Below are 70,514 nucleotides of genomic sequence, written 5' to 3' on the forward strand. Positions count from 1 at the left end.
TTATTTAAATAATCTGCCCATTATAAGACTGTTCTTTTTAATACAGGTAAATTGCCCATGTCCCTCTGGGTGACTCATGCAGTGGCTTCTAGTTGCAAAATGATGTAAGCATGAGCCAGAACACTTTAATTTTCTTCCTAGATACAGTTACTTCATTTTTTTATTTCTCCAACCATTTTTTTTTTATTCTGCTATTGTTTTGACTGTGTGCCATTATCCTTCAAAAATAAAGACTAGAGAGACTGATTTATTTACATTCACAATGATTCAGTAATCCTTAAAAGAAGCGGTTTAGTCTTTGGCAAAGAAAATAATTTAAGTTCCTGGAATTATTCCAGTTTCCTTTAGTCCTGACAGTTCTTAATGAGCTGAGAAGTAAGAGGAAGAAAAAGAGACCACATCCACTGTCTTGTCAAGACAGGACACTAAAGAAATGGAAGAACTGGTATCTATAAGCAATGACCATACTACAGAAAAATGAGATGCCAATTCCAGTCTGCCAGCCTCTGAAGCAATGGGAATAGAGGCACTAGAGTAGAGATTCTAGAATGGGAATGTGTTGGTGTGAGTGACCTGTTTGATCTTTCCTTGTTGGAAACCCTGGAGACAAACACTGTGTGTTTTCTCCTTGGTAGAGCCAGACGGCATTCTCATATCATGTCTTGCCTTTGTTCTGCCTTTTAGTAGGCATTTCAAGTGCAGAATTAGCACACAACACTCAATCCATCTGTTTAAAGATAGCACTGTCTCTCATAGTTTTCTTTTTGCAGTTTAGCATTCCACTGTAAGTATAAATCTCATGATTTCTGTTCTTATCTTTTCAAGAACACGACACAAGGTTGTAGATGCCAACACTGAAATAATCTTTACAGAGCTTTACAAAGACAATTGCTTTTTATTGACAAGACTGGGGGCAATTATAAAATGGCCAGTAACATGAAATTTCCAGCTCTGACTCACAGTCTGTCTCGAGAGTTTGGTGAAGAGATACCTGATAGCTGCAGCCTGCCCTCATTTTACCTGGTGTCTATGGCAGTGCACTCCAAGACTCGGCAGTGCACGCAAGACTCCATCTGCATCCCTACTTGCCTGGTGACTTGACTTGGCTGCTGTGTGATTTGGTGCTGTTAAACCAATTCTCCCAGCTGGAGGACAACCTTTGCACGGAGTAGCCTTCTTGCAGTAGAGGATCATCAGGTTTAATGATTCATCGTTGTTAGACTGGGTCTTTACTCCCCTGAGTATCAGCACAACCTGGAAACAGAAAAAGGAAGGACAACTGGAAAGTTAGTGGTGTTTCTCAAGCAGAGCAGGCAGCAATGATGAGCATATATGCAACACATTCATGATCTCAGGCAGAATTAATAAGCAAACACACTCACACACACACACAGAGAAGTTGTTATATTCTAAAAGTCCTTACACTAAATGTGGTTAATTAGTTATTATCATGCAAGGAAATGCCAAGCTCAGAAGTCTGTTTGAAAATTTCTTTTATCTTCTGTTTACATTTGTGAGAAAGTCTTGTTAGTTGTAATTGTACCTCAGAGAGAAAATTATTTCACATGCTCCATCCTTTAGTTATATGGAAAAACCTGAAAAGAAGTAAAAATTGCCTATTAAACAAGTCTGGTTCCAAACTAACAAAGATTTATAGTGTCATGAATAAATAGATGGAATTGTTAATTTTTCATTTCTATTTATTTATTTTTCTCATCTCTTCCATTTATGTGCGCTTAGTAAATGTCTGTGTCTTTTAAAAGTTCAGATACAGTGGAACTTGAAAAGTAAAGCAGAGACCACTGCACGCTATAAAAATAGTGTATGCTTTTTGTGAGGTTTGGGATTTTAATGCTGATAAAGCACAAATTATGGAAAAGGGTGCTGAAGAATAAGAGGAAATAACTTAGAAGAAAGTGAGGGGTGCAGACAGTGTTGTACCAGTAACTTACCACCCTGAGTCTCTGGATGCAGAAAAAGGTTTTGTTGAGCAGATTCAAAGTTACTTCCACACAACTGTTCTTCTTCCTTCTCCTATGCTGATTCAGCGTGCAAAGTTTATTCTTCAAAATCAGTCATGTTCATACCAGGAAATGCACTGTCACTTCCACAAGAGCGTGGCAGTGACATTCAGCAACAAATCCCTCTGCAAGTGTTGCAGCCCTGTGAGCAAAGAAACCCCGGAGGAGAAAAGGAAGAGTACAGAGAAGGTGATGGCACTGCAGCTCTGCCAGAAAGCAATCTGGTCTTGGAGTGAAGGGGTAACGAGATCCAGTGGCTGTCAGATGACATCGGGAAAGTTCATGCAGGAATTCCAGTTTTAACAGGAAGTATAATTAAACACTGAGAAAATTAAATATATGAGAAATCACACATTACTTGGAGACATGAAAAACACAGCTCATTACAGGATTAGATGCAGGACTTGCTAGGTGAAGCCTGTGGCCTGCTTTATGCAGTGAGTCAGACTAACTGGTGATTAATTATTTCTGATCTGAGTGTATGAGCAAGTGTGGTGTAGCTATTCACGTGAAAACATAAAACACAAAGGAAAACACAGGCACAGTGGGGTCTGCATAAAAATGTTTGCTAAAAATATGCAAATCAAAGAACTGAGCTATTTCTACATGTGCTCTCCTGCTCTGACATGCATCTGGGAGCCTCAGAAAGAGAGATAGAGACTAAGTGTAGGCTACATAGGGGGCTGAAAGAGTCCAGAGGCCGTATGCAATTCCTACAATTCCTTTTGGTTCATAGGTGAGAGCACTGAAGCACTATGATATCTTCCACCCTGACCATCATGGAGATGGCTTTCTGTCACTGTGAGCCAGGGAAGAGGGTTTCATAGGCAGAACACTGGCCACTGTAGTTTGGGAACAGTTCCAGGACAAATGCATTTGGATTAGTGAGGAGGCCTGGAAAACTTGGCTTTCAAAAGAAAATTTGAATTAGACGGAGACTGGAAAACCAGCCTTTAAATGGAAACAGGACCATGGTGGAGTTATTACCATGAATCCATAAATTTTAATTTGAGCTTTTTAAACTACGTAGTTCCACTTCGTATCAAATCCTTGTCTCAAACTGACAACATCTGTTCAGAATGAACAATTACATAGGGAGATCTGGAGGATTTTTAATTTAAGATGGGGATGTCTGGGAACAGGGAGGTGAGAGCCTTGTGCGGAGGATGTTTTGTTTCATGATCATTTTCTACAGGGGGTGGGGAGAGATGAGAGCCTAACATAATCCCACTTAATTCCTAAGAATTCTTCTTTGATTTGTCATGCTTCCAGATAGGGCAAGGTCCGCTGTTCTTCCTGTTAAACAACTGGAGATCAGGACTGTTATCTGAAAGGAGGCAGCAGTGTATGTGCATGTGCCTATGCTCACACATTTTTTCTCTTCTATTTTCTGATTCATGGATTAAATGTGAATGTAAGAACTGGTGTGAGCAGAAGTAGAAAGAGAGCTAAATACAGCTTACTGCTGCTGATGCATCAGTGATATATCTGGAATTTAGCAGTTTGTCACACATTTCAAGGATTAAAGAGAATTTCAAAATTATAGGTAACAGATAATCACCTAATTTCAAAATTACAGGCGACAGCTCATACCAGGTTTGCTAATGTTAAATCAATCTGACATCCTCAGCTGTTACTGAGTCCTGCTACACCACAGTCAATGGGAGTTTGACCAGTGCCATTATTGTCAGAACTCTGGAATTTTAGACCTATGACAACAACAAATGTGCAGTAACTGTATGTTTATTGGCAGCTGATCTAAATATATGGTAATATAATAAGTATCAGAATTTGGAAACCGATATGTGTCTAAATTTTTAAGATAAGTGAACATTTACCTTAATGTTTTCAGACACAACATATAGAATCTAATCCCTGTAAATATATGTCAGTGTAAATTAATAGCATAGAAAATATTACTTTCTTAGGAACTGAAAATGCATGGTAATTGTAACCAGTGTACCAAATGGGCTGGTCAAATATTCAAGTCCTCACACATCTGGGGGAAAAATATAACACAGTGTGAAGACAAAGTAAGGTATCTTTGGTACAAAACTATTTATTTAGGAATATTGTCTGAAGTCTCTTTTCTCAAAGAGAATTAAATATTGGGGATTGTTTTTCCAAAGCTTCTTTAATTTACTGTATGGTCTGTTCACTTCTAGTGATTTTTCACAAGGTTCTGCTTCCTCTGGATCAGTGACCATTTAAAACTCAATATATTCATATTTCTAGCTCTGAACATATTTGTAGTGGATTTTGTTTTGCTCTGGAGACTTTTTCTGTTTGAGACCCCTTGTAATGTCAGCTTAAACCATACATTCGCACAGATGCAAAGATGCAAATGAAGACATCATTTAGTGTTTTTTACTACTAAATTGTGAGTACCTACTGTTCCAAGGAATCTCAAATTATGGAAACAGTAAATCAACTTCCAATATCCCTAATCTAGTTTTCTTCTTCCCCTTTTCTTTCTCTTATTTCTCTCACTTCCTAACTTTCTGTACAAGTGGTTTGTAGATTTAGACAGTTCACAAGGAGTCTGGGCAACCAAGCAACAAAAGACAAGATACAGTAAGGAGCATTTAGCAATGAATAGTGCCACAGCAAGGGGCAATGACATGGCCTAGGGGGCTGACAGATCAAAGGAGTAGAACCTATGACGAGACTTAGGCAAGAAAATGACTCTTACAATAAATAACCTCTTAAAAAATCACCTGTTAATGTGGTGTTTTGAGTGGCTGTCCAACATTTTGGAAGCTTTCCAGCTCATCAAAAGTGTTGTTTCGAGCAGTATTTGTAGCTAATAGCATATATTTCTTGGAGGACTCAGTCAACTTCGGGGACAAAAGCTTGGCAGAGTTAAGCACCTTCCAGTGAACAGGCACCACTGCCAAATTTTAAAAGATTTGGTAATACCTGTTCAAACCTTTGTTGAATCTCATTGGAGAAACAAATTATCTTTGTCATGTCCCTCTCCACCCGATTCCTTTCTCTGTCTCTACAATTTACTTTCTGTGTTTGTGTGTGCATGTGTTTTTTAATTTGTTGTTTTCTCTTTGTGCTTTTATTTTGACCAAAATGTTTGACCCATGCATATGGAACTGGCTGACTCAGTAGTTTGAAGCAGGAGGGCTGGAGTTTAGAGTGATGTGACACAAACAAAATTACTGTATAAAGTTATGACATAGAATTGGCATTACTTCAGTATACTGAATTTATATATATATATAATTCAAACTCTTTACTACTTGACAAGGAGGCTGTAGTTATCTGAACTTCCAATTTTTGACTCTTCAGTCCTTTTTTATTTTTCCCCTGATAAATAAATGTATTAATTACAGAGATAGATTGAAAATCCCCATTTAAATTATTAGTCTCATTTTAGTGATCTAAGTTAAACAAAACACAATTTGCTGCTTCTTCAAATCAGACTAATTAACTCGAGGAGAACTAAATTAGTCTTTATGTTGGCTGTATTAAAGATTCTTCTTAACTGGCAGAAGCATAAGCTCATTATATGCCTCAGAATTCATAAGAAATAAAGAATTAAGACCTTTAAATAGAGTTCTAAAACTAGAAATAAAACTAACTACTTGAAAGAAGGAAGGAAGGAAGGAAGGAAGGAAGGAAGGAAGGAAGGAAGGAAGGAAGGAAGGAAGGAAGGAAGGAAGGAAGGAAAGAGAAAGGAAGAAAAAGAAAGAAAGAGAAAGGAAGAAAGGAAGAAGAAGGAAGGAAGGAAGGAAGGAAGAAAAAGAAAAAAGAAAGAAAGAAAGAAAGAAAGAAAGAAAGAAAGAAAGAAAGAAAGAAAGAGAGAAAAAAAGAAAAAATTATTTCTGATAACATCAAAAACAAAAGCCTTAGAGATGTTATGGTTTTTATGCTCTTATACTTCAACATTTTTTCTTTTTGTTGGTAAAGAAAGGGGAAAATTAGATTTTTTTTCTACCAAAATGCAAATAATATTTAAATATTTTAAAATAACCTAATTTAAAAATAGGCATCTTTGTTACCACTTAATTTAAAAAATGGCATCTGATAAATGGCTGCATATCTTTTGTTTGTGTGTTCAGATAAGCAGGAGCTCTGAATTAAATCTCCCGTATTGCCAGGACAAGAGGAGGATCCATTCCACATTGACTCTTTGTTGTTTATTGAAGTGCAGACTTTTTGTCTGGGTCAAGATGAACTAGAAAAGTGTTTTCTGCTTTTCCTAACCATGTATTTAACACTTTTTTTAGGATTTTTCTTAAATTTAAATAAAAAAATAATTTGAATAAGCCAACAGGCCTAACACTTATTTGGCATAGCAAGACACACAGATGGACATGTAAACAAATTTACAGACAGACTAGCTGCAGAAGTGTAGTTTCCTGGAGGGAGGGGGAAGAGAGAGGGTGGGAAGTATTTTAGTTGAGAAAACAATTTTCATTGAGAAATATTTTCTTGAAAATATTGGCCACCTCTAACATGAACCCTAATTTCTTGCATCAAGACTAGAATTTGCAATGGAAATGAACTGATATATAATATTAGCTAGTCATGTAATAAAAGCAATTATTCCATTGTGCTCAAATATATATGTCTTAGCAATACAGATTGGAGAGTTCTCCTTGGGATAAAAATACAGCTTTGCCTGGGAAAGCATGAGATAACTCATAAAAGCTAGTGTCCTCACATATCAACTCAAAAGATTAGTTGTGCATTTTGGTAGCTCTTATCATCTGGAAGAACTTTCTCAGATTTTTGTAAAAAAATGTTTGTGTGTGGATAGAAACACGTTTAAATATGGCAGTGTGTTCTATAGTGTTTTCTCAAAGACTAATGACTGCAACAATGATAAACATGAGGCCAAATTTTGCATAGTATTTAAGGGGACTTTAATTGATAGGAAACCATCCTTTTCTTTCAAAATTAAAGTTGATACTGAAAAGAGGGAAGACAAGAAATGGACTTTTGTTATCTTGCTGACTACGCAAAAAAAAAAAAAGTGGGAGATGTCAAACTGGACATTTGAATATCAGACAATAAAGTGTCAGCAGATGACTAAGGCTGATGGCTTTTATTACAACTACATACCCTGATTACCAGTGTAGTTCAGGCTGGGCGGAATGTGAGCAGCGTAAGCATAAACAAAAGAAGGGAAATGCCACTTGCCATGAAGGCAAGGCATAACACTACTAACAATCTTGCCTGCTGACAAGCTACAGTTGGGAAAGTTGCGGACCTCTCATACACCCTGTCATGACATTGGATGTCTCCTTTGATGAGCAGCAGCCCTGGACCAGGCAGTGAGAGCTACTGTGCACTGGTTTTGGGGAGTAACTCTTACAGAGCTGCAGCTTTCCAGCTTTCAGTCAGACCCGCAGGCTGATGCAAGAGTGTCAGGTGTGTTTTGGGAGGGCTGCTGGTCTGTGAATCACAGGGTATTGTCTGGAGAATAGTCTGTCCACATCCTTGATGGAGGACGTAGTCTAGACAGTTCATGGAGTTAGTGAGTGGGTCAACACATCTGGGAATCACTTCTGAATAATCCATTCATATCTTTAAGGACTACCACCTGACAAATCACAGATTTCTTTGCATAGTTTGGCTATGCAAGCATGTTAGATAGGCGTTTTATTGTCTTATGGTCCCATGCCATACCTGAGGAAAGGTTATCTCACAGTTTATGCTACCATATGCTAACAGTGGTGTTTAATGCTTTATCAGTAGAGGCAGTCAGCTCTCAGTAAAAAAAAAAAAAAAGCAGCAATTTTGGAAAGCCATATATTATGTGCAGCTGATAAATAGACTTACAAAGTAAGATGTTATGCATATGACAAAATGTGATCATAATTCCACCTTCAGGATTAGCACATTAGGCTAAATTCAGTCCCAGTTATAGCTTCTCTGTACCAGAAGAGTTTCTTGCGTTAGTCAGCATTATTTCAGGCATAAGAAGGATTTTTTTTTTTTTTGGTGAAATAAAAAAGTCTTGCAAACCCAAGTACATCAGTGTTCAGGTCTTCCAACTGTTTGAGGTGACAACAAAAATGATGTGATTTGGACAATTTTGAAAATCTTTTTCATGATCACCTGAATAACCCATAAGCTGTTATTTACCTGTATTTTTCATCTGTGATCACTAGAGGCTGCCATATTACTTGCTGGGCAGCAAACAGCTGCTACTTGGAGCTGTTTCCCACTGAGAGCAGAAACACTGGTATAAGCATTGAAACCTGTGTTACAGGTGTTTTAGCAGAACACTGGAAAATTATTTCCTATCTGGACATTTTTCTTATGGCATCTCCATTCTCCTCTTGGAAGTAACACAAACAAGGATCCACAAGATTCACCATTTTTCACACTATGCAGTTTCCACAGAATTATCGCATTTGACTGAGTAGGGAGAGCCAGTCACCTGGATCTGACCACTAGCCTTCCTGCATTTGCTAGTGTCCTTTTGCAATTTAGAGTTGGACTTTGATGGGGGGGGGGGGGGGGGGGGGGGGCGCGGTGCTGAAATGTGTGTGGTAATCTTTCTACTCTTGAATCTGGTACTGATGGTTGCTTGAATTTCTAAGAAAGCTTCAGATATAGATTCTCAGAAGCTACTTGTGACTGTAGATGTCTCTGCAGGTATCTCTCAAGCTATAGCTGGAAAGCAATGGTGGCTATTTTTCAAATAGTACAGTAAGGAAATGGCCAAGAGATTTCAGTTTCAAGTTAGGGGGTTGGCTATGGGAATACAAAAATAAACAAACAAGTAATACTTCAACGTTTAGGAGTCAGGTCAATTGTAAAAGAAAAAACTCTAAAGCTAATCAGCCCTAATAATTATTTATAAATAAGTGCTTACTGTGCAGATGAAAACAGTGTGTGGTGTGGTTGCATTGGACCACACCATTCCCCTCTGAATAGTGAGAAATGACTGCATTCTGATAATTACAAAAAGTAGTCAAGGCACTGTTAACATAAGCGTACATAGTGGGAACTGCTTGTCTGCTGTGAACACAAGTAAATACAAATCATATCCAAAAATAACAAGAAATGAAAAAATAGTTACCAGAGAAAACACTGTAGAAAAAATTACTACTTTGTATTATACCACTTAGGTTTTCTGTTTATAATCCTTCACCAGCATTATAAGAACTGCCAGTAAATCAAATGCTACTGTTTTGGGCAGCCTAGACACAAGGGCTTTGACACAACAAAGTGCTTCTACTTCAATTAAAGATCCCTAGTTAACAATTACAGTGTAAATATCTGACAGTATTTCTCTGGGAAACTCTTGTGCTCAAATATTTGTAAAGTGCTGCCGAGAATTAAATTCATGTAAAAAGAAAAAAAAAAAAAAAAAAGCAGACATCTTTTGCTTTTGCTGATTTTTAATTAGAGGAAGCCAAATGTTTGATATGAAATAAATTGTAGCCAAAATAGAGGCCTATTGCACTTTTAAAGTAGATGTACACTAAACAGACTGTAATTAAAATTTGCATGCCTTGAACCCAGGCATAAGCGCACCAATATTGTGCAACTGTCTGCAGTATATACACATTTTGTAACACTGTAATGCTGCTCTTGGCATAACTGGTTATAACCTATAAGCATTTTGAAACACGGTGAAGCGTCAGTACATAAATAATACCACAAACAACCACAAAGGGACATATTCAGGCTTGAGGTACAGTTGCATAAGTCAGGTGCAGGAAAATGTGTGAGTGGCAATTCAGGTGGAAAACCTGGGAGACAATCATCAAGGATGTGGAACAAGCAGGGAAACTGTCCCGTAAAAACAGAATAAAATAAGCCTGTGGAATAAGCAGGAAAATTGTCCGGTGGGACCCAGCACTTGCAGTCAGATAAGCAATGTAATGAGATCCCCACTTTTTTGTTTGTTTGTTTCAGCAAAAGGACCAACAAGTGTAAGAACACCAAAAATGTTGAAATGGGAAAGTAGAATGTTGTCCCTTTTTGGTTTTAGCTTCTTTCCTCTACTTCAACAGACTCTCAAGCCTAATCACCTGAACCTTGGTACCTTAATACAGTCAAGAGCTATAGCCATCAGTGCTGTAGACATGGCATTGACTCCTTACTTAAAAATAATTTCAGATGAAATTACTAACAACTAGCTTTGAATATGCAGCAATAGTGACAGTGAAGAAAAGCTAACTATTGTCAATCTGTATTGTTAGTTAATGTTACTCTAGGTTGTTACCCTTTTGAAAATAGAAACTCGCCTGAAGTATCAATCTGCTACACATCCTAATTCTCTAATTTATATATATATTCAGTTGCAGAAGAATTTTAACACAGATTTTTTTTCCCCCACAATTAACTCTAATAGACCTAATAGACTTTGTATCTTGCTTTTTACTATGTCCCAGATGGCTGAAATTCTTAATGTGTTTGTAATAGATCAAAGTCTCAGTCTGGTCTGGGACCATGGCTTTCATTGCCACACCTTATTTTTTATCATTATTATTTAATATGAAGTCTAGAGCCATGTAATGGACTTCAGAAATACAATGCTTTTTGCTGTTGTGTGAGGTGTGTGAACAATTGCTGTGCCATAGCTCTGGAGGATTGCTGTACAAGCTTAATGCAGACAAGAGAATGTCAAAGTCAGAAGTAAGTGAGTGACTTTGTAGAAACTTTGGGTAATGTTGCCTTCCATAGATAGATAGATAAAAATTGACAGAGATTTATGTGGCCCACTTGTGCACTTTAACAGGCAACTTAACTTCTAAATAGTGACTTAATGTTTGGCTAAAACTATTGATCAACCAAGTCTATAGGAAAGCTATGAAACATCCTAGTACAAAACTGGTACCTGAGCATCCTCTCTGTAGGGCTGAAAATGTTGAGCCGTGGCTCTAATACAATTAACTGGTGTTAAGAAAAAAAAAAAAAAAGAAAACAAAAAACCACCAGTGTTGGGGAGATTAAAAAGTAATATAAAAGTTAGTGGGATGTCACGTAGTTAGCAGACAGTATAAAAACACTTCCAGTAAAAGTCTTTATTTTTAAATACCAAATGCCCTTGTTACAGAGCGATACTGATTTTAATGACATTTCCTTATGAAGTTTTTAACACCCTCCTGGTGTTTGATAATTTGATGATATACATAATTATCACAGCAATTAAGAAACATGCTACTTGTTTTAATGTCCTAAGTTAGGCAAGGCTGTAGGAGGGGAGGCTGCAGGGGTGGCCTCTGTGAGCAGAGCCCAGCAGCTGCCCTGTGTCAGAGCAGAGTCAGCTCCAGCCAGCTCCAAAAGGGACCCAGCACTGGGCAGAGCCGAGTCAGTGAGAAACGCTGGTTGGGCCTCTGGGAGAGCAGATTTAAGGAAGGAAAAAAAAGAAATACTGCACAACAGCAGCTGGGAGAGTGGATTGAGAAATGTGAGAACCAGGCCTGCAGACCCTGTGCAGAAGTAGGGCAGGAGGTGTACCAGGCACGAGAGCAGAAGTTCCCCTGGAAAGACCCATGGTGGAGCACGGGAGGAGTGTGAGGAATGGCAGAGAAGAAGCATTATGAAATGACAACTCACATTATCTTCTCCTGCTTGGCGTTGGGAGAGAAGGAAATCTTCCTGCCCTTATCTCTAACCATGATCTTTTCCACCCTATCATTTCTCTCCTATCCTGTTGAGAAGGGTGAAAGAGAGAGCAACTGGGTGGGCATATGACAGCTAGCCAAAGTCAGCCTAAAACACTGTCTCATTTAGACTTGTCTGTTCTTATTCTTGCTAGCATCAGTGGAGCTACAGTGCTGCCAGCATGATAAGAAATTACCTACAGTGATCAAACATTTGAAATACAAATTCTCTTAAAAAAACAGAAGGAGATAAGCTACAAGAATATTCATTTGCTGAAGACAGTTTGTAGCTAGAAGTTCATTTTTAAAATGTGTGTTACCATAAAGGTGGTTATTGCAACACACGATTTTAGTAAAGAGAAGCTATTGTGTCAACCTTATCATAGCTTACAGGTTAAACCAATCTTCTGAGGGATAGAAGTAGGAACAGCCTTAGTTAAGATTCAAAATAATGAGAGAAGTTACTCTTAATTCATTTTCCTGATGTAAAAATCACTTTTTTATTTGCCATGAACAGATGCCTAAAATAATTTTATAAGACGGTCCTGGAACTAGTAAGATTATGAATAGCCTTTCACAGTGAAAAAGAGGGTGCAACATGGTCGTGTGTTAATTTCCGAGTCATCAAGCTGACCAATCCTATGAAGCAAAGACTCACAGATGATAAATGTGACCATACAGACCTGAAGTAAAACTGATCTCTGTCACCAGGACAGAAAAAATGGAGCCTTACAGATCAGCTGACCACCAGTTGCCATCTACTGCTATTGTTATCCAGTAGGAGAAATAATAACTATTATAAAAAATCCTTAGAAGGAGAAGTCAAACTGTAAATATACTTTGACAGTGTAAACAAGTGCCTAAACTCATCTGAGTCTTCTCCTCAGTCGGAAGCTGTAACTTTAATATTGCTCTTCTCTGACTCGCATCCAGGAGGGCCACCTTCTGTGCTGCTCTTCCAAAACCAAGATATGTTACACACACACAGATCAGTATTTTATTCAAAATACATGTCCAGGAAGGAAGGAAGGAATGAAGGAAGGGAGGAAGGGAGGGAGGAAGGGAGGAAGGAAAGAAAGAAGGAAGACTACTACTACAGTTTGGTCTTATCACATACACTGTTTTTACACAAGGGCTGTTAACAAGGTAAGTAGTTTTCTATACAACTCTTTAGTTACTAAGCCATAACAATTATATTTTACTATTTCATAACCAGTTGCGGTAGGTTAGAATTTGTTTTACCTTCTTTCAGAAAGCTAAGTTCCTTTTCTTGAAAGAAAAAAAATAATTAACTCTGTAGCAAGATAACATCTACTATGTTACTCCTAAAATCTGTTATTTGGATTCTTTGGACTGTAATCCTTCCGTTCTTAGATTTTGTTTGGGTTTACTTGTACATATTGACTCAGCAGAGGTAAAACCTGGAATATAACTCAGCCAGAAACAGAAGACATGCTGTCCTTTTTTTTTGGAGATGTGATCTTCTGCTTCTGGTTTGTCCTCTTCTGTCATTGCCCAGGAGAGTTTCTCAATATCCCACTGCCATCAGTGATCTGAAAAGCCCAGGAACTCCTTTCCGTCAGGAGCCAAAGTGAGCAGTTATTTTTCCCCTGCGTTAGAGAAGGGTACCTGTTTGATTGTAACCAGTAAAGAACTTACTAAATATTTTCCAAGACCAATCTTGCTTCCTTGGGCTTGTTTTCTTTCTTTCTGCCCCCCACTCACCTCCCATAACACCATATATTTAATGTAATGATTCTGATTTATTTCTTTCTTTTGTGATGGTCCAACTCAGGAATTCATCTGTTTTGTTGGATACGAGAGCCATTCTTATCCAAGTCCTACAACACAGAAGTGAAATCCAACAGTCACAATTATTATAGGAATGCCAGTGTTTTTTTTTTCCTTTTTTCTTTTCTTTTTTTTTTTTTTTTCTTCCTGCTTTTTAAAACTCACAGAGGGCAAAGAGATGAGTTTTCAAAAACCTGACAGAAAACATCAAGTCATAATGGAAAATGCACTAAAGGTAGTGAGGTGGGAATTTAATTAAAATATCATCCCACAGCTGAAAAGTAAGTAGCCTGGTGAGCAACCTCCTGAAATTAAGCGCCTGTTCACTGTATCTGAACGTAGACTTCCACCATGCTCCTCTAGCTGGGTCTTTATACCAGTACATACGAGCTCAGTTGTTCGTTTAGTGCCACGTTGTTGCTGTGATCTTAGTCACATGATGAGGCTTTCAGCAGGCTGTGCACATTCCTTTAAACTGTTGCATAATAGAAAGCAGTTGCTGAGCATGCTGCTGAACGCTTTACTGTTCTTCTTTTAGCTTTTTCTCATTGCAGAAAGAGTCCTCCCGCAGAGAAACTGGAGATGTAGCCTTACAGGAAACATACAGATGTAGCAATTAGCACAGAGAATGAGTTATATTGTACCTTGCTACCCAGTCACTCTCCACCCAGTCTCCATAAGACCTAGAGAACTCTGACTCTGGACCGCAGGCTTTTTTAGCCAGCTTCAAAATTATCCAAAGGGAAGAAAAAAAAAAAAAAAAAAGACTCAGAATACCTAGAAACAGAACTCCACAAAATTAACCCTAATGGTGAAGTGAAAAAGATATAACTTCAGATGGAAAATTCTATTGCCTTATGGTGATTACCAGGACACATGGGGGGCTTACCAGGACCCACAGGGGATTTTCCAGACATATACAAGATTGCAGTCTCTTCCTTTCCTTGGTAGCAGTGCCCAGTGGTGCAGGTCACATGCTATAGGGAGGAAATTACTGTACAGCCAACTACCCTGCCCCCAGTCCCACTCAGCCTTACAGGGACTTACAGCTTTGCCAAGAGAGAGCCCTTCCAAATCCTGGCAAGTATAGTAGGAAACACCATGAGGCTTCCTTCAATGGAGTTCATTGTCTGAGGTTTATCCAGTTGAGAGAAAGAGAGAGGCTCCTTCCTATGGGATTACAGGATGAGGAAAACTCTGTGTCTTCAGAAGGGCACATGCACAAGTCAGGTCGTGCAACTTAGGTCCCTCCTCCTCCTCTGCGGTCTTTGAGCAGAAGGACATCACTTCCCCAGGTTCACAGACTGAGTGAGGGGGGCTGGGGAAGATCTGAGACAGTAAGCACAGGCTCACTAGTCCCATATACTATTTTTAAAATCCAGGACAGAGCAGTTATTCTAAAGGTTCTCAGTGGGTGTGCTGGAATATGAATCTGTAATCTGTGACTCTGTCATCTAAGATGCTTTACCAGTGTATTTTGACCTTGTTTTCTATCTAATGACAATTCCTGTAAGTCAGTCACCTCTGAAGAGACTCAGAAGAATCCCAGCTGGTGGCTCGGTATTGCGTAATGGTGGTGTAGATACGACTGTCTCCCGTCTGCTCTCTGTGTGGAAACCTGTCACCAAGGAGAAGATGCTTCTGCAGAAAGCACTTACATTCCAGAAGCTTTTCCCTGTTGCCTTATGCTTCTTATTCCAGAATAATGCCAAAGAGAAGTCTGCAGAAACTTTCAGGTGGTTAGAGTGGCATTTGTGCAAGCGCTAACACCAGTAGATGAGGTGAGGTGGGGGTTGGAACTGATGTCTCTTGTTGCATAGTCAGCCTCTGCTTTAGTCTGAGATCTCTCGTGTCCAAGGAAAGATCTCTAGTCATGTCTTGATCTGTTTATCTCCTGAGAAGGAAAAGCACCCAGGTTTCAGCTTGCAGTGCTTCCACTCGTTATAACTTCAGAGGACTGTGCCTGCCCTTGCAGTAATAAAGAGTTTTATTAACAATAATAAAACCTGATTCTGCATGGATAAATTGGGATGTTTAAATGTATGTGTTCAGTACAGCAGTACAAGAAAAAAAGTTTTGTTAGCTTCCTACAAAATATATTTTTGGTTCAGTTCTTAATGTGGGAGTTTCATAATAAATTAAAGTTGAAATAGAGCTGTGGTGAAAATAAAAAAATAAAGTTTAGTATTCATACGACAATTCCATCCCCAATGTCCACAAAACATAGCTAAGAAGTTGAAGAGAAAAAACAAGCGTGGTATTTGAGTATGATTTAAAAATGTTGCCCAGAACTAACAGTCAGTTAATTGCTCTAAGTTCCCTGGAGTATTTAGATAATAGTGGTTTTGTATCATCTTGGTATGCAGTGTTCAAGAAAGAGGAAAAACATTTTGCAGTAAGATCTGTGCCCAAAACACATACAAAAAGTATCCAAATGGAATCTTCAGTTATACATACAGCTGTACCACCTCATTTAGAAAAAAAATACCCTTAGTTTACAGAACTCTTTTATTTCCCTGACATTCTCCTGTGCCCTGGCATTGAGCCAGTCTTTGTTTTGAGCTTTGTACTTTCTGAAGGTCTTTTGCAGTTCATGATTTAGAAATGAAAGATCACAAAAATGAATATGCATCCCTAGTATCTATTAGTTTAATGTATCTTACATGATTTAATAGATGAAAGAAAATCCAGTCTCTAGAGATGTCACCTTTAAGATAAAATTTCTCAGAAAGACATTCCTATGTAATTTGAGGTCTTCTCAAGCTTTACTTTCTCTGTATTGTATTTCATTCACTTTTCTGTTTAATAAACAGTAAGAAATATTTTACAAAGTGCAAGCATTTACCTTTTCAGTGTCTTATCCTATCCTGTCTAACCTGATCTGAGAATAGATCCCTGTACTCATTTTCTTGAGTGAGCTTTGCTTCTATGGCGAGTGGTAATTTGTGAACCTTTATACCAGAACGGTTGAATTTGTGAATGAAATCTAAAAATTTCTTGGTAGCTTCATTGAAAGTCTTTGAATATCACAAAGAAGAGATATAAGCACATCTGGGACCAGTGCCAGGGGTTTCCCAGGACAGACGCTCTGCAAGTCTGAAGTTGCCCAAGTAAGGATTATTTCTGCATGTTGGGTCCACATATTGGACTTCATCTTTGAAGATTTTGTAGCTAATAGCCAATTGTTACTTGAAAAACAGTTGCTCTTAAGTTAATAGGAAAAATGTAAATGAGAATTAAAAAGGATTAAATTAGCAAGTTAGGTTATAGGAAAAGTTATGAAATATTGTATGGGCACAAAACAGCAACAATAAAAACAACCAACCAAACAAACAAAACCAAGAAGAATATGCATTCTTAGTACCTTTGTACTCCCCTATGGTTAGGCTAATGGAGCATGCAGAGAGAATCTATGAATGGTAGAAATGTAAGATTTTGTGAATGGTAGATCTGTATGATTATTGTTTTGATGTAGTATTAACATTAAATGAACTGTGTTTTAAATATATGATTATTTTTCATCTGCACAGGAATTGTCAACATTCTCTTCTGAAGCCTGTCTTTTTCCTAAAAGGTCCTGGACTTACTATTCTGGAATAGCTGTCATCAGGTAGAAATGAAATGAGTACTATAAGGATGTGTTTGTAGTTGTCGTTGTTGTTGTTATTATTATTTCTTACTACTGTGAGGCAGTTTGGAATCTTAAATGTGTACTTAATTAATCGTCAAGAAAATAGGGAAAATGGCATCTTCTTACAAAATGTACCTAACATGTTACATTTATTGTCTAAGACATACCTCCAAGATGAAAAAGGTCAGAAATAGTCAAAAGAAACAACTAAAAGCACGGAGTCCAAGAACATAAGTAAAAGTAGATTAAACTCCTAACTGGGTAACTTTTTTTAGCAGTAAAGTGATCTTTAATTTGTTCATTGCCAGGTCTTATACTATTTATTCTTATTAGTTTTACAGAGATTATACAGCCAAGAGGAGCTCAGTTAAATTTTACTATGGCCTATGTACATGTACTGTTAAGTCCAAGGATCTTTATGGTGACAGCTGGTGAGTGACCATGCTTTCTTTGTTCTGCTTACTAACTCTGTGTGCATTCTTGTTTGGTATTTATTACTGGAGCCATTCAGACAAAAATGTGGAGGCCAATACTTTACTTGGCTGTTGTTGGTCTGGCTTAAGGAGGAGTGGAAAAGAACCATATGAGAGCACTGGAAAAGAGGGTGAGCAGCTGAACTTATGCAAGCAAAGTTAGTAGGGGGAGCTCAAAAGAGATGAAGGAAAAAGACTGGCTTTTAAGTTTCCGTATTCAGTGGAAGATGTTCTGTAAAAAAGTGCATTCGATCCTGATGCCATTATTTGATTCCAATTCTTTAAACCTTCTTATGGTCATAAAGAGATTTACTGATGGAAAATACAGTATTCTGGGGATATTTCTGTGGAGTGGTAAAACAAATTGAATGTATTTGCAAAAATAATGTTAGAACCAAGATAATTAGAAGAGGAATAATTTAAAGTGAATTTTAAAGTTCTTCCACAAACAGCAGAAATCTCTCACTGGACATACAGAAGACCTATTCTCAAGAGCCATAACAACCCATTTGAATTTACTTATTAACCATCAGTATGTCTTTAAAAGGACATCTTTCCAACCCAAAATGAAGAACTGGATGCTTAAGGAATATGTGCTTGTAGTTTAACAACCCCTTTTTGCAACTGTATTTCTTCAATATTGATTCTCAATGCACAAAATAATCTAATATCAAATACTTAACTACAGTTAACTTTACTCAGAAGAATACATTTCCAAACAGTTTATTCACTTAGGCTGAAGTTCAGCTAGTACTTTAAGTTGATGTAAGCCAGTCCTGCTATCAAATGAATCCATCCCACTTTCAGCTACTGTGGAATAATTGCCAGAGATGACTTAGAAATTCAACTTATATTCACATTTTAAAGCAAAGGTACAGCATTGAAGAAGCTTCCAGGGTAGAGTGCAGCTGCATTCCATAGAAGTTCCCTAGGCCTCCAACCTTAGATGTTGATCATACCAGGGGAACTTGGTGTGCTGATGGGAAGAGGAACTGTATGGAGAGTGGAGTGGAGTGGAGACACTGTGGCCAGGCTCTGTGATTAGAGAGCCTGTACTTGAAAGTACATCGGAAGCAATAAGCTGCATATTTGCATCTGTAATCGAGATAGTTCAGTACACTGAACGTGACCTGACTTATAATGATGAATTGGGCATCACTCCCAATTACTTCAACCTTTAACGCAGAAGCTACCCATCACTTGCACCCACTCCCTGGTCCCAGTACAATAGTTTGTGTGGCTGGAAGGGTAACTAGATAACGGAACTTGTGTAGATGAAAAAAATAGGTATTTAGCTCATTTCTCACTCCCATCTAGCTCCACAATTAACTTCACTGCATGAGTACACAAATATTTGTGCAGGAGCAAGAATTAGCAAGCATCAGTAGGATGCCTATTTTTTGACATTGCAAGACAACTGAAGTAGCAGTTCAGCTTTGGCAGTTACCTCCCATCTCTCTACTGAAGGCTTCTTGGTGCACTGATACTCAAAGTAGAGTTTGCAAAAGTGGAAAAACAATGTGCTTCCACTGCTTCAACGTAAAGTACAGCAGCCTATATAAATTTACCATCATTGATAATATAATTCAATTCTTCAGACTTTCCACAGAAGCATATGTTCTTCCCTCTATGCTACATAGGGATTGACCTCTAGTAAAGAAAAGTAACAGATAGTTGAGGAGCGGGACATTTTTTAACTTCTGTATATTTTTATCAGTGCCTAAATAGCAGGAAAACCAAAATAATTATAAAAGGATCCTAGTGCAAACCTAATGAAGAAGACATATTTTGTAATATCTTAATAATGTCATAATAATGGCATAACACCATAATGTCAGAACAACTTCAATATCTCCATGCTAACATATTTATCACAGGGCATGAACAAGAGGAGTTAGAGATGTACACACACCTGCAGGGCTATGACCTCGTTAGCATTATGGAGATGTGGTGGGATGGCTCCCATGACTGGAGTGTTGGAATGGAAAGATACAGGCTCATCAAGATGAGCAGGCAGGGGAGTTGAGACAGAGGCATTGCCCTCTATGTCAGTGTGCAGCTGGAGTGAATGGAGCTCTGCTTGGGGATGGGTGAGGAGCTGACTGAGAACTTATAGGTCAGGATTACAGGGAGGGCAGGGACAGTGGGCATTATCATGAGGGTCTGCTACAGGCCACATGATCAGGAAGATCAAGAACATGAGGCCTTCTATAGACACATAGAAACAGGCTCATATTCATAAGCCCTGGTCCTCATGGAGGACTTGAACCACCCCGATATCTGTTGAAGGGACAGTACATCAGGGCATTGGCAACCTATGAAATTCATGGGATGCACTGATGATAACTTCCTTCTCCAACTGATAGAAAATCTAATGAAGAGAGGTGCTAAAATATAACTCATTCTCACCAACAAGGAGGTGCTGGTGGGGAATGTGAAGCTCAAGGGTAGCCTTGGCTGCAGTGACCATGAAATGGTGAGTTTAGGATTCTAAGGGTGGTAAGGAGGAAGCAGAGCAAGCTCACTACCCTGGACTTCAGAAGAACAGACTGCCCTTTTCAGGGATCTGCTTGGTAGAGCACAATGGGACGAAGCCCTGGAGGGAAGAGGGGCCCACAAAAGCTGACTAATATTCAAGGATCACCTCCTCCAAGCTCACGAAAGTGCATCCCAACAAAGAGGATGTTGGGCAAAAATGCCAGGAGGCCTGCATGGATGAACAAGGAGCTACTGGCCAAACTCAAACAGAAAAAGGAGGACTACAGAGGGTGAAAGCAAGGACAGATAGCCAGGAAGAAATATAGAGAAATTGTCTGAGCAGCCAGGGATCAGGTCAAGAAGGTCAGAGCCTTATTAGAATTAAATTTGGCCAGGGACATCAAGGGCAACAAGAAAGGCTTCTATAGGTATGGCAGTGGTAAAAGGAAGATTAGGGAAATTGTGAACCCTTTCTGGAAGGAAACAAGAGATGCGGTAAACTGGGATATGAAGGAGGCTGAGGTAATCAGTGACTTTTTTTTTGCCTCAGTCTTCACCAGCAAGTCCTCCAGCCATGTGGCCCAAGCCCCAGAAGGCAAAGGCAGGAATTGGGAGAGTGATGAACTGCCCTCTGTAGGAGAAGATCAGGTTGAGACCATCTAAGGAACCTAAAGGTGCACAGGTCCATTGGACCTGATAAGATGCATCTGAAGGTCCTGAGAGAACTGGTGGATGAAGTTTATAAGCCACTGTCCATCCTATTTATGAAGTTGTGGCAGTCCGGTGAAGTTCCCACTGACTGACGAGGGGAAACATGACTCCCAGTTTTAAAAAGGGAAAAAAAGGAGGACCCATGGAACTACAGGCCAGTCAGTCTCAGTTCTGTGCCTGGTAAGATCATGGAGCAGATGCTCCTGGAAACTATGCTAAGGCACATGGAAAATATGGAGGTGACTGGGGACAGCCAACATGGCTTTGCTAATGGCAGAGCATGCCTGACGAATTTATGGTGACCTTCCAAGATGGGATTATAGACTTGGTGGATAAGGGAAAATCAACTGACCTAATTTACATGGACTTGTGTCAAGCATTTGACATTGTCTCTCATGATATCCTTGTCTCTAAATTGGAGAGACGTGGATTTGATATAAGGACCACTTTGAGGTTAAGGAATTGGCTGTATGATTGCAGCTCAAAGGCTTTCAGTCAACAGCTTGACGTCCAAGTGGGATGAGTAACGAGTGACATTTGTGAGAGGCGACCAGCACTGGTTAACACCTCTGTCAGTGACATGGACAGTGGGATGGAGTGCATCCTCAGCAAGTTAGCTGATGACACTGAGCTGTGTGGTGTGGTCAACATGCTGAAGGGAAGGGATGCCATCCAGAGGGACCTGGACAGGTTTGAGAGGTGGGATTGTGCAAACCTCATGAAGTTCAACAAGGCCATGTGCAAGGTCCTGCATCTGGGTCAGGGCAATCCCAAGCACAAATACAGGCAGGGCAGAGAATGGATTGAAAGCAGCCCTGAGAACAAGACCTGGTACCAATATTCCTGCTGAAGAAAACCATTGCTTGCACAGCAAGCTTCTCTGAATTCCATTACAATGTTATGAAAACTACTCATAACAGGCACTGCTACAAATAAAATATAGTGTGGGAGAGATATGAAAAATGAAATAGAAAACAGCAGGGACAATAAAGTGGTCTGCACCTAAGTCTCGTTTAAAAGAGCGTGTCTGTACAATGAATTAGGTACCACCTTAATTTTGTTTAATTAGCATCTCAATTATTCAACAGGAAAGATATATTTGTCTTTAAGGTTTGAAAAATTTTTGAGAGAGAGGTTTCTTTTGTAGACCAGGCCATTAATTCAGTCTCAGAAGTAAGCAGAAACTCAGATCTGGGCTCTGAAAGAAAAGAGATAAATATACAGTTATAACCATCCTTTTCAAGATTAATTTGGCAAAACTTTCTCCTTCCCCTGCTTCTACCCCTAAATTTAAGCCAGCTAAATGCTGAATGAAATCACTCACTTTTGCTTCAGTGCTGCAGGAGGCAAAAGGTGTCAGGCATATTAATATACTTAAAGCCTAGATTTGCACTCAGGCTGCCAAAAAGCAAGCTACATTTAATTACCAACAGTACCGTTTTGGAAAACAAAATGTATAAAACATTGTCTGAACATTTCTAAGTTAACACATACAGAAGACAGGTGAGAAAATTGCTGTGATTCACTGACAATTTGAATAGTAAAATTGAAACTAGTGTAGCTGTGACTTTCAGTTGCAGAAAGCCTTTCTGTAGTGAAATACTTCTTTTAATGCCTCTGTAGTAGTAGTCTTCAGAGAAGTATACATAAGGCCCATGGTGCAGAAGCACTTAAAAGTAAGTGTCAAACTTTTAGCAGTGAAAAAGAAGCATTTTTAAAATGCTATAGAATTAATGATTCCTTTAGATCAAATATATAAGCAGATTTTTAGGTAAGAAATGTAAATGCAAAATCTACAAAGGAAACAAAAATAAAAAATCAAATCCCCTACCTCCAAGCTCCTTCTACAGAACCAAAAAAAAATGTGGAAACAAAGCTGAATGTTACAGAAAGAAACCCAGACCATTAATCTTTCAGAAGAACAGCAGGCTGCCTTGGAATTTGGTAGCCAAGGGACATAACAGCTGGCTAAGTTATGTAGTGACATATTGCATTGTCTGTGTAGAAATAACCCTCAAATAGCATACTGTGGGAAAGTGCTGCTACATTTTACATCTTGTCCTTTGCAGTGGTAAACTCATATTCACAACAGGCAATCATTTCATCCCCTTCAGCAAAGGGTGCAGTGCAGAACAGGTGTTCAAGTCCTGAGGACAAACCAAACAAAGTAAGCTCCAATGCAGCTGAGCAGAGAAAACGTTCTGGAAGGAGCTTTCTAATGCATTCTTTAAAAGAGTGATTAGGAACTTACTGAAGAAATGCTCAATCTATTCAATTTTTAGCTGTTTTGCTTCTATTCCTTCCTGGGTGTTGACTATTTCCTCCTGAAGCCTGATGAAAGATTCCTGTCGGCCACCTCAAGACTCTGGCCTGAGAGTTTTGTAAATTTGTTATTACATTCTAGTAAATATTCTTGAAATAATAACTGCATAACTCCATGTTTGATTTATTTTATATTTTTATTTTTTTATAGCTGGGAAAAAAGAGGAACAGGGCAGCCCATGTTGGCTTAACCCTGTTCTGGATTTATTAATTCTCTGCCTATCATATTCCTTTTCCTATCCCATAAGGATATTTTCCATGTATAGGGGTTGAAGAAAGAAATTGCAATTGGTTGTTGGCCAAGAAAGTTCCTTCATGTAGCCTTTATTTAATGGGAACTTTTTTTCAAATTCTGAGTTAAAGGAGAAAATTCACTTAGGTGTCTAAATATACAGGATAACACCAGTAAGGTCATTCCATCATGTAGACAGCAAGAAGTATCTGGAGAAAAAAAGAGTGGCCATACTAGTCACAAATAAAAAATGTTTTATGCTGGTACAACCAGGATTCAAGAGGCTATGTGCAGTCAATGTCGAAGAGTGGGGATTCTAGTTTGTCTCACACCTCAAGAAGTTCTTGCTCACCTTTACCTGGCAATGACCCAAAGAAGAAACACTATATATGAGAATGAAGCCATTATTATTATTACTATTTTTTTTTGCATCATCCCTGCCTAGAAACCTGCTTGTTTGTTTCCTTATTTCTTTTTCATATTCCTTTTCCTGTTGAAAAGTAATGGTTGTCTGAAACAGTTCAGACTTTTCTCTGTAAAAATTCCTAGAAAGAGAAACAGAGAATATTTGTTGGTTTGATACTTTATAAGTCATAATGCAAAGATGCTAATGTTTTCAATTTTCTACAATAAAAAATAATAGTATCAGTTGATTTGGAAATATTCAAATGACGCTTTCATTTTCAGAAATATGATATTGGAAGTCTGTGTTTCTAGTAGGTGCATATGCGGAATAGAGTAGCAGAAAATATGATAAGACATCTGAAACATGCTCAGCTTGCAGCCTCTTATAAACTTTTGAGAATGTAGTAAGCATCGCTGACTCTTTTCTTTCTAAGAAGGAGGTACATACAGAAATTGCAGAACAGCAAAGAATCAGATTTCATATTACTGATGATAACTTTAAGCAAACTCTAGGACCATGGCTTGAGCTGGTTGTAAGAATTCACTTTGTGAAGGATATTAAAGACCTTTTTGTTTTTGGTCGAAACAAACCCCCCAAATCGTGAGTCTCATCCTCACACAGTTATACAGTAATACACCAGTCCTGTAAGGGAGGAAATTTGGCACCTTGAGCACTAAAATCTCATTGCAGCTCTTAAAAACTTCCTTTCAATTTTAGAAAACAGCAACCTTTGACTTTCCAAATACACATAAATGTTGGACAAGTTATTTGCATAAGACAATTTTTTTTTTTTTTGACAGTTTCATGCAAATTCCGCCTTGGAAGTGGAAACAGATTAATGACAGTGCAATGTAGCATCTTAGGAGGAAAACACCATAGAAATGATAACTGTTATTTGCAGTGCTTACATTCATAGGTATTTCTAGCTTTTCCTCACTAAGAAAGGAGTTTTCTGTTCTACTACTCTACATCTCACACCAGTTTTGAAGAACATTTCTAGAGATACCAAACAGTGCCCTTGTGTTCAGCTTTTGAAACTTCAGGTCCAGCAAGACAAAAGCTCTGGTAGTAGGATTCACTGTGTGGTTCTGCACTGAAATGAAATCTCTGAATAGAAATTCTTGTGTAGAAAGTCATTAGTTAACACAGCTTGAGCTACCATAGAGTGCTACAGAAGAAGACAAATAATTTAATTATTTTTATCTTCTACGTATCTCTAGTATGCTATGTCAAAATCAGTCATCAAGACCCATTGTTCTACTATTACATTATCCCTTTGTGATGATAAATAAGGACAAATTCAGCATCAACAACAACCTATGGTGCTCATTATTTTGCAGTAGGGAGCTATGTCAGAATTTTTAGCCTACTGATTGATTTTTAGCCTACTTCTATGATTTTTTCACCCTGTCTCACTTGGTAACCACTTTACCTTCTCTGTTCTCAAAAGGGATTTATTCTAGTATTCATTTTCCTTGCTTAATCCATTCGACAGCATCTTCTATTAAATTCCAGTCTGTCAAGTAAAACAGGCTTATACTAGTCCTAGAGAAAGGCCTGCAACTCTTCTCAAGTTCAGGCTTGAATTACATGTACTGCTTCGTAAAAGGACTAAGTCTGCCTTGAAATTAATAGTAATAATAGAATAATGCACCCATTCTGCAAAGAACTCATAGTGGATTGTCTAGTAATTTTAAGTCATTCATGATGAATTAATTCCTTTATTAAGCAAAGTCTTTACTTAGTAATTAAATTGCTAATTAAATATTTTACTAAGTAAATTAAATACTGAGTAATTTATCTGCTCAATAATGTTGTTACTGGGTAATCTGGGAAATATTACTAAGCAAGTAATTGAAGGAACATGTGACCCATTTAAGTTGTTCCCTCCAGCAAATAGTTTATATAGAGATTGTATTGTAGCAATAATTTTGAAATTATATCCCCAGAAGACTACATATGAAGGTTGTACACTGAGCTTGCAAATCACATTTTCTTGTGATACCATAAAAATATATGAAATTGACCTGAAAGACTTCTGCCAAACGAAGACCTTATTATTCAATAATTTGAAAGTCATTGCTGAAATTTTTACATGTGGCAGTGCTGATAGAGAAATGATATCTGCCCCATTTTCACTGTCCTTTTTTACCAATTAAAGCCCTTACACAGCTGAATGAATTCCTTGTTGAACTGGGATCTTAACCAGCAAAAATGAATTTTTTCTTAAGGACGGGAATCTAAATGTCATTCTTGTAGGTTCCTCACTTGTCACCCTAATCTAACGGGTGTGTTGATGCCGTTGGAAAAACGTGAGTCTAAGCCAAATGTCAAAATGTGTCCACTGCACACCCATTAAAGAAGCATATATTAGAATTTGATGACTTAGTATGGCTCTTGCTTCTCTTGTTCATGCCTCTTGGTGGGACAAGTCTTGATGGATTGATAGTGTTTTGATCTAGCACACAGATTCAGGGAGATACTAAAATGCACGGAGAAATTCTCAGTAAAAACACTGGCTTTATTTCCATTTTCCTGAAGTCATTCACCTCTTCAGTGAAGTTACCAGGGTCATTTCCGTGTTTAGCATTATTAGCTCTTACATGAGGATCTGCATGGGACAAAAGGAATATTCTTGCCTTTTGCAATATCACCCTTTCCTTGCTCAGCATAGATGCTTTCCAATGGGATTTCAGTCTGCTCATATAGCTCTGTTGGGCTCTTTTTATGAAGTCTGAGAATAGAGGAATGGGAAGACTGGTCTCTTAGCTACAGAGGTTTGCTAAGCACAGGTCTGCTTGCAGATATTTAGGTGGGAGCAATACGGATATACTAACTCCCTCTGAGTCACCTCTGCAGCTGCTATTGAACAGTCATAGATGGACGTCAGCCAAAAATAGTTCAAGTCCTGTGGGAGTCATGTTGCCAGAGGCTAGGGAAGCAGAAAAGGAGCAGTCACTACTGCAACATAATTCTAGTTCTCAATACATATATTCTCTCCACTGGTCCTTAAGGGTTTTGCCAAAGAAAAAGCTCCCTTTCCTACTGTGTTCTCTGAGCAGCATGCAAATTCTGACATATGTTTCTCCTGTGATTCTTTCTCTCTTAAATAGAGACCTTTATATAAAATGTGCATCTTAAAAGCAAAAAATGAAACCCAGTTTTGAAAACATAAACAAATAAGAAAGTACATCTGCAAAGAAACTCTTCTGTGTTTGTCCTGAAACATAATAAGATGCAAATAATGTCCAGTGGACTCAGGACACCTGTCTTCCTTCCTTGAAATAAACCTGAGTATTAGTGACATACAGAATGAAACATACCCAGCACTTCACACTTTCCTAGTTACTTTCAGGCAAACATACACTTCCTCAACGTACCTAATAAATCTATAACTCTATTAAGAGAAAAAAAAACATCTAGTTCTACTGATGTTATGAAGGTGGGTGTCCATCTTAGTATGGAGTGATGATTTTTTAAATTTTCATTTCACTTTGGGGATTTTAGTGGGAGTAAACCTACATACACACACACACATGTACGCACACAAAACTGCAATTCAACATATTTCAAAGAAAGAGAAAATAGCTCCACAGGGAACTGAATACTACTTTTCTTTCTTTTCAGGTAAAAATCTGATTTAGTGAATGGAAGCTCAGTTGTTTATATCAACAGAATTGTTTGCCATAGTTGGGTAAAATGAATAAAACTACTGGCAAATTAGAGATTATTTGAGAGCCTGAACTTTCAGCATTGTAATGGGTTTTTCTTCTTACACTGAATTCAATATCCATGAATTTTATTTTATATCAGCACTTTAATTACTAATCCTGGCAGATATTATCAATAGGTCAAACCCTACTTGTTTCACCATACTTGTCACACTACACCAGATGGGACTATGGACAGCAAAACAAGATTTATTCATTATATGGTAAATTACCCATGGTTGGAAACTTTGAAAATGTGAAAGCTGAAAATTGACCATGCTTACAAATGATGAAAATTGTATATACTAATATAAATGAGTTGTATTAATATATTTTATTAACATATCTGTGTCAATAGATTTATCTATTACAGATCTGTACTTTAATAATAAAGAGGAAATATTATGCTTAATAATAAAGAAAACAGCAACAACAAAAAAGTCAGTTTAAATTCTAAATATTTGGTCACGCTTTAAAAAAAACTTTGCAGCAGCCTTCAATGTAAGATTTTATTATTATTATTATTATTATTATTATTATTATTATTATTATTATTATTATTATTATTATTATTTTGCCTTTTGGAGAAGCGAGGCTGCAGTGCTTTGCTATATAATCCCTGCCCGAATTTTCATCTATGGATGCTGAAGAGGTTTTTGCCTGGTCATCAGCTGTTACATCTAAATCTGACAGAACTAATGAATAAGGGCTTTCAGCAACTCGAGCTCAAAGTATTCAGTATTAACACACTAAAGTGTTTTGTTTTAATACAAGAATTGAATTCTCTTAATGAATGTATGTACAGCTGGCTTATTTATCCATTTAGCTGAATAACAACCTTGCTACAGATACAGCTTTTCTGGGTAGCAATGTAATACATGTAAAGGCACAATGAAGAAGGTACAAAATTATTTCAGACTAGCATATGCTAACAGCTCTGTAAAATCACAAATCTATCCCTACAGTTTTCACATACTTTTGTTACTTGGAATTACAAACATCTCATACTCCAGCCCCACCTTTTTTAAATCTATATGGTTAGGAAGCTGGTTCTTCCACTCCTTTATCCCTGGTCTTTGCAAAACTCCCTAGAACTTCCTGATATTCAGAAAAGGAGGACATATCCATTTAGTGTTTTTTCCCCTTATTCCTTGGCCATCATCAAAGACTAGAATGAAAACTAATGGTCTTCAAATATTTTCAGGGAGCAACTGGTGGTCAGCCTGGTACAAAACTTTCTTCCTGATACGCTTCCAGATATGGAAGATATAAAGACAGATATGCTCTTTTCAGTTTCTTAGTAGTCCAGTGAAGAAGGTAAGCCTGAGGTGAAGGCTGTTGGAAGCAGAGAGAGGAGCAAAATTGAAAAGGCAGAGAGAGGAGAAAAGAGTGTAAACTTTCATATAAAGGATTCTGAATATCAGGACTTGTATCTAAATATCAGCCCATTCTCCCACTGTCATTAGGATCAGGTCTCTGACAAGCAAGGGAAATTATTTACTTAATTACCTATTTGTGCTACAATGTTTCTCAGTGAAATATGACTAGTGAAATCACTAGTGATGGGCCAAAAACAACAAATCACAGTAGCTAACCACGTATTTAAGATGATTTACAAAGACAAGTTATCTTGATACCCACACATGACAGGTCAGTGAGAGAAGCAATCAGTATGACAAAATCACAAGTTTTCAATTCCACCCCTGCCCTGATTAATTCCCTTTAAGAGAAGGAATGAAACAAAGAAAAAGTGTAAGTGTACCAGTGCACCTGCTGCTTTCTCCTTGAATTCCAAATTCTGAGAGAATCTCCTTCATTACTGAAATTGTCACACATTATCCCTTAGTACAGTAAGGTAATTTATGAGAAAGAGCTAACAGCAAGCAATGAAACATATCAAAGTGTTGTTTTTTTTTTCCTCTTGATGCTTCAGCACTTGATTCTCAATATCGCTACAGTCCATCAGCTGATGAACTCCTAAGCTCCCTTTTTTCCTTTTTTTTTTTTTTCTCTCCAAGCTTTAATTTCCTTTTAAAAGTAAAATACTATTTATTTTTTTATTTTTTATACAGTAACAGTTGTAAATATTTCTACCTTAGCATAATATTTTCAGAGGAATGGGGTTCAACTGTCTCATTTATGTATTTATTTATGCTCCAGCTTGGCTTAGTCTTCATATGTACTTTGTGTTAAAAAAACACAATGCTGGGAATTCACTATAACTACACATAGACTTTGCTATACACATACATGGCTGAGTGTATACTGTAATTCATTTGTATTTAGTATTTATTAACTATTAATTTTGCACACATAGTTAGTGTCCACATGATAATGTTGATATTCACAAAATAGAAAGATAGTCCTTTTTTTCATGTTTTGGTTTAACATTGCTTCTGAGCTTAAAGTTTCACTATATTCTACATGTATGCATATTCCATTCAAATAGAGGGTGTTTGCAAACGTGGCAAAGCTCAGTTCCATCTGATAGTTGAACAATGTGTAAATTAAGCAATTAAGCACAATGAAGATGTTTTTATAACAGAAAGCATATCATCATTCTGTAGTCACTTTTGTAGTTTCTTTTGCATTGAACCAAATCCTTTCCTTCATTTCAATGTTATTCTACCTCCAGGAAATTTACATGATCCATTTTTATACACTGTGAGGAAGAGAAAAATATTTACTTTCTTGTTCTAGGTAAGTGCTGTCTTTTTTTTTTTTTTTTTTAAATTTATTTTTCCATCTGTTTTGAATATATTATAGCTATTTGGTATGTTAGAATTAGTGCTACTCTTTAAAGGCCAAGTACATCCTTGATAATTTTAAAAATGCTTCTTTTGTATATGAAAAATTAATGAAGATTAGCAGAGTTTGCATGAACCATTCTCATTGGTTCAAACTCTTACTTTGGAACTCTAGCTTGATACAAAGGCAGATTGGAATAAAATTGATGTGGGTCCAAAAAATTTTTTGTCACCCTTATTATTATCTTCCAGCCTGACAGCTTGCCCATGGGCTTACAGTCTTCTCTAGCTGCTGAGCTAATTAGCTGCAGGACTAAAACTTCATAGCATTGGCAGAATATGCTCCTCCTTAGGTCCCAGAATGCATCAAATATGAGATTACACTTGGTTTCTGACTTCAGAAGGACTTGTGGAAATGCATTGTAGGATGGAAAGCGAAAGAAATCAGATAATGATGAAGAGATGTTAGCAGGAAATGAATCATTCAGAGTTTAGGTTCTTTCCATCTAGTTATTTTCTCCTGCAGGTTGCAGGGTTCTTAAATTAGAGGTTTATACATTTTCAAAAATAACAAGAAAGGAAACAGCCATCAGTGCAGGTACAGACAGCCAAATATCGTCCTCCTCAAAAAAAGACCTGCCACCAGAACAGGAGAGTTGGTCACATCACTGGAAAAAAAACATCTTTTACATCTTGATAGAAGAGCATGAGTCTGATAGGAGACATGGTTATGCTACAAGAAAAAGAAGAATCATGGCTTATTCAGAGGTATGGAGTATTACGTTGTAAATGGTTCAGAGCTCTGAGAACAGTACTGCTGCATTTGCTGGTATGTTCTTACCACAAATAGTACAGTAAGACTGTGGGGTGCATACCAGTGAAATGGTCCTTAATTCAGAGGGCAAAGAAAGCTGGAGCAAGTTTCTCTGTTGGTATCTAAGAGGTGGTATAATGTGATAACATTTCATTACAGTTGAGGAAATTATTTGCTCCTTAATGTGCAGTTTTAGGCTAGAAATACAGTAGATGCATATTACTGGGATGTTGGTGACTAAGCTTTGTAATTCACAAAATGAGCATTGTAAAGTTTAATGATTCACACAGACTTTTATGGATGAAATACTGAATTTAATCTCTAAGATATTTTAGTGGTCTTTACAATATCATGAATTAAAATCATTCCACTTTTACAAGGGATCCAAAGCCATTAAATATATATGCATTTAAAGCCCCAAATACCACTATAATTGTGTCCACTCCAGGCATTATTTCAATTATTTCAATTATTTCTGGAGACAGAGTTGTTTATAAAGTTCCAGCCCCCTTCCCTGGGCTGGAACAAATCCCACTAGACCAGGTTTCTCAAAGCCCCATCCAACCACTTCATATATGATTCTATGATTCTATAGTGTTCAGTTGGTGTCTTAATTCATTGTGTCTACTCATTTTAGTTGCTATTCGCCAGACTTAAATATTGTTACACTGTACATTTTAATGTTCTGCAGTCTAAGTGGGAGCCTCTGAAGATTCTTTTGACTTACGGTAGAGTATTTCAAGCCAAAGCTGCACTTCCTAAGTTTCCTTCACAATATTCACTCAGGGAGCCTGCCAAGCTTTTACAGAGAGATTTAATGGTATTTATTCCAGCTTTTTCAAATAAAATCACAAATACGGAGAGCAGAACTGGAGGCTTGAGCTGTCATCTACACTAGCTCTTGTAGCAAGACAGGAATTTTTATGGATTTGTAGACAGACAAAATAGCCAAGAGTGTACATGCTGATCTTTTACTGTTACAGATGGCTGGAACATTGCTAAGCTTTCTACCTTGTTAAGAAATTGAAACTGTAGTTTGTTCACTATTATTTTTCTTGGAAAGTACCAAAACTGGAGTTGTTAGAAGATCTTTAGAGCAATTTTTTTTTCCAATCAAGAAGTAAAGTCAACTTTATTATCCTCATGGAGCTAATTTTCATCAGGGTATAATGACAATTTGTTCTAAGATTCGGCTCAGTGTACGAATGTTCTACTGTTTCAGCTGGAAATGTGGATAAATATGCTCGGTTCTATTTCCTGATTTGTCTGGGTTCTTCTGGTTTTTTTGTTTGTTTGTTTGTTTATTTGTTTGTTTGTTTTTTTAATAATGGCATTCAAGTATAATCTCAAGGTGTGCTCTACAATTCTTAAAATCACTACCATGACATGAGCCTTTACTTTCCCCTTTCTGGTCAGAGGTCCTACTTGAACCTTTACTTTCCCCTTTCTGGTCAGAGGTCCTCCCTGGGGACATGTCTCTCTGGCTGGTGGTGCACTTTTCTTTTTGCATTTCCTTCTTTTAGTTAGATATGAACAAGTTAGGGTCTCAAAAAGGGAAATCATGTGTGTTTGTATCTATTCTATTAAGATCACTAGAGTTAGATCTCAACAGGAGCAGAGAGCCAAATGAGTTGTAACAGCTTTCCAGACCAAACAAGAGAATACAGAGTATTTCTTGCATTTACTCATACTTATCCTGCCACTTTTTTTTTTTTCTGTCTGTTTGTTTGTTTTCCAGGGTGGCAGGGGGGAGGAAGGTGGGGAGGGAACACAACACGACACCACCCACTCTCACCAAAGTCTGTTCATAACTGAATTTTGCCAGCTTCATACCTAATTATGCATACAAACATTTTTGTTTGATGTGCGCTTCTGAGCCTAATTCAGGATGGTGCAGACTGATGTGTTACCACAGTGTGTAAGGGCATCTGTTTCTGGTCTGAATTATGACCTGAGCTCAAAGGCTGGGTCAGTCTTTTACTGCTTAGCCACAGAGCGCTGTCCTACTGAAACTGTAGGAAATATTCTCATGGAATTTAACTTAAGATGGGAACAGGGAGAAGACAAAGATCTCAACTAACTTGCTCAATGTTGACAGAAAGTTATGATTTTTCTAACTGTCTGTTAGAAGGGTTATAAGTTTCACTTCCATTCCATCACTCAACCTTTCTTTGTTCACACAATCAAATGGATTTCAGTTCAAAAGGAGGTGATATAATACCAAACAACTATGAAAAAGAGTTCAGAATTTGCAGGTACTACATATATAAAAGCATATACACCAAACAGATTTTACAATCTATAGTCTGTACAAGACAGCAAGCCAGCAGAAGTACTAAAAATTAAATAATACTAGGAAAAAAAAAAGTCCAAATGACAAATTGGTGCAAAAATGTGGAAAAATGTCCCAGGAAAACAATTCTGTAATGTAAAAACTACACCAGGTATGGCTGGCAAAGATAATAAAAACTCTGAGACTGTGAAGGTCTTTTATATTGGATAGTAAAAACAGACATTGCTGAGATACAGAGAGAAGACCAAGATAAACTTAAGTAGGATGGGCCTTACCAAGTGCTCAGTCTGCAGATGAAAAAGCCAGGAGTGCTTGGAATCTGCAAATTTCAGAAGTGGTGATAGTGCTATTAAGTCAAAAGCCTTGCTCATCTCTCTTTCTACTAGTAATATGTTGCTAATAGAAAAGAATCTTTAATTTATCCCAGGTTTTGTGACTTACTGATAAATTGTTAAATAATACTGCGAAACTACCATCAGTTCCATTCATAAAACTATGCAAACTAATGAGTTTTGATAAAAATTGAAGTGTAGAAAATGACAGAAAGCAGATAACTAGTAGACAGTAAATGTGTATATAAGAACTGAAGGGACTCTGGGTTGCACGTTGCTTAATTAAAAACTAATTGCATGTAGAACAATTAAATCAGCAAAACCAACCGTTGTCACTCAGGTTTGGCAGAAGGCTTCTAATATTGTTTTCATTAACACATGAAGAATAAATGCCACATGGTTACATTTACAAGTATGGAACATTTCTACATAAAATTGCATCATCCATTTCAAATATTTAGGGGGCTATATTGGGTTAGGTGGATGGTTGGACTAAATGATCTTAGAAGTCTTTTTCAACCTTAATGTTTCTGTGATTCTATGATCTTTGCTGTAAAATGCAAAAGAAAACAAGCAAAAACAAAACAACAAAACACACAAACAAACAAACAAAAACAAGACACAACACTGCTAGAGCATTGACAGACACTTCTCTGCAGCAGATTGTATCCTAGGTGTTCATATTACAACTGAATTATGTAATGGTTGCAAGCTTGGAATATTAGCATAACTATATGACTTATCAAGGAAAGAATTGCAGCAATACAAGCTATGGGAAAAGGAATACACAGGTCTCTGGGTAATCTTCTAATCACAAATAGGAAAGTTGTGTCAGGCCTTTCATTATTACAGTGAAAGGCTGAACTTAGGAAGCTCAAAATGCCTAAAACTGAAGTGACAGTCCCATATAAATAAATAAATAAATAAATAAATAAATAAGGGTGTTATCATAATAAAATAACTGTATTTGAATCAAGTTGCTAAGAAAATGTTAAGAGGATGACAGATGAAAGGAAAGTATTGTAATATCAAAAAGGATAAAAATATATGAAGACAGAGTAGCTTATAGTCCCAAATATTTTACAAATTATACTCGTGAATCATTTTCTTCACTGGTGGAAGTCACTGACAAAACATAACCTGCCCCTTACCAGCAGTGCACTGGCTTGAATCATTTCCTCCCTGACAGAAAGGGCAGTTTCACTCCAGAGGGTCAGGTGGAGTTACAGGTGTAGTGTAGAGTTTAGGAAAGGGCAAAGGATTGTTGGCACTACTCTCTGCAGGTCAGTATTACAGTACTTGCTATCTGTCCTGACATCTCCTGGAAAAGGTGAGTCGGAGCTGTTCTGTACTACAGCTCTCTTTCCACACAGTCTTTCTGCCATCAAAGGAATCAGATGAGGCAAATATCCCCTTATGGGTGCGTGGCCAGAAATTCCATACAGTAAAGTAAGGCACAAGAGTGAAGATCACAAGAAACCATGATATATACTCTGAGGATTTAAAAAGGTGTGATAGGCACCAGGGCTGGCCGCAGAGAAAGGACAGAACACATGCAATATAGCATTGTTATGCTGCTATTTGGAACAGTCAGGAGAAAGGCATACATTGTTTTAACTTCTGGGAATTCAAAATAGTGAAGCATAATAGTTATGTAATGGAAGAGAAAAGGATAAAAAATCATAAATAACATCCTATTAACATTATGAAAATGACTTATTTTTATATTATTTACTTTTTTAATAGTTAAAATAATAATAAAAAGTGTCGTGAGCAGTTACCTCTCTGCACTGCATGGTACGAGTCCATGGCAAATTCAAATTTCTTTATTTCCATTTTATTAAAAAAAAAATAATGATAAGATTGTAACTAATTTTGGTAGAACTGTGTTTGTCTACAACCCTTTTTCTACAGTGAATCAAACACAAAATAATTGCTAATTTCAATGGTAAATGACTGCATGTCTAAGCTGACACATAGACTCCTTCAGTACAGGTTTTGTGCTCACCACAAAAAGGAAGCAAAGGGCTCTCAACATGTGTCTCAGTATTTGTGTTATCAGAGATTAATACGGCAGTATCTTGCAGTCTCCTAAGAAGAATAAAGTGGTGGATTAAAGTTTTTTAGAAAGTTTGGGTAGCCTGATTTTACCCATAAAACATTGTCCAGACTTGTATTAGAGATTCCAGACAATAATCAGAGTACAGTAGCTTCTTTAAGAAGGTGCAAAGAAGTGGATTTAGGTTTACAGTCCAATATTTCTTATGTATAAATATTTGACAGCCACCATTACATCTCACAGATTTACTCTTAACTGGTAAATGAGTGATCACAACTTCACTAGTGGCTAGTGGATATTGTTTGATATAGTACCAAACAGATTCAAAGAGGTCTACAATCTCATTGTGTTACCCTGGTGTATGTTTTAAGTAGGATATTTCTGTATACTGTGGTATTCTATCCAGCAATTATAACTGTGCTTCCTGACTAACCCACAATTGCAATTTCACTCACCTAGACCTAATTTCATCATATGATGTTTTATTGCTATCTTTGGACACATATGTTCCTCCAAACAAACAGAAATACTATAATGAAGCATACATGTGACCACACTCAGATTAGAATCTTACGCAAAGTTTTTCCTACACATATAGGTAGTCAGACAAATATTTACAGCACTGTGAAAACATCCCTGTCAGTTGCAGACAAACAAACAAACAAAAAAAGATGTGGAGGAAAGAATGAAGTAGCTCATCAATTGTTATCTCTTATTACTAAGCAGAGAATGTAAGTGTGGGATTTGATGAAATCTACTAACACTCTAAGTAGATCTTATTTGCTAGGGAGCTTCTTGTGTACTATGATGAGGGCTATCAAATATCCTAATATAATTTCAGTCCTCGAGCATCCTGGATGTTTTCTATGTTCTAGTGAAAGAAAAAGATAGCCTCTGTTGCTGGAATGCTAGGAGCATTTTGGACTGCAGCTAAAAATTTACCCAGTCCTCTGATCAGGCACATGGATTCCTGTATGACAAAGTGCAGGCTAGATTTTCAAAGAAACAGACCTGCCAGTTAGTACTCTAACAGCAACCTCTGCAGGCAGATCTGCAGTGTGGCGAAAGAGGAGATCACAAAATGTGACATGATCAAATCGTTTTTTTTTTTTAATTTTTCCTTGAACATAGTGTTTGCAACACTTCACTCTTACAAATGATTTTTCATATACACACCCCTGAAAAGCAGTGAAATTCAGGAAATGTCCATGTTGTGCTCCTTGTGGCCCTCAACTTAGTGCTGTAAAAATGCCACTATTGGCACTGGGTGAAAACAGTATCACTTTTTATAAGTTCTCTGTGTCTTATAAGACTTTCAACTGCAGTGTTATATATTCATGTGGACAACAGCTTGCTTTTGTGTTTGTTTTCAAAATTCAAAGAGCCACTAGAAAGTAATGTTATTCAGTCATTGTTCTCTTGGCTTAAATGCGAATTAACTAAGGCATCAAGTGTAACATATCAAGCTTCTTTTTTTTTTTTTTTTAATGAGGCAGTACTAAATGGAAATCGTTGCTCTTACATGCAGATTAGCACTTGAAAGCAAAGATGTTACATTTTGCCAATACTAACAACTGCTCTGATAGCACTCACTTGAAGGCTATAGTAAGGGGTACATTTTTCACATATAGGAAACTGAAAGAAGATAAGAATGTCCATATTTTCTCTTAGCAATTCAAATTCCTGCTGTTAAGCTTGAAGTGGCTATGCTTATTTTTCAAGAAACTGTTCTTAGCATTTGATGTCAAGAAGAATTGTCATTGTGGTACAACACTGAGAAACTGATAAGAAGTTTTTTGAGTGTCAAATTTTGGAAATTCAGGCATACAAGTTGTACCCAAAGCTGCAGTATAGCATAAGAATGCCAGAGGCAGGATCAGAGCATGGAAATGCTGTCTTTTGATCCTCTGCTCAGGCTGTTTGAGCGCGCTGCTATTCAAGAAGACAGAGTGGACAATGGGATAGAAATCTCTATTAACACTGTCTCAGTTAGAATTCTCAAAATGAAACATTATTATATTTTTTACACACCATAAGGAAAATCATTTTGGACAAAGCAATGAAATCAGTATTTACCTTGTCATGGTGTGCTGTAAATGCATGATTTATCCTTCCAAAGGGTATTTCTCCTTTGATTTTGCATTGCTGGTGCATCACTTTGAAGAAACATAGCATAGATTGAGTATGTATTTTACATTACTTCCTTTCCTGTCTGAAAATTATATTTAAAATTCTCCCTCCTAACCCACAAATCACAATTCTTTGAAATGCAACTATCAAGGGAAATATAACCATAAATAAGAAATAGTACTAGTTCCAGTCTAGGGGTTGGTGAAAAATGAGATTAATAATAATGATAAAAAAACCTCCCTCTACTTCTTTCTTAGAGTCCTGCTTTATATGAAAGATTAGGACAGGAAGTCTGCAAATCCCACAGCCCAGAGAAGACTTGGAGTCTCTGGTATGACATTCCATAGTCACCCAAAAGGACAACAGACACTTTTATTTTAGAGCAAATCTGTTTCACTATAAAAATGCCAAGATCTCAGCAAAAACAATCAATTTCCAAATGAACCAATTGAACGAAACCATGAGTTGCAGTGGGTGGGAGTAGGTAAAGTGGAGAAGAGAAGAATGATTCATTAAGTCTCAAAAGATAAGTATTTCAGAGAAGCAGAAAACTGTGGGATATCAGTGTTGGCTGTGAAATTTCTTCTGCATCTCCTGGGATGCTGGTATTAGCAATGAGCAAAAAATTCTTCTCTAACAGTAAGAAACATAATAACACTGTATTTTAGAGGGACATTCAATGTCTTATGAAGGAAATAATTTTGTTATTGAAAGCTACCTGAATTCAATATACACATACCAGTAGAATATGGATTTCCATCGGAAAAACCTCCAAACATATCATTTGTCACACTGCAGTAAAACTGTGGCCTGATATGAAAAGAATGAAGTAACTCCTGATTCCAAGAGTGTTTACAGAACTAAGTAAATTAGCACAACTATTAAATGGAGGCAAATCAGACTAGATGAAAACGTGACTAATAATGCAGAAAATCTATCCTGTCTCTATTGCTGTCAGTAGGAGTTTCTTTGCCTTTACTAGAGAGGTGATAAATATTAATTCCATACTCTTGGTTTGCTCCAATATTACCAAAGATGAATTTCTTCTTAATATTGAGTTTCCCTCTTCCACTTTTCTACATCTTGTGATAGATCTCCAGATGTACAAAATATGTGTACTTTGCATGCTTTGAGGGTGGAAATTATTGGCCAAGAGTTGGAACTGGAAATATGGTGGCATAGCATATTTTCACATGATCCAGAGTATCAGGAGATTGCTACCACCTTTTAGACCGTGTTATCTGAGTCCACACAAAAATAGATTTAAGAAGTGAACAGTAAAGCAATTTCTACACAAGACTATAAAATAATATTTCAAAAGAATGAAAAAATATGTTTTCTAATTAGAACATAACTAATGAAAAGCAGACTTCAGTATGTAGAAGAAAGGTAGTCATTCCTACATGGCAATGCTGAGTTTAAATTTACAAAACAACAAATCAAATCAATAAAGAGCAAGTGTAAATTACATATGGTAAAATATTATATTAAAGAATGCAAGTTAAAATTGTCTGGGTAAAATGTCCTTGGAGGAAAGCTTCTGTGTGTTGACTAAACATATGGCCTTTCTAGAGTCCTTAAATTCTCTACTTGAACAGATGTTGGAAAAATATGTCATGTTTATTATGACTTTTAAAATCTGAACAGAAAAGAGCAGACAGTCCATTGATTTGCCTTGTTAATTACTGACAACATACAATCAGAAGGTTTTTAAATGCATTTTAGTAAGATTAAAAAACATTGTAAATTATATTTTTCATGTTGAGAATTCTATTCTCTAAAAAAAAAAACATTTAAAAGTGTCATTGAAAAAACTCAAGAAGCATTGTTTGAAAACACATAGTGAATATTAATATTATTTTCCATTTCTGCAATATTTTGTACAGCATAAGATACAACATAATATCCAGGCTCCCTGCTTTTGCACTCACTGTCAAGAAACATGGTAATATAAATTTTTTAGGCTTCATTAATTCAGAAACAATACAAACATAAACCAAACAATAGCTAAGAAGTTAAACTGAGAAACAACTCTCAAATGGTTGTGCTATGCATGTCTTTGGAGATATTCAATGTACAGCTGGACAAGGCTCTGAGCAACCTGATTCAATTTTTCCATGAACTGGGGGTTGGACCAGATGTCCTTCAGAGATCCTTTCCAACCTAAATTACCCAGTGATTCAGTGGTCCAACCAAATGAATGTCACTCTCCAGATGTGATACAATGCTTTGTTCCAGTTATTGTAGTGAAAGTTCACTTTTCACAGTATGCTTGTTACTAGACTGAGAAAAAAGGTTGAATAACCAAAGGAAGATACTGGAAAAAAAGTAGGAAGAGGAAACAAATGGCTTGTTAAAATTAAGTACGTAAATGGCATTATCATTTGATCTCTTTTACATTGCCACGCTAACTTCTCTAATAGACTCTGACTTCTTTTCCCCTCAAATACTGTAGAATCCAAGCTAAGATAGCCTTTAAGAGCTATTAATTAAAAGATAGAGGAAGAAGATGTGTATATTATTCCCTTGCATAATCACTGAATCATGATTCATGCTCTGCTTGAGTTTATAAGAGCTCATGGGATTTCTCCTTGAATCGAAAAGATAAAGGTGTAACTTTGCATCTCCTGAATGAAATAACAGCCATTTCCACATAAAATTATTAAAAAGCACTGAAGGAAGCACAGTTTATAAAATGGACAGACTACTTATCTATTTGAATATTTATTTAGTGCCTTTAAGACTTTTAAAGAACTTTCAGAGATCTCACATAAGAAACTAACAGCAACATGAGGATCTTTAATTGAATAACCTAAGGTTTTGATTTCTATCAGAATTTATTAGATTCCCTTAAGGTCTGTTCCAAAGCATCTGTTTTCATAATAAATATATTAGCTAGGAGCATGGCTTTTTGCCTCAGTGGTTGAATTGGAACAACTCGTTATAGTACTATCATAATGATTGTTTCTCAGTTGTATTGTGGGATATACCTAGGATCTTTCTTTATTGACAAAGACCACATTGTGCTAAGTACTGCATAAACAAAGCACAAAAAGACATTGCTTTTCCCTCTATTTTGCAGTCTGTAATGCATGGCAAGGCCACTGATTCCACTTGCTTGTGTACAAGTAAGTAACTGTGCATATTCAGTTTTCACCCATGCCTGATCAGGCTACATCAGCAACAGTCATGGAAAAACTGTTGCATACTTTCAGGACTTTCAGAGTTGGATGCTGCTCACTGCAGCTCTGCAGAACTCCTTTCTTCAAAGCCGATTTAATCTAACCTTGTTCAGGTGAGAAGATTTAAGTCTATTCACCAGCTATGTTAGCACCTATTTTTTTATTTGTAGTGAATAATATTTTGTCATGGAAATGTAAATATGGAGCCAAGGTCAGAACATATTCTGTAGGACAACCCATTCTTTATACCTCTTTCATAAAGCAAACCTTGTGATTTTTGCTGAACAGCTTTTCATGGAAAAGGTGAAGACACGGGAAACATTTTTTCTTGATAATTACAGCTCTGAAAAACTGCTACAAACAGGGTGGCTAATTAGTGACTTGATTATACAGCTGGAATCATAGCCATGAAAATTTCTAGTCACAATGTTCTTAAATTCTGCATTTTTTATGTATTCAAATTACTTCAGTAACTCTATTGCAAAAAGAATAAATTCAGTCCTGGTGTAAGCAGGGTGCTGTGAAGACTGATCTGTTTCTGACAAGGGTAACCATGGCCTAAAGCAATTTATCTGCTATCGATAAATACAGTGGAATAATTCCTGTTGTTAACAACCATGTTTACTTCTTTGATTTTAGTACAACCACATTCATACCTGTTCATTAGATACCTAATTAAAGTGAAAGGTAAAAGCAAGATGGGTAAGAAAATACATTCTGTACCATTAATACACCTGAGTCATTCTAAAACTTGCAGTACTTATAAGTCTGTCAATCATCACAAATGTATTTAGCATAAAACCGAAACAACAAAGCACAGAGGATGACAGATGGTTATAAAATTAATTTTACAACTAAACTCCCTAGATTCTGCAAGCAAAAAGGCAATAAAGAAAAGAATCCATCTCTGTGCACATTATATAATTTGATTTTACTGATATTTGAAAACCCTTCACTTAAAAATATGTTTAGCCAAGGTATTTTTCTATATTATTAAAGAAATCTAAAGCTTCTTGCTAAGCAGAAAAGACATCATATTTCTTAACGCAAACATTTTTCCAGGATAACTCATTGTCATAATTTCTTACATGAGACAAAGAGAAGAATTATTTTGGTTTATCGAAAGACTAATTTGCCATATTTGATGGTTGAGAAGACCTGCAAATTAAACTAAACTTTTAAATGTCAGGAAAACATGCTCAAAATAAGTAGGAATCTGATTGAACTGGCAATCTTTATGTTTAGCTAAGAAAATATTTCATTGATAGTTGCCTATATTTTCAAAGACTCTCCAAATATTTAAAAAGCTTGCCTAGATATATTACCTTAACATTCACTTCATGGGTTATTTAATTTCTACCACATAGTTTAGGATTTTTATTAACTACTGTTTGGTTTGTGCCTACTTTTTTTTTTTTTTTTTTTTTTTTTTCTAAAAAGAGGTGGGAAGTTGTGATCTACTATGAGCTTGTTGATTTTAGTCTTCTTTGTATAAGCAGTATGATACTGAGTCAATTTTGGCTGCAGAAGCAGTTTTGGGTTTGGTTATTTATGACACATGGAAGCCCTATAACGCTTTTTTAAAAATTTTCAAAAGGTTTGATGACCTTTCCTTGATGGTTCCATGCAGGAGCACATTTGGACTTCACAGTAGAATATACTCCAGATATATTGATGAAAGCCTTTGTTGAGTTCAACATTTATAGAACTACAATTCAATTTCTGTGTGAAGTATGTAGAATTCAGCATATCTTCCTCAAATATTTACTTCTTATTCATTGAATACTAATGAATTTTCTTAAAATTTACATATAAAAATGCAAACTAAATAATGGATTTAAATGAACTAAAAATGAGTCATATCTTTAACATCTATGCTAGCTGGTTCTTTGCCCTGAATATCCAAACAGTAGAATCCAGCCCTTTCACACTCTTCTTCTTATAACAATTTATTGAGTTTTTGTATACAGGCTATATATGAAGACACTTAATAATTGCTGTACTCATTTAATTGGAAAGACTGAAAGAGGTCAACAACTCAGATGACCTTTAAAGAGAATTGCAGGATACAGATTAAATAATAACTGTTTGGCTTCTCGAGTTAACTCAGTGAAAAAGTTCTTCCAATCTCCGTGATTCAGAGTTTAGAATAAAGCCAGATCTTCATGTCATCTCACTACCAGATTACATATTCCATCCCTGCCTGCTTTTAAATATCCTACGGTTGCAGACCTGCTCTTGTATCTGTGCCTGATGGACACCTGGGGGCAGCAGTCGCTTGACTCTAAATTGATTAAGCCCAAATGTTTTTCTTCTTGAGAATGGTTTTGGCATTTGTGAAAATTGCTGAATTGTTCAATGTTCAGACTAGAATCTTACAAACTCAGCCAACCCCCATCCTGCCAGATTTGTTATACATGTACATGGTTATGCATTTTATTACTTCACCAAAAGGTCTCAGCAGTTGCTTAGACATGTATTTATATTATAAGAAAATGTGTCAGTCTGTATTTCTACACTGCTGTTTCTGTACCAATGCTGTTAAGATAGCTGTTTTTTGTCTTCTTTGAACAAGAGAAGAGCCATTAAGTATGCTTCACTTAATTGCATTACAAAACTAACAAATTATGGTCCCTATTAACATAGGTAACAGTATCAGAATGCAGAAGCATTAGCCTGCTTATTGCCCTGTAATTTTTCTCACCTCCTTTAAGTTAAAATTTTATAGAAAAACAAAACAAAACAAAGCAAAACAATTTATTTTGTATAACAGTAGCTCATTATTTATGTGATTGATCTTGATTTTAAATATTCGGAGAAATAGAATAAATGGAAGAGGTTCTAGCAAAATTTTTAACAGCCCCATCCCCTGGCCTTCTAACAATTTTCAGTCGATTTATTATTGCCTTCAGAAATTCACCTGGTAAATGAAATATATAGTTTTTCCCCTACAAAAGGTGCAAAGTCAGAAAGCATGTGAGACTGATTCAGCTCTCTTGAGTATGTACTCTGATATAAGCTGTAACTTCCTAAGCCATCAGTGTGCCCAGGTTGCCATGAAGGTCAATAGTATCCTGGCTTGTATCAGAAAGAGTGTGGCCAGCATGACTACAGAAATTATTGTCTCCCTATATTTGGTATTGGTGAGACTGAACCTCAAGCACTGTGTTCAGTTTTGGGGCCTCCACTGCAAGAAGGACATTGAGTTTGAGCATGTGCAGAGAAGAGCAATAAAGCTGGTGAAGGGTCTAGAAAACAGGATTTGGAGAAATAACTGAGGGAATTGGGGTTGTTTAGTCTGGAGAAAAGACTGAGGAGAGACCTCACTGCTCCCTGCAACTAACTGAATGGAGGTTGTAGTGAGGAAAATGTTGGTCTGTTTTCTCTGGTAAAAAGCAATAGAATGCAATAAAATGGTCTCAGCCAGGGGAGTTTTCGATCAGATGTTAGGAAGAATTTCTTCATGGTGAGAGTGGTCAGGCATTGGAACAAGTTGCCCAGGAAAGTGGTGGAGTCTTCATCCCTGGAGGTATTTAAAAGGGATGTGGACATGGTGTTAAATGGCATGGTTTAGTGTTGGGACTTGGTAGGTCAGGCTGATGGTTGGACTTCAAGGCCTTTTTAGAAACAGAATATTCTACAATTCTGTGATTCATGTGTACCTATTTCTTTTTTCTTAAAGATCTTTGCCACTTTCAGTGCACAGTATAGACACTACTCGTTTCATGAAGGAAGGAAGGAAGGAAGGAAGGAAGGAAGGAAGGAAGGAAGGAAGGAAGGAAGGAAGGAAGGAAGGAAGGAAGGAAGGAAGGAAAGGAAAAAAAAGAAATAATATTGCACAAGATTATAATATTATCCACTCAGGCCATCAGTTGACTTGGAATCTCAAAATTCCCTTCACAGACATCTGTGCTGAAACTAATAACATATCAGTCTGCCATTTTGCCAGCCTTTGTTTAGGTAAACCCTAAAGGAAGATGAGCTACTTTTGTATTTTTTAGCACCAAATAAATACTAAAGTTCAGGAACACTGAGTTACACTGAGGTGTCTTCCTGCCTCACAGGCTAGAAACTGAAGAGGTTGTGAAATGAGAAATTAAGAACACAGAACAAAAAAACAAACAATAAATGTTTCTCCACAAAATTTCCTGTTATATCCTAAGCCTAAGCTTTTGAAAAAGAACGATTGTCAGCATTTTGCCAGAATTTTGAATACTGAACAAAACAAAATAGCCAGCGTCTGGTGAAAGAGACATATGGCTTGTAAAACTGTAGCTGGAATGATTTCACTTAGCAGAGTTATAAGGCATGCTATAATGAAAAGCGGTAGTCGACCTTAAAATTACTAGATCTACCTGAAATATTTGTGTATGTGTGAGTGTGCATGCATGTGCTCACAGGTGCATAAACATGTGTATGTGTGCGTGCATGCATGTATGCACAGTTGTCTGTGCAGGAAACGTTTAAAATTCATGTAGTTCACTGAAAGAAACAAACTTTTCAGACTATGATTTTAATCACCATAATGATGATTAACTCACTTCTATAGAGTATAATCCTCAAACTACAGGTCAGGACACTCACGTCATGAAGTGTTAGATGGCAGAAGTCAGAAAACAGCAGCAGCAGTTTAATTTCCTGTGAGCTGTCCAGCTCAGTTCTGCCAATGTTGGAAAGTGAGAAAAGGCTGGAATGACTGACAGCAAGTGTTAGTTAAGGAATTGCCTTTCATTACTGGCGATAGCTTGGTTTCTCTAAAGACGGAAAATAAACATAAATATTTGCAAACAGTTATTATTACCATTTTCCAAGACTCTGTTTTGGAAGACTCCAGCTGCTAGCTGCTAGCTAGTATAGCCTCACTGTAGCATACAAAGGAAAGGTCTTGCAATGAGTATGACTCCTGGTGAAACAAGTAGGTCTTTAGCTATAATAATATCCAGATACTGTCCTTATACTAGATAAATCAGAAAATCACATTGTTTTCAAGTTCCCAAATTCCCTTAAATAAAATTTTAAAATAATGATGTTTAATGAAACTTTTAAAAATGGTTATCTAACATTCTGCTACATCTATTGACATGCTAAGAAAATGAAATCAAGACTCCAAACGTCTTGATAAGGCTTCCAAAAAACAAACAAACAAACAAACAAAAAAAACCTGAAAAAGACCACAAATTTCATCTTCATTTCAGATTTCCTTCAGAGTCTGAAAAATCTCGCTCAGCTCTTCCAGGCAGTAGATGATGAACCATAATTGTTTCAGCATTTCTCCAGCTGAATTGCAGGCTTAGCAGCATTAAATTGTACATATTTTTGTCAAGTTTAGTGGGGTTTAGTCTTTAATTTTAAACTGTATGAAAGCCTCACTCTAAAAGAAAACCAGCAAGGAGCCTGTTTGAGGAATGAATGAAGATTTTTACCTTTTAAAACACTACATTTTTTTTGTGTTGTTGTACTGTCTTTTTTTATGATTTTATAGCAGCTGCATATTCATCATTTATGCATTTCTTATGATAAGAAGTGCTTTGCAGAATATTAATAACAAATATTATTTCTTATTCCATGAGAATAAAAATATGTACAGTCCTCAAATTATGTATTATGTAAGAATTATAGAGACAGTAATAATGACAAAATAAAAGTTGCTATTCGATTTGCATCTAAAGCTGCATTCAGAATTTCTTCTTTCAGTTTTCTGTGTCATGATCATTTTTTGAATGACAATTAAATATTTCTAGTTAATTAAATTGCAGAAATATTTGCAGAAGATTTTTTTTTTTCCTTCTGTTGGTCTTATTCATCCAGTTCATGTAAAACCATCAAAGAATGTGCTATTTTGAATTCAGTTTGTTTTATTGTATTCTATACAATATGTCAGTTAATTGACTTTTAAAATAAGGCTTATTTTAGTAACACAGGTGTCCCCTATTTGTTTCCATTAAATAATTCATAAGTACACATGTTGAATTATCATGTCATTGTCTAAATATAAGGCTTTGTTTCTATCTGTTTAAATGTCAAAAAAAGGAAAAAAAAAAGACAGTTTTCCAATGGGAAATTTGGAAAAAATAAATAATTATGCCACATGTGCTGCTTAAAGTTTGAATTTCACCTTGAAGTTGAAATTAGTTGAAACTTTCTTCATAATTTGTGAGTCCATTTTATTTTGAAACTTACAATTAAATAAATCCTTATTCTCAGCTATGGTAGTCCTCTTACCACATTCTGAACTAGTGGTTTTCAGTGGTATTCAGCTAAAAAGTACTAAGGTATAGTCTGTAATTTTACACCAAAAGTCATAGTAACAGCAGAACAATTGATTCAAAACATAACTGGCACCCTCTGCAAAAGCTGCGAATTCTACTAAAGAATTAGGACTCTCTGTGACAGCACATATATTAATTACTGACAAGGAATTGTCATGACTTTAACAACCTTAAGAAAATAATGTTTATATCCAATATAATCAATATTTAAACAAAAACAACAACAGAAGTTATCCAGCTGTACAATTGTGTGTGTACGTAGTAAGAAGGAGGGGTGGGGCAAAAGGGATAATGGAAAGACAGGAAGCAGTTGAGTGTATTTGAATGTGACTACAAATGTGTTAATATTTTTCTATAAATGCATTAATTATTCCATAACAACTTATCTTGACTTTTTTTCATAACTACGTATTTAGAGATACATTTACCTCCAGAGTTCTAGTGGAATCACTGAGGGGAAAAGCCTAATATTTTCTGGATCAGGCTAGGAAGAGTGAGAGTAAAGACCAAAAATTGAGAGAGCAGCTGAGACATTAATTAAATGACAAAGCAAGAAATGAGTTGTTAAAGCTAGTATAAATTGACAAACGAGACAAAAAGAAAAAAAAATGGAATAAATTAACAGTGTAGAGCTGCAAAGAGCCTGGGAAAAACAGTAAAGAAGATTCTGCTTGGCACAATGAAGCAAAGGAAACCAGCTGCAAGACTAAAAGAGTAAAATGAAACAGACAGAGCAGTACAGATGATACTGTGATGTTGTGTTAGAAGCTAAATGCTAGGGAAGACAAAAAGACAAGTGGAGCAATTATGACTACAAGATTTTGAGATAGCAAGCTTCAACCAGAAGATTCGGCTCTCTGGAAAAGAATCTAAAGATATTTTTTAGCAATCTTAGATCATAAGATTGGGGCAGACAAGTAAATGAATAAAAACATGAAAATTTAAATCTTTTGGTTTAGTTCCTCACACAGGTCTAGTCTTGAATTAGGTCTGGAGAGAAGCAAAAGAGGCAAGTTTTAGATAAGCACATCTAAGACAATCCATACTTTTGTATCTTACAGAACAATTGAAAATTCTAGCCCATAGGTATGGTCTTTTGCTTAAAACAAATAAACAAACAAACAGCAACAACAACCAAACAGCCCCCTCCCACAACATTATCTGTTCTTTAATAGTGGTGGCAATAAGCTTGTATCAAGTAAATGCAGTGACTTCCCATGTGCTTATCTCTGGCTTTTAAACTCCACTGTTCGTGTCTGAGACAAACATTTTATATACAATGAAAAGAGGAGTCTATACTCTACCTGGTCAGACAGAAGTGGGCAGTGTTGGTGCAAGAATGGTTATTTCTAGAATCCCAGCAAATGATCATGGAGTCCTTCTTCAGCAATGCAGGTTTTTGGACCTACATTCAATACAGTCTGAGATCTGAATTTAATCCCATAGTTATTTTTCATAAACAAGCACAGTGACAAGTCATGCATCAAGTCGATTGAACTTAATAATTTTATGTCACCTCTTTAGAAGTGATAGATTTTACTCATGCTGTTCACCTCAGAATAAAAAATCATTTAAAAAAAGGAAAGAAAAGCAAATGATCAAAACGAAACGCACAAAATGTCACCTTGCATGAACAATGCAAACAAAATTCTTATACTCAAAGATATATGTAAAAACCTGAAGGCATGTAAGTAGTAATTAGAAGGAACTGTAAAGCCAAAAAACATAAATTAAGTTACTCATGTTCTGTCTACTTATCTTCCCAAGAGCAAACTCAGTCAAGAAATATTTTCTCATCAATATGAAGCACAGATTTAAATCTGGCTCAACATTAGAGAACGTAAATTTCTGTAAGAGGTGCAGTTCCCTGGAAAGGACAAACACAGTCAACCAAAATAAATAAATAAGGAAATAGGTAAGTAAGTAAAACTGCGCAATCCTCTTGGATGTACCAGAAGTCTGTAGGCTGCATTCACAGTATCATAGAATCTCCCAGTGTGACAGAGGTTTTCTGTCAACCTAAGCATTTATACTGCTCGATTGCTAAAAAACGTGTTCTCAAACTGTTTGTGTGATATAAAATAAACACCATAAAAAAATGGAAAATTTTATTGCTGCTCATAGTCACAAAGAATCAAACACAACCAACATTAGTAATTGTCATGGTAACTGGAAGCAGCCTAGACTTAGGAGCTCTTACCATGCTGTGTGTGATAACATATTATCCATATATCAAGAAAACAGGATAATTGAGAAGAAAATAATTATCTGTATCTGTTTGGAACTTATATTAGTTCCAAAATTCCCATGCTCCGTCCCATTCTCATACAAAGCACTTCATACAAAAAGCCAGATTTTGCCCTCTGGCTCTTCACTTGCTATTCCATCTTCACAATTGCTTCAATGATGAATATTCCACTGCCTGTCTTGTGACTGCCCACTCAGTGACACACACATACAGTGAGCTTTCTTTCCCTTTCTCAAGTCAGATCTACAACAGCCACTGGAGCATCTGTTGGAGATGGAAATTACCCTTAAGTGTGACATGGAAGAAACAATACATAATGTATACGCATCTTTTCATATAAGTTGTCTGATTCGATGTCACTTTGCCTGCTGGAGTTTTGCCTTTCCATTTCCCATTATTTCAGGAAATCAAAATGTGTCAGTTTTCCTTATTTGTTTTGTATTTTCCTTTTTATAATTAGCTCATGTACTTCTCTTGATGTTTGGAGGGAAGGGAGAAGCTACGCATTAACATTCAGAACTTAACTCTGCCTGCTTGAGTTTGAAACTTGAAGCTCTCTTTTTCCAGTCGCAGGTCCATAAACTGACTAGAAGACTTTATTATTTATTTATTATTTATTTACTATCTACCTACCGTTTATTTATTTATTTATTATTTCCTCTTTTTAAGCTTTATTATTTATTTATTTATTTTCAAAAAATAGAAAAGTGTTAGGATAGATCTCACGATCTTTGCTACTACAGTTACTCCATTTATATGAATTGACCTGAAAATAGATCATGAGAGAGAAAGAAAGACAGTGAATACATTCATAGTCTAGTAGGTGGGTGGGTACCTCAGCCATGGACCATTCTGATTCAGAGACATGTTATGCCAGAGTATCCCATATCCTATGGAAAAGTCCTGTCACTGGGTTATATATTCTTGGTATCTCATTTTTTTTCTTTTTCAGGGATGAAAGGAAAGGGATACTTCAGAATTTATTGAGCTTTCCCTGATGTTGATGGCAATACTTCAGAAATTCTGAAGATATTTCTTTCACCAATCTCTATGCACAATACCTGGGAATACTTTTAAAGGTGCATTTATTAAAGTTACTGTTTATATATGAACTTTGAAAATGATACTGCTGAAAGGACCTGTGCTGTGCCTGTGTTTTGCTGGCCAGTTCAAACTGTTCCTCTGTGGAACTATTAAGCTTGAAGTGGGAACTGAAATTTTGTACACTGAGAACTGATATTTGGCACAGAATTTGCCTTTTATTTGGAAAGCTCTCAGCAAGGAACCTCCCCCACTGCGCTAAGCTGCTTCCAGTGAATGAAGTAAGCAGACATGAAGAGGCATTCCTAAATAAGCTACTTTCCAACTAGGTCTCTGTGTGGCTTGGGAAAGTAAATTCTAGACTTATGGCAACAGCTACACCAATAAGGAAAGTTACATTATTCCTATCTTCATTCTGTTAAACCCCTAAGAAACTCATTCTCTGTAGAGCTAAATAAAGTCCAGTAACCTGACAGAATTCACTTAATGGAAAAAAAATCTATAATATGCATTATAAATGAAGGTAAAACTCAATCTGAATTTAGCAATATTCATAAAAGGCAAGTTAACGGTGCTGCATGCGCTTGGAGTCAACGCTCTACCAACATGCACGCACAACCATAAACTTTCTAAATATATAGAACATTGCTTTTACATATTCATAAGAAACCCGAGTAAGTCTATATGTACCTATCCACGCTTCGTATTATAATTATCTCATCCAGACCGTAGGTGCGGCTTCGACCGGCTCCCTCTTCTTCTGCGCATGCTCTGCCCTCCACAAGGTTCCTGAAAGTAACAAAATGTGATTGACACCAACTTATGCGAGGCTGTCTTTTCTCGTGTTTCGTTAACCCTTGAAACCACACTGATACTATGATTATCATATAACATTAAACAACAAATTTTAACAGTTTACTCAGCGTTTTTCACTGTTCTATATCAGTAACTGCTACTTCTTTATTGATGACATAACTTCATTATATATGTGTTACATCCCATATTGAGGACAGGCTCCCTTCTTATACCATTTGCCCCACAGCAGTCCTTTTCCACTAACTCTTCATTGGTCAAACAACTTTGCCTGGCAATCAGCAAACCCCCAGCAACTTCTATGCTTTAATGGAGGGAGAACAAGCAACCCGAGATGGCAAGGCATCTCCTGAATCACCCTTCTTTGTTCCCTCTAAACTGTTTACATTCCTGATGGCCTCATCATTAAGAGTCTGGTGTTATCACCAACCATGGGGCTTGTTGACCTCCATGGCCACACTCCCACATCTCCCCCTTCTTTATCAACATCAACCATCTTCTTGACACGAATTATTACTCCGTATGTCACAATATGATATACATTCAGAATGCAAAATAGATTTTTTTAAGTTTTCATGTTTGTAAAGCCATGATATTCTAAGGCAGTTGGTAGTGTTTTTTTGTTTTGTTTTGTTTTGTTTTATAATTTGGTCTGTTATACATTATAAGAATTCAATAATGTATAATATTATAAGATCATAGGAATCATAGGATATCCTGAGTTGGAAGGGACCCACAAGGATCATCGAGTCCAGCTCCTGGCTCCACACAGGTCCACCCAAAAATTCCCAAAATTCAGACCATATGACAAATAGCACAGTCCAAACGCTTCTTAAACTCCGACAGGCTTGGTGCAGTGACTATTTCCCTGGGGAGCCTATTCCAGTGTGCGACCACCCTCTCAGTGAAGAACCTCTTCCTGATGTCCAGCCTGAACCTCCCCTGCCGCAGCTTGACACCATTTCCGCGGGTCCCGTTACTAGTCACTAAAGACAATAGATCAGTTCCTGCCCCTCCACTCCCCCTATTGAGCTGTAGACTGCGATGAGATCTGCCCTCAGCCCCCTCTTCTCCAGGCTGAACAGGCCAAGTGACCTCAGCTGCTCCTCATACGTCTTCCCCTCTAGGCCCTTCACCATCTTTGGATCCCTTCTCTGGACGCTCTCCAACAGTTTCGCGCCCTTTTTGTACTGTGGTACCCAGAACTGCACACAGTACTCGAGGTGAGGCTGCACCAGCGCAGAGTAGAGCAGGACAATCACTTCCCTCAACCAACTAGCGATGCCGTGCTTGATGCACCCCAGGGTACGGTTGGCCCTCCTGGCTGCCAGGGCACACTGCTGGCTCATATTCAGCTTGCTATCAACCAAAACCCTCAGATCCCTCTTTGTGGGGCTACTTTCCAGCATCTCGTCCCCGAGCCTGTACGTATAGCCAGGGTTGCCGCATCCCAGCTGCAGGACCCGGCACTTGCTCTGGTTAAACTTCATGTGGTTGGTGATTGCCCAGCTCTCCAAATCTGTCCAGCTCTCCAATCTGTCCAGATCTCTCTGCAAGGCCTTTCCACCCTCATCTGAGTCCACCAGTTTAGTATCATCAGCAAATTTGCTCAAAACACCTTCTAGTCCTACATCCAAATCATTCATAAAAACTTTGAAGAGAACTGGCCCTAAAATGGAGCCCTGGAGGACCCCACTAGTGACCAGCCACCAGCCTGATGCGGCCACATTTACCATAACCCTTTGAGTCCTGCCCTTCAGCCAAATGCTCACCCATCCTATGATGCTTTTGTCTATCTGTATGCAGGACATTTTGTCCAGCAGAATCCTATGGCAAACTGTGTGGAAAGCTTTACTGAAATCCAAAAAGATTACACCATCAGGTTTCCCTTGATTGAATAGATGTGTAAGGAATGGTCCAGCAATTCGTGTCAATAAGGGATTTGAAGGGTTAACATTGAGGTCCAAGTATAGGTGATAAGAGAACAAAGGGATTTTTTAGAGAAAACTGCTGACCACTGCACGGGATGTTGCGAGAGTTTCTGAAATCTGGCCCAGAGGCTACCAAATAAGGAGGAAGGGGGAGCTGAAGCATGACTGAAGGAGAAAAGCGTGAAAGGAAGACCACGAGCCTTCAGCCTGAGCGACCCCTGAGAGACCACCAGAGACTGATACGCAGGTGCCCCTGGGAGGGTTTCGGATTCTGGAAACCAATTATAATAACCCTGCCTCTTCTAGAAGTAGTAATGAATATGTATTAGCCTAGGAGCATAAAAACCAGCTGCTTTACATAACAGGTGTGTGTCCTGGTGGAGCAGAGACTCCCGGCGCACCCAGTGCTGTTTGCTTGCCTGTATTCGTTTAATAAATTGTAAACTTTGATTGTAATCCTATCTGGGACTCAGTCATTTGTAACAGATGGGTGATATAATATATAAGATGTTATGATATATATCAATATGTTGACATTTACTATAACATTTATTATAGCTTTATAGCTTTGATATTTTGGGAGGTGATAAGGATATAGGTAGTTCTACTAGGGCACAAGCTGAGTGCATGGGAGTTCTCATTGCCAGTTTATATTACAAAAAAAAAAAAAAAGAAAAAAAACAGTTTGCATTTGCCATTGTCTTAGAAAATTTATAAATAGCATTCACTTTGAACTTTTGTATTTACTAAGAGCTAAGATGTAGCTTCCTAGAAGACAATCTTCAGCATCCTGTACTGAACACCCTGCAAATAAATACAACTTTCCTTCTACTACACTGAAATGTACACCAAACATGGATCGATTGGTTTATAAACCAGTTTCCCAAGTTAATGAATAGAACATCTATAAAATCCAGCATGTTTTCATATTTATCCTTCATAGAAAATAATGTATGTAAAATATTTCTTGGATTCCAGCAAAATAAATGATGAAAATTTCTACCCTAACATTGGTTGCATCTAAAACTTCCATTTTATTCTTCAGCATATTAGAAGGCCCTCAAATAATTTTATAAACTTAAGAAGTGTTAGAGAAAAAGCAATCCTTTGAGTCTTAGAATTAAAATACATACTTGCAGCTCATTGCTGAATAAATGAAAAAAAAAAAGTGTTGTTTTGTCCTTATGGTATATCTTTAAACAGTGTCAACACCCTAAGCAGCTTGTTCATGTCATTTTCTTTAATAAGGAAACATATGAAGTGCCTTTTATTTCCAAGTTAAAAAAAAATACACTAAAAATAATAGAAAGGAATTCTAAATTAAGGGAAGTAGTACTTCTTAACCCTGCCCCCCCAAAAGGAAATCTGTCAGTGTAATTGAAGAAAACTATTCTATAGATTTAAAACCTGGAAACCAAAAAGCACATTGATGCCTTCATTATTGTTGTTGAAGTGGAACCGTGTGATTCTTTCTTCACTTCACCTAATACAACGATTTGGATTCTAGTTGTATTTCCATAGATTTTATTTTTTCTGTTTTGTTTCAATTTTTATAGCAATTGTTGATAGTTTCATTTTCCTACAAATACCATTCTGAACACTTTAAATCATCTTCCTGACACTAAGATTTCATATTCAGTGTTTTGGTGTGATGGATATATATAAGTACATTTTATTTACAGAGATTTTTGCTAATCTTTTCTTGTTAAGGAACACCATGCTGCTTTTCTGTGTACATACTGCACATACTTAACTGCTGCATACTTTTTCCTGATTAAACATAGTTGATTTTTATATAAGTATATTGTTTAAAACATGCATATGCCATTTTAGCATTTCAAAAGCATATACTGCTTTTGAAAGCTATATATAATATCTGATATATTTTTCTGTCTAAAGCATATGTCTCTAAAATAATGATGCACAATTAGACATACATAGGTAGAGGGAGCAAATATCCAGATAGTTACTTTATTATATAAGATTATTCATATGTGACTATTAGTATATTTAATTATGTTATGACTATAAATATGTGCTTCAGAAATAGATGATTTTAAAATACAATGATGTCAGTGGTTTTCCTGTCAGTCCTTCCACATGTCTCTCATGGTTAAGGACTCCTTGACATGTAACTTTTTGGCTGGGTTTTTTTTGCTTTTTTTTTTTTTTTTGGTTGCACCATATACAATCAATTCCAAGCAGCAAAATAGGAACTTTTTGAAAGTAGAAAACAGTCCCAAGTTCTATGAACTTACAACAATTCTTCTATTTATGAGGATACATATTACAATGACATATGCACAATTCAAAGGGGCATGCTGAGAATAAAGGCTCCAAGCTTCTGGGCCTTATCTAACCATAAACTTGGAAAACAAAAAAACAAAACAAAACAAAACAAACACACAAAAAAACCAGTAAAACAGTTCTATTTATTACTCTCTTCATCTCTAAAAAGGATGATCTTTTCTGCAGGAGGAACACTTCAAAGATCTTTAGGGCTCTTCAAATGCCAAAATGTTCTGATTTCTGAAAGTTTCTTTTTAAAGAAAAAAAACAGTTTTTTTATTTAAGAATGTATTTCTCTACAGTGTCCTAATTGTCTCCATATGGGAAAAGCCTGTACAAGAATCAGTGAAGACAATGGCATAAATCAAGGGTAACGTTAAAGAACCTTACAAATGATTTCAAAATTGTTAACAAATGTGATCTTTTGCTGTGGGATGTTTTCTGTGGTGTGTTTCAACTTAGCAGTAGAATGTTTACTGCACTCAACCATATGGAGTTCTGTAGATGCGTGTTTCCTGAGAAGTCTGACACTGAGAGGAGAACTTTCTCTAGATTAGAGACAGTTGCGCTAGCAAATACTCGGCTTCACTTCATTGCAGCATGCTGCACTACAGAATTGCATAGGAATATATCAACATTATTATACAAGAGCAACTATCCCCGACTGTGGTGTTTTAACACCAGTAGGTAGCCAAGCACAATCATTCTACTGTCTCACAGTCCCTCTTTAAAACGTTGGGGAAAAAATGTGAAAAGAGCTTGTGGGTTGAGGTAAGGACAGGGAGATCACTTACTAGTTACGGTTGCAGGCAAAACAAATTCAGCACAGGAAAGATTAATGTTATTTATTGCCAGTTAATAACAGCCCAGAACAGTGAGAAACTAAAAGCAAACTAAAAACACCTTCCCCCCATCTACAGTATTCTACCTCCACCACCCAAGCAGTGCAGAGGAATGGGGAATGGGGGCTCTAGTCAGTCCCTGATGCTTTGTCTCCGCCGCTCCCTCACGGTCCCTCCCTGCCCCTGCTCCCCGTGGGGTCCCTCCCACGGGATGCCGTCCTTCCCGAACTGAGCCTGCGGGGGCTGCCCGCAGGCAGCAGCTCTTCAAGAACAGCTCCCACACGGCTCCGTACCACGGGGTCCATCCATCCCCCAGGAGCAAACTGCTCCAGCACGGGTCCCCCACGGGTGGGCGGCAGCTCCCCCCAGACCCCCTGCTCCTGCGTGGGCTCCTCTCCATGGGCTGCAGCTCCGGCCCGGGGCCTGCTCCTGCGGGGGCTCTCCATGGGCCGCAGCCTCCTCCAGGCCACATCCACCTGCTCCACCGGGGGCTCCTCCACGGGGGGGCTGCAGCGTGGAGATCTGCTCCGTGTGGGACCCATGGGCTGCAGGGGGACAGCCTGCTCCACCAGGGGCCTCTCCACAGGCTGCAGGGTGTGAGAAACACTCTGTAGCCAATGACATAGGCTCAGGCGAGGATCTCGGTGAAATAGCAATTTTATTCGCATCCCACAAGCAGGAGCACTCCTATTAGTCACACAATACGGTTTATATACTTTATTTCTCGATGATTGGGACCCTCCCCTGTTTCCCCATTGACTGGGTAGTCCAGATTCACAACCTATCCGATGCTTCACAACAATACATGGCTTTCAGTTGCCAGCCTGTTAATTTTCAATTTTCTTTAGCTTTTTTACTGTTTGAAGTGGTAATGTTTCTTCACTTATCAGACTAGACTTGACACCATGATTTTTGCCTCATTGCTCTAAGGAGTCTGGTTGTCTGCATTTTACAAGGTCGTCTGCTAAGATTTCTTATCACTGCAAGCATATTTCAATATCACATTCCTTACCTTTAAACAATGTAACTCTGTGCAAAACCAATATTTTTATTCCCACAAGAGGAACTGCTGCTGCTGCGTGCCTGGAGCACCTCTAGCCCTTCTTCTGCACTGACCTGGGTGTCCATAGGGCTGTTCATCTTCCAGCTTCTCACTCCTCTCTCCCAGCTGCTGTTGCACAGCAGTTTTTTCCAGTGTCTTAAATTCACTCAGAAGCCTAACAACTATCACTCCCTGGCTTGTCTCTGCACAGTGGTGGGTCCCTTTTGAAGCTGACTGAAACTGACTCTTACCTAATGGCGCAGCTTCTGGGCGCTGCTCACAGAGGCCAACACATGCAGCTTCCTGCAAAACCTTGCCAATTAAGCCCAATGTATTAACTTATTCAAAGCTGGGAACCTCGCACCACGCTATTAAAATTTTATTCCCTTAGACCAGTGTTCCTCGAGGTTTTTAGTCTATAGATCATCTAGACTTTTAAAAATGCACTCACACAACTGCACACCTCTACTTTTAAAGCAGCTGGCAAGAGAGCTGAATGCTGCTGTGTCATGTATGTAAATAGTAAGTTATTAATATATATATAAAATCTCTATATTAGAAAACAACAACAACAACAACAAAGCCAACAACTAATTGTAGAGTAGCAAGAAAAAAAAATGTGACACTTGGGATGCCAAAGGATACTCATGGCAGTCACAAATTGACTCAATTGACTCAATTGTCACAAATTCCCTCAAGGCACTTGATATTTCTCTGAATGCAATATTTTTATGGATTATCTTCTGCTGCCTTGTGAATAACTTGTGACTTAACCATCGTTGGGCTAAATGACACTGCAGATGTTCTAATGAGTTCTCCAAAAGAGAATGAAAATACAGTTAGCGTTTGGTTTTAGGCTGGAGTAGGAATACATCTTTAAACATCTTTATTGTAGGTGGAGGCCAAGGAAGGTAACTACAAACTCCACACAGATGCTTAGAGAGGTCCATACTAGCCTTCTCATGCAATCTATGAAGTGTCCGGTTGATTGCAATTAAAGCTATGCCTCTGTAAATTTCAGGAGATGTTGGCTTATGCTTCTATTGAGGACTAGTGACTTCAAGTGAAGTCTTGAGGGTGCAGCCTACAAATTATATTGATTTGTAGGAAACAAAGAGTTCAATTTTTGGATCCTCAGAGTCTTTAGAGGCAAGCCAGGTCTACCGTGACATGAAATGCACATCTATCTGTCGTGTTAAGGGGTGTAGCCGATTAACCGTTATGGGTCCGGTTGGATTCAGGGTACTGGACTATCACAATCACAGATTCACCAATAACGCATTAACCGATATGGGTATAGTCAGATTCAGAGCACTGAACTACCACAGTCACGGATTCACCAATAAAATATAACCGCCCTTACTCTAGTCGTGTTCAATGAGAACTATCACGGCTAGGAACAATACAGTTAGGTGCAATTTATTACAGCAACAGGTACACAGGTTCTTTGGATTGCCGGCGATAATTTACTGTCTGCAAAAGCAAGCTAGCACACATTAAATACACAGGTGCGCAGCCTGGAAATTAACGCATTAAAAGGCACAAAGACTCTATAGAGATTTCTAAGTTTCTGTGGAGACACACAGTATAACCAAGTGTTCAAATCTCACCCAAAGGCATCCTAATGGGGGAGAAAGAGAGGCTCAGCCTGTCGAATGATCCCAGGAGTCAGGAGGTCCTCGGGATGGTGTATTCCCTCGTGATGGTATCTCCCCTGACAATGGTATCTTAATGATAATATCTTCCCTGACATCCCCTCTCTCTTAGGCCAATTTATATTATTTTCTATCTTTTAGGTGGAGCTTGAGTGACTCTAGTCAAGCATATCTTAGTTACAATTGGTGAAAAGTTTTCCTGTCTCCATTTAAAGGAATAGGCTCCGAGAAATTCATAGTGCATGCTCAGTGAGGGGTAGTCGCACCTTGGAGGTGGGTAGCTTTTGGGATGGAGGTGTGTTTTGGTATTATAATGATATTATAATGAGCAAAAGTACACCAGAGTACAGCATTTGTCAAAACATGACAGGTCGTTGGCTCAGGGAAGCAAAAAGTGCGGCTTATCGGTCTCGTGCACAAGAACAATCAAGTCCCCACCTGGTCACAGAGCCTAGCTGTGGTGTCTCCACTCCACTCTACGCTCCGTACTGTTTCTTAGAGCCAGCACACCAGGTTCCCCCAGTGTGATAACATCTAAGGTTGGAAGCTTAGGGAATGCTCAGGTAATGCAGCTATGCCCTACCCTGAAAGCCTCTTCAGTGCTGCACATTTTCTTTAAAATGTGAATGTTAGTTTTATTTTCCTAGTTACTTTAGGCAATTGCACCACACTGTCATGCTAGCAGAGAGAGCACAAGACTGAAATCTCTAAAGAAAAAGGGAATCCTTCACAAACATTTTGTGTGTCAAATGGGAATGTGACTTCCTGCTGTGAATACAAAAGCTGCCATTTAACTTGAAAACAGAAATAAAAGTCATTTTTAATTGTTCCTTCATTGTTGAAGAAGGAAAGGATCCCCAGGTGTTGCCACTTTGGGAACAGAGTACTTAATTTATTTTAATTTTAATTTTAATATTTTAATTATTTTTTTTTGAAAGTGGTAACACACAATTGTCTGATCTTTTTTGCCCCTCTCCATCTTTTGTCATGGAGGACTGTGAAGAAGACTTCTAAATGAAATGGATGACTGTCTATATGTGAACTGCAAATAGAGGAGGGAATCAAGTTTTGCAAAACTGCTGCTCTTCCTTTCTGTCCCCTTATATCTCTGGAAAATTACAGGGAACTCCAGATCTCTGTAAAAGGCAAAAAGCTCCTAAATTTACTGTAAAATACACTTGCCCTAGCAGTTCAAGGACTGCTTTATATTTAAGCTTTTCTGAAACTCTGAAGATAATGTCCAAGGCTTTAAAGATATATTAAAAATAAAAATAAAGGTACAAAGGAACGATGAAGGAGAGCCAAGTAACCGCCCAAGGGGAATTCTGAATTTATATATGCATAGGTGTAAATACAGCTGCAAGGTAATTAACTGATTCTGCTAAAGATTAATATGCTCTGTCCTGGAGGCAGATGTTCTTAATGTTTAAATTTCTGAAAATAAAAAGAGACGTTAATAGGTGTTACCACCAGAACTCACAATTTCTCTTTACCTGCATCTTATATAGATATATCTATACCATATACTGTGAGCATACACACTAATTTTCAATAATTATGTTGGCTCTTTAAAGAGCTACTTTGTTAATCACTAGCTATTATTGAGAACTTTTGTCTGGTGTACTTTTTTTAGGACCTTTTTCTTCAAACCGAAAGGGGAATTCAAAATAGCAGTTTACAGAATGGTATTAATCTTAATGTTCCATTAAAAACTTGAAGATGTACCTTTGTAAGATATTTGTATTATTATGCATTACGAGCTGAAAACTGGAACTAGTTACTTTCACAATGGAACACCCCCTTGGGAAATCTCCATTAAGGGGCAAGCTGTGGTAATAGCTATGACCATCCCAGTTGCAGTAAGCCATTGAACACTGCTCTACAATGTTTGACAGTATATGAATCTGTCATTCAAAGAAAAGTGCTGTGAATGCTTCAGCCTCTAGGATCCTATAAACAGCTTAAATGACTGCTATAGTTCATATTCTTTTATTTATGTAAGAGTATATAAAAAACAAAACAACAACAACAAAAAAACGATAACTGAATTTTTCCTTACTTGGTGACATATGTGATACATAAGGTCAGGGATATACACAAAAAAGATGTTGGTTTTGCTGCCTTGGTATGAAGTTTGAAGCCAGGATATGTCTCAGTAACCTTCACTTTCACACCAGAGAAGCAGAGGAACAGTAGCACAAGCAACAGATAGATAGACATAACTGGATAAGGGAAATGCTAGCTGAAATTCCAGTAGAAAACAGATCTGGTTTGTAGCTGTATACATTTTAATTCTTTATATTCAGATTTTCTGTCTGTTGAGCAGTTTTAGGTTTAAGTAAAAAAGTCCTGTCTTGTTGGAGTTTGTCAGTATTTCTAACGGACTGTATTCTTTATACCATCTGTTAAATTATACAAGCATCAGCAAACTGTTGAACTGTATGCTTATGGGGCTGGATGATGAAGTGTTTTTTATAATACAGCATGGGTAAGTAGCCCCACTACAGTTAAAGCTGAGTTTTGATTTCCATTGCTCACCTCTAGCACGTAAATTCAGCTCAAGTTAAGTAAGATCTGTTTTTTATAAAGGTCAAATACCATCTTTCCTTTTTTTATTTCTTAAGTGTGAACTCTTGCATTTTACTTTTCAAGTCAACTAACCTTCCACTTCCTGCTGACAAGGATTACTCAGCATTTTAATGTAGGTGTTTTTTCTCATTAATTTCTACTAAAACCAACAGACAATGCAGAATATATGTATATAAAGAAGACGCAGTTTTAAATTACAGAACAATACTAATTGAAGTTGTCCCTTATTTGTCCGAACCTAGATCTCAACCACATGGAAACATATTTTAATAATGTAGCAATTTTCACAACACTATTTTGTTCCTGTTGGTTACATACTGTCTCTGAGATGTAAACACATGCAAATGCTCTAGCACAATGATAGAAGTGTGAGTGCATTGGAAACATAGTAACTGTGTCAACACTGCTGCACATCTGAAGCGTTGTTGAACATGTTATTTCCTTAGAGAATTACTGAAGACACAAGAACCAAGTGAAACTTTCTTCTAACTGATCTCTCAAAGGAAATAAGCTAAATGAGTTTTCAGACCTTAAACAGTGGTCCATTTTTTTATTTCTTATTTTTTTAAGCACTGCTGTGAGTGAGTAAGATTTCCCACATGGTCTGTGTACGCATTCTCCTTGACACTAGTATCTTCTTCAGAATGAAAGCATACAACGTCATGACTTACAAATAGGTGCCCTGTTTCTGTAAATCCTCCCAATTAATCACTCCAAGACCATAATAATGGGCTTTATTTTTGTTATCAGCCCATGGATGTGGTAGTTGGTATATGATGATCTCTATAAATATGTTCCTTAATAATAAGGATATTCATTGAACACCTGTGTCTTATCCTTAATGAAATGATACGTGACTATAAAGGAATTTTAATTAAATCAATAACTCTATTTTCAGAATTTTAGGCCTTTAATTTAAAGAGAGCTTCCACCAATAGCATTGGTTATATGTTCCACCAATAGCATTATCTTAAGGTATGTATGTGTATGTATGGTACTTATTAGAATTGAATGTGATGGAAAGCATTGACTTGCCTTTTTCTCTGGTGATATCCAAGGAAGCTGTGGTCACCCAGCACATCTGAAAATTATGGCTATTTCCTTTAAGGTGATCACTTTTGGATAATCAGCCTTTACAATTTTGGATAGCACGCTAGTTAATACATGTCTTATTACATAATGCGTAAACACAACACTACTGTCTACTACACAATTTCCATTACACAACACTACTGTCTTGCTAGGCATACCATTATCTTGATCTCTGATGTAGCTAAATCTCATTAATTTTCAAGTAAGAGTGCAGTGTTTGTTATACAATGTGCTCTTTTAGTGAATCAGTTAACCAGTAGAACTGATACAGTACTCCCTTAAGCAAAAAAAAAAACAAAACAAACAAAAAAAACAAAACAAACAACAACAACAAAAAAGCAAAACAAAGGCTTTTGGTACTGTCTCCCACAATATCCTGCTAGAAAAGCTGAGAAAGTGTGGGATAAATGAGTAGACAGTAAAGTGTGTTGAGAACTGGCTGACTGGCCAAGCTCAGAGGGTGGTTATCGGTGGTGCAGAGTCTGGCTGGAGACCTGTGACTAGTGGTGTTCTCCAGGGGTCAGTGCTGGGTCCGGTCTTGTTCAACATGTTCATCAATGACCTTGATGAGGGAATAGTGTCTGCCCTCAGCAAGTATGCCAGTGATACAGAGCTGGGAGGAGTGGCCAACATGCCAGAAGGCTGTGCTGCCATTCAGCAAGACCTGGACAGGCTGGAGAGCTGGGCAGGAAGAAACCAAATGAAGTTTAATAAGAGCAAGTGTAGAGTCCTGCACCTGGGAAGGAACAACCACATGTATCAGTACAGACTGGGGAATGACCTGCTGGAGAGGAGCTCTGCGGAGAAGAACCTGGGGGTCCTGGTGGACAACAGGTTGAGCATGAGCCAGCAGTGTGCCCTCGTGGCCAAGAGGGCCACTGGGATCCTGGCGTGCATAAAAAGGAGCATGGCCAGCAGGTCAAGGGAGGTGATCCTCCCCCTCTACTCTGCCCTTTTCAGGCCTCACCTGGAGTACTGTGTCCAGTTCTGGGCTCCCTGGTACGAAAAAGACAGGGATCTTCTGGAAAGAGTCCAGCAGAGGGCAACAAAGATGATACAGGGCCTGGAGCATCTTCGCTATGAGGAAAGACTGACAGGCCTGAGTCTGAGCCTTGAGAAGAGAAGACTGAGAAGGGATCTTATCAATTTTTATGAATATCTTAAGTGTGGGAGAGAGTGGGATTTGGCCAACCTCTTTTCAGTGGTTTGTGGGGACAGGACAATGGCCAAATGGCCAACGGCAATGGCCAAAAAATGGAACACAGGAAGTTCCACACCAACATGCGAAAGAACTTCTTCATGGTGAGGGTGACAGAGCACTGGAACAGGCTGCCCAGGGGGGTTGTGGAGTCTCCTTCTCTGGAGATATTCAAGGCCTGTCTGGATGCCTATCTGGACAACCTGCTGTAAGGAGCTTGCTTTGGCAGAGGGGTTGGACCCGATGATCTGTTGTGGTCCCTTCAAAACTCTACAGTTCTGTGATTCTGTGGCCTCCCCCCCCCCCCCCCCCCCCGAAAACAAACAAACAAACAAACAAACAAAACAGAATTATTTTGAAAAGGACATAAACATGGAACTATTAGTTTTAAGTGACAGATATAAAGCTTTTGAAACTCTTACATTGGGTAGGAAATGTAATTGTCTTACTTTGTTATTCTGACAAATTACTGCCTAATATGAGTCTTTTACAAGCCTTCTGAAGTAAGGGGTACAAGAGACTGTCAGATTCTGGACCTGGATATGGTTAAAATAATTAAATAAATTTAAATAACTAAATAATAAATTAGTTTATTATTGTTGTTATTATTTTTTATGTGGGCACAGTTTTAATAGGTCTCATTTGTCTTTTATTGTTGATTTCCTATGATCCTACTATTACTAATTGGAGTGAATGTATGATTACCCTAAAATGTAAGCACTTTTCATTGCCATATTTATATTTTAATGTAAAACAAACCTAGGCTAGGTAGGAAGCAGTATTTTCTATTTAAAAATGTGTCTTTGAATGGAGCACCCTGATCTGGCATATATATTTTGAACAGCAGATGTGGTATTTCCAATGTATATATGTATAAAAATAGATGTATATTATATATATTTATATGTATAATATATGCATGTAAAAATATATGTCATGGTCCTACTGTCTGTGTGTTTTGTGAAGTGTACTCATGACTGCTTTTATTTCCTCTCTACTAAGCATTTGTGGAGATATGTCTATATGGAAAGGGTAGAATGATAAAGCAAAGAATGATCACTTTCCCACAGAAAAGTGCATCTTCAGTCAGATATACAAAGTTTCTCTGAACTACATTCATCTCTTGGATTCCACCTGCAAGGCTCTCTACTGTTCTTGCATTTTGAGTGAACAAAGATTACTTTAGTAACTCTATTGAGTTGATGACCAGACAGACATCTCTCCAATCAACAATAACTGGAGCTATAATGCATCCTACATTTTACAATATAGTTTTGTTATATTGAGCAACTCTTTTCTAATTGCCATAGAAATTGAAATATCAATACAGTAAGGGAAAGTGATAATGTTCAGTTGCTTTTTCCCTAGTCCCTTCCCCTGCTATGATGAAATTTTACATCTAGCTGCAGAGAAAAACATTCAATCCAACTAGTTTTTATAATTCATCTGGAATCTAACTTTTGAAATCCCTGCATGCTAATCTTCCAGGTCTTCTTCTCTGATTACACTAATAATTCATGAGTAAGACCTGTTATTCATTAGCAATGACATGTTTTACAGTTTTTAAAAGGACATTTACCTAAGTTTGTTTTAATCGGTTATCGTATTTTCACATACTTAGTAGCAAAGTACCTAGCAAAGAAGTACCCTCGAAGAGTTTTGAGTGGAAAACCTAACTTAATGTCTACCGCTGAATGTATTCCTATAAAATACAAAGATAATATGCATAACACCTTCTTCAGTTCACGGGCAACAAAGTGTTGTTGATTATTAACTATAATATTTGCATATAATCCACTTTATGGCTATTAATAGAAATGTCTGAAACAAAGTCTTTATCACTGTACAGATAACTCTGAATCTAACCTGTGAAAAAAACACTTTTGAGTATTCATGCATATCACTGTTATGGTTGTACACAAATTAAAGTCAAATCAAACTGCAATTCGTTTCCACAACGGCTAGTCAAAAGTGGGAAGTTATCCATATTCTGCAGCTGCAGGTCACAGAATTACACAAACTTTCCTTTAAGCATCTTGGCATGAACAGTTGCAATTTACCTCTCATAGGCATTAATACAACACAGTCAACTGTAGGTCTCATGAACAAATGTTTTTATTCTTATCACTAATTTTTTCATTATGTTTTTTATATGTTACACAGTCTATCCATAATAACAGCCTGTGCTGCTTAATACAATTACTAATTCTGATGTTTGCAACTTTTGTCTAAAGAATTAAGCAAATGGTCTAACCAAAGTGTATGTCCTTCTCTGGTACAAGCCCCCACCTGTGGTATACTCTCCAAAGTCATAGCAGTGGGAGTGACTGTTGATGAATAAGAATGTTATATAAATAATTTACATGGTAGATTTCCATTAAGACACATGGAAAATAAGGAAGGGACTGGAGACAACCAACAAGGCTTCAGTAAGGGCAGATCATGCCTGAAAAATTTGGTGGCCTTCTGTGATGGGGTTACATCATTGGAGGATAAGGGAAGGGCAACAAACATCATCTACCTGGATTTGTGCAAAGCATTTGACATTGTCCCACACAACATCTTTGTCTCTAAATTGGAGAGAAAAGTATTTGATGGATGAGTCACTTGGTGGATGAGGAACTGGCTGGATGGTTGCACTCAAAGAGCTGCATTCAACAGCTTGATATTCAATAGAGACCATTGATGACTGGCATTCCTCAGGGGTTGGTATTGGAACTGGTGCTGTTTAACATCATTGTTAGTGACACTGACAGTGGGATTGAGTGCACCCACCACAAGTTTGCTGATGACACTGAGCTGTGTGGTGCAGTCGGCACTCTGGAGGGAAGGGATGCCATCCAGAGGGACCTGGACAAACTTGAGAGATGGGCCTGTGCAAACCTCATGAAGTTTAACAAGGCTAACTGCAAGGTCCTCCGTCTGGGCCGGGTCAGTCCCAAGCACATTGTAGTGTCTGGGTGGAGAATAGGCTGAGAGCAGCCCTGAGGAGAAAGACTTGTGTGTGTTGTTTGATGAAAAACTGAAGAGGAGCTGGCAATGTGCATTCACAGCCCAGAAAGCCAATCATATCTTGGACTGCATCAAAATAAGCATATCTAGCAGGTCAAGGAAGGTGATTCTTACCCTCTACTCTGCTCTTGTGAGAACCCGCTGTGATGTCTTTACGCTGCTAGGCAGCTAAACCCCACCACAACCCCTCGCACTCCCCGTCCTCAAAAGAAGAAAGTATACTGGAAAGAAAAAAAGGCACATGGATAGATAAGGGTAATTTAATTGAAAGGAAAAGAAAGAGTGGAAAAACAAAAACAAAAAACAAAACAAAAAAAAGAAAACAAAGAAAAAAAAAATGACAAGCAAAGGCCATACGGAAGCACAGAGGGAAGCAAAAAAATCTCTACTTCCAACGAGCAATGTTAGGCCGCACACTGGGAAGCAGGGCTTCAATATGTGTATCAGTCATTTGGGAGGACAGACATCTTGATAACGAGACCTCCCCCTCTCTTTCCCCTTCCCCACCTTTTGTTGCTGGGTGTGACATTATATGGCATGGAATATCCCTTTGGTTGGTTTAGGTCAGCTGCCCTGGTGATGTCCCCTCCCCACCTCTTGCCCACCTCCAGCCTACTGGCTTTGGGAGCGCTTGGAGAGAGTGTTGCTGCTGTGCCATCACTGCTCAGCAATAGACAAAACACTGGTTTGATACCGGTACTGTTATAGCTACAAGTGCAGAGCACAGCACTGTATTGGTCGCTGCAGGGAAAGTTAACTCCATCCCAGCCAGACCAGAACACCCACCTGGAATACTGCATTCAGCTCTGGGGTTCCAAACATAAGAAGTGCACAGACCTGTTTGAGCAAGTCCAGAGGAGGGCCATGAGGATGATCAGAGGGCTGGAGCAACTCTCTTACGAAGACAGAACGAGGGATTTGGGGTTGCTCAGCCTCGTGAAGACTCCGAGGAGACCTTATAGTGGCCTTCCGGTACATAAAGGGGGCCTACAGGAAGCTGGGGAGGGACTCTTTAGAAGGGAATGTAGTGATAGGACAAGGAGTAATGCCTTTAAACTAAAAGAGGGTAGATTTAGTTTAAATATAGGGAAGAAGTTCTTTAGTCTGAAGGTGGTGAGGCACTGGCACAGGTTGCCCAGAGAAGCTGTGGATGCCCCATCCCTGGAAGTGTTCAAGAACAAGTTGGATGGGGCTTTGAGCAACCTGGTCTAATGGGAGGTGTCCTTGCCCATGGGAGGAGAGGTGGAACAAGGTGACTTTTAAGGCCCCTTCCAACCCAAACCATTCTATAATTCTATGATTCTATATTTTCCCATGTAGTTTCACCTTGGTATTATTGCAATAATTTATTTTGTGTTTAGAAAATAACACGTTATGTCTGGTGACATAGATGCTTCTAGAAGGAATGGATTGTATGTTGGCTGGGAAGAAAATTTTCTTGAGCTCCTAATTCACCATCCTTCCTTCCTGTCCTCTCCAAAACATGTCAGGCTTCTCTGCAACATTGTTGCAGAAAAATCCAAAACTCAATTATATATTTTTAAAGGGATTATAAAAACAAACAAACAAATAACAAAAACATTCTATATGCTAGATATCCGGCAGGAACAGCAGACTGTTCTAACAGTGTGGAATTTGCCTCAGTCTTTCTTAGCAAAACCAATTGTCCTCAGAATGCCCAGCCTGTATTGTAGGAAGACAGAGACGGGTTGCAGAATGAAGCCATTGTAATCCAAGGGGAAATGGTTAGCCATCTACTACACCACTTGAACGCACACAGATCTATAGGGCCAGATGGAACCCACCCAAGGGTGCTGAAGGAGCTGGTGGAAGTGCTCACTGAGACACTTTCAATAATTCACCAGCAGTCCTGGCTAACTGTAGATATCCCACTTGACTGGAGGTTGGTGAATGTGACACCCATCTACAAGTAGGGCAGGAAGTAGGATCCAGGGAATCACAGGCCCGTCCGTCTGACCTCAGTTACAGGGAAGGTCATGGAGCAAGTTGTCCTGAGTGCCATCACATGGCACATACAGGACAACCAGGTGATCAGACCCAGTCAGCATGGGTTCATGAAAGACAGGTCCTGCTTGGCTAACCTGACCTCCTTCTATGACAAAATAACCCACTCAGAGGAAGGCTGTGGATGTTGCTTACTCAGATGACAGCAGAGCATTTGATAATCTTTTCCACACCGTTCTCCTGGAGAAACCGGCTGCTCATGGCTTGGACAGATGTCCTGTTCACTGGCTAAAATCTGGTTGGATGGTTGGGCACAAAGGGTCATTGTGAATGGGGTTAAATCCATTTGCTGACTGTTCACAGATGGTGTTCACCAAGGCTCAGTATTGGGGTCAGTTTCGTTTAATATTTTTATCAGTGATACTGATGAGGGGATTGAGTGTATCCTCAGTAAGTTTGCAGATGCCATTAAGTTGGGTGGGAGTGTTGACCTGCTTGCGGGTAGGAAGACTCTGCAGAGGGATCTGGATAGGCTGGATTGATGGGCTGTGTCCAACTGTATTCAACAAGGGTAAGTGCTCAGTCCTGCCCTTTGGTCATAACAACCCCATGCAGCAATACAGGCAGGGGAAAGAGTGGCTGGAAAGTTGACCAGCAGAGAAATACCTGGGAATGCTGTCTGACAGCCAGATGAGTATGGGGCAGCAGTGTGCCCCGGTGGCCAAGAAAACCAAGAGTATCCTGGCCTGCATCAGAAATAGTTTGGCCAGCATGATTAGGGGAGTAATTTTCCTTCTATACTAAGCACTAGTGAGACCATACCTTGAGTACGGTGTTCAGTCTTGGGCCCCTCACTAAAAGAAAAGTATTGAGTTGCTGGAACATGCTCAGAGAGGAGCAACAAAGCTGGTGAAAAGGCTAGAAAACAAGACACATCCTTTAGAGAGGCTGAGGGAACTGGGGCTGTTTAATCTGGAGAAAAGGAGGCTGAGGGGAGACCTCATCACTCTCCGCAACTACCTGAATGGAAGCTGCAATAAGGAGGGTGTTGGTCTATTTTCTCAGGTGACAAGTGATAGTATGTGAAGAAATAGCTTAAAGTTGTGCCGGGGAGGTCTAGATTGTATATGAGGAAGAAATTCTTCACAGAAAGGGTGATCTAATATTGGACCGGGCTGCCTAGTGATGTGGTGGAGTTGCCATGCCTGCAGGTGTTGAAGAGACAGGTTGGATCTGATATTCAGGAACATGTTTTAGTAGTGGACTTGGTAGTGATAGAACGATTTGTTTCTTCTACTTGAATAGTGGAAGATAATAACTATGTCACAGTGATGCAGCACTAACTGGGCATCAGCCCTGGTGGTCACAGCCAGCAGAATTGGCTGTGCTGTGGGGAGCTGGTGACGCTGCCTGCCCAGATAAGCAAGGGGAGGGAGGGGAGAGTGTGGAGGGAGACAGTGGAGTGTGGTGGGTTGTGCTGTCTTTTTTGGGAAACCTTTCAAGACTTTTCCTTATTACAGTTATTTTCCTATATTTAATTTATGTACATTTGTATATGAATGTATATACATATGTGTGAGATACACATATATTTAAATATGCATACATAGAG

At 37.9% G+C, this 70,514-nt stretch overlaps 1 long non-coding RNA gene across 3 annotated transcripts; it reads right to left on the reverse strand.

Annotated features, from left to right (window-relative positions):
- Window positions 1-513: 513 nt before the first annotated feature.
- On the reverse strand, window positions 514-3,945 carry LOC106045091 (uncharacterized). 3 transcript variants are annotated; one of them, XR_001212612.3, is made up of 4 exons: window positions 3,615-3,945; window positions 1,953-2,163; window positions 1,544-1,595; window positions 514-1,254 (listed from the first exon to the last, which is right to left on the reverse strand). It is a non-coding gene; the product is annotated as an uncharacterized lncRNA (long non-coding RNA). The 3 variants fall into 3 exon arrangements; XR_010827907.1 differs by lacking the exon at window positions 1,544-1,595 and having other exon boundaries at window positions 3,583-3,941; XR_007157573.2 differs by lacking the exon at window positions 1,544-1,595 and having other exon boundaries at window positions 516-1,254; window positions 3,615-3,937.
- Window positions 3,946-70,514: the final 66,569 nt, after the last annotated feature.

The sequence above is a fragment of the Anser cygnoides genome, chromosome Z (genome assembly GCF_040182565.1).
Source record: "Anser cygnoides isolate HZ-2024a breed goose chromosome Z, Taihu_goose_T2T_genome, whole genome shotgun sequence".
Classification (NCBI taxonomy): domain Eukaryota; kingdom Metazoa; phylum Chordata; class Aves; order Anseriformes; family Anatidae; genus Anser; species Anser cygnoides.